The following is a 72089-nucleotide window of genomic DNA, read 5'->3' on the forward strand; positions in this document are numbered from 1 at the left end:
GAAACAGCACACGCTGGGAATAAAATCATCTGGCACCAAACATTCTAGTCAATGGGAATGCCCAGATCCAGTGCTGATGATTAATTTCCAAAAAGATACACTTCCACTACCATTCTGAGCAACTGGTATGATTTTCTTTTCTAAATAGTCACAGATTTGGACATGGTGACAAATTATATCATAACAACAAATACATTTTTCACGTTATCCTGTATTACCCAGAGAACAGCCACTTTAAAGGAAAAGCCCTCCCAGGCAGCATCACCACTGACAGATTCCAAAAGCGTTGTACTATTTGTGCCTAACAAAATGCTATGCTTGCCCATGGGTGGATCATTCACAATGCATCAGCTATCAATTTTTAACCCTTTCTTCCCGTTATAAATTAAAATATCTAAGCAGCTATAAATATTAATCACTGTCTAGAGATCTTTTTCAAAGTATGTGTCATATTAGTGGTCCAGGAAATCATTTTGGTAAGTTGTGATAATTTTTTTATCACAATGAAATTATATATATAATAAATACATGTATTGGAATTTATCATTACAACCATTGTAAGCACTGTTTAACCATTATGTATAGTTAAGTATTATTTGACTATCACCATTATCCGTTTTCAGAGCATTCTCATTATCCCGAGCAGAAACTGTAGCTTAAGCAAAAACTTCCTATTACCCCTACCCACCCACTCATCCCCATACGGGCTCCCAGCCCCTGATATCCTTTTTTTAGTTGGGGAGGGAGTTATTGTGAGGTTTTGTTGTGACAGGATTTTACTCTGTACCCCAGGGCTAAATTTCATTGTTTGGCCCAAATTGGCCTTTAAGTCACTGCAATTCTCCTGCCTCAGCCTTCTGAGCTCGAGCTCGGGTTATAGGTGTGCCCCACTGCCATGACTTTCACCTGGTGACCTCTAATACACTCTGTGTGTCTGTCTCATGTAACTAAAATAATGGTATTTGTCCTTCCTCACACCTGGCATGTTTCACTGGACAGGACATTTCAAGGTTAAGTCACGCCGGACAATATATCAGAATTTCATTCTTAACAGTAGTCCAGCATATGAAAGATCCCATCTTTTAATCCATCCATTTGCCCATCATTTGAATTATGTGTCTCCTTCAACTATTGTGAGTAATGCTGCCACCAGTGTTGGTGTGCAAATACTTATTTGGGCCCTGGCTTCAATTCTTTGGGGTATCTACCTACTGGTAGAATCAATGGATCATATGGCAATGCTATGTTTAACTTTTTTAGAGCCATGGGACTGTCTTCCACAGCAGCTGCACCGGTTTACATTCCTACCAGCAATGCCGGGGGTTCCAGTTTCTCCATGTCCTTCCAAACACTTGTTATCTCCCATGCTTTGGATGATAGCCATCCTGGCAAGGATGAAGTAGAGCTCACTGTGGTCTCGATTTGCATTTTCTTAATGACTAATGATGTTGAGCATCTTTCCATGTGCCTGTTGGTCATTTACACATCACCCGTTTTTAAATTGGGTTGTTGGCTTGCTTGCCATTGAGTTCTCAACTTTCTTTTTTTTTTTTTTAATTGAAGAACAATTTTTTTCATACAGTATATTCTGATCACAATTTCCCCTCCCTCAACTCCTTCCAGCTCATGGAAGATGGGGAGGATCTAGGAGCTGAGTCTTTTCTGTATTTTGTATGTTAACTCTCATCAGATCTAGGATTTGCAAATATTTTTCTCATTGTGTGAAGTGTCTTTTCTCTCTTTCTCTCTCTCTGATAGAGTCGGTCTGACCTCGAACTTTCAGTGTAACAGAATGACCTTGAACTTCTGAACTTCTTGCCTACACATACCCAGTTTCTGTGATGATGAGGATTGAACCCAGGACCTTATGCTTGCTTAAGAGACCTTTCAGTCTCTTGATAGTGTCCTTTTCACAATAGGTTTTAATTTCTATTCAGTCCGGGCACCTATTTCTTCACTTGTTTCCTGTGCTTTTTGTGTCACATTTAGACAAATAGGTGACTTAATGAAACATAATAGAAAAATCCCAGTTGGCCCCACAGGAGAAGGATTAATGGAGCTCTTGTTTCAGTTATATGGATATGCGATGTGTGCATCATTGAATGTGTTTTCATGATAACTGCAGTTGTTTGGATAGGTCATAGTCAAAAGGGTGTGATGTTGGCTGAAACAGAACTATTCCCCGCCACACTCTTGAATATTCCCCCTCTCCCTCCATTTAAACGTAAAAGCTTGTGTTGACAGGGCGCTTAGGCCCTTTCAAGGCAGCCTCGTAGCATTCCAGTAAAACTTGCAAACTGATCGGAAGCATCTAACCTCTTCCAACAGCCTGGAACAACAGAAAAAATAAACTGTTTGTGTATACCACCACTAGGAAGTGGAACGTGCTGAACCAGGTGTGTTGAAGCACTGTTAAAGGTAAACTACACGACAAGATCAAATCTACGCGCCACATGTGCAAGACAGGAAGAAGGGAGGGCTGGCGAAGTCTGAAAGCAACGGCTATGAGGAACGTGGTGGAACCGTGGGCAGTCTTCTAGGTGGTTAATTTGAAGACTACATGCCAATTTCTCTGTCTGTCTGTCTGAGCAGTGGACAGCAGAGTTACGCTCTGCCTAAAACTTCCCCAGGAGCAGACAGTCTGCACTGGCCATCTTCCGCTCCAGCCCCATAATCCTCAAAAGAAGTTGCCCTGCACCCAGATGGCACCCAAGCAAGAGCTCTCAACCACCAATGGGAGCACACGGGTGAAAAGGAAGGAAGGAAGGAAGGGAGATCTGAGGACCAAGCTCCATCAACACAACACATACCAGCATTGCCCTTGGTGCTGACAGGAGGACAGCTTGGTGTGTTTTCTCCTTTGCAGCCCACTGTGAGGAGCCTGCCCCAGCGCAAGGCTGAGATGATGAGAGAGGGCATCTTCCCCAGCCCGGAAAACAACTAAAGCTGATAGGACGGCACATGCTTGTTGTCACAACCCGTGGAGGCTGAGGCAGGAACACTGTGCATGTGAGAGGAGCACACGACACAGGAAGCTCCAGGTCAGCTGGGTCTACAGAGTGATACCTGCTCTCAGAAACGACAACAAAATGTAATTAAAGATGAAAAGAAGACATGAAATCTTTGGCCCCAAACATATTTGAGTGACACATATCTGCTGCTTCCTGTGCTTCACCCCCGTACGTTGCATCCATGAGGGGAACCAAGGGGCATGCAGTAGAGCTGGCAGCCTGTGACAAAAGGGGAGACATGAACGCTGAGGCCCACACAAGGGGAGAATGCAAAGGTTGATGCAAGGTTGCTTAGCTGGGCATGGGGGCTGTTTTAGTAAGGGTTACCGTTGCTGTGCTGAAACACCATGAGCAGAGGAAAGTTGGGGAGGAAAGGGTTTATTTGGCTTGCACCTCCACATCACTGTTCATCATTGAAAGAAATCAGAACAGGAACCTAGAGGTAGGAGCTGATGCAGAAACCACAGAGGAGTGTTGCATTCTGGTTTACTCAGCTTTCTTTCTTTCTTTTGTTTGTTTGTTTGTTTGTTTGTTTGTTTGTTTGTTTTTTCAAGACAGGGTTTCTCTGTGTAGTTTTGGTGCCTGTCCTGGAACTCGCTCTGTAGATCAGGCTGGCCTCGAACTCACAGAGATCTGCCTGCCTTTGCCTCCCGAGTGCTGGGATTGAAGGCATGTGACACCACCACCCGGCCCAGCTTGCTTTCTTATAGAACTCAGGACAACCAGCCCAGAGTGCTACCACCCCCAATGGGCCCTAATTAAGAAAATGCCCACTGTTCAGCCTTAAAGAGGCATTTTTTCAATTGAGATTCCCTCCTCTCAATGACTATAGCTTGTGTCAAGATGACAAAAAAAAAAACTAGCCTTCACAGTGCCTCCAAGAAGTCAGAAGGCTGAGGCAGGAGGCTATGGGAGAGTGCATATGCGCGTGCGCGCGCACGCACACACACACACACACACACACACACACACACACACACACACACCAGTGTATTTGCTAGATTGAGGATTGAGTGTGTATGCTTCACCTTTTCCCTCTCTGAATCTCCACAAAACTTCCTTTTCCCAAGCAAAAGACAAAGAGACTGGGCATGGTGGTGTGTGCTTTTAATCCCAGCTCTAAGAACCAAGGAGATCTTTGTGAGTTTAAGGCCAGTCTGGTCTACATAGCTAGTTCCAGGACAGCCAGGGCTACATAGTGAGACCTTGTCAAAAACAAACCAAAAAGGATAAAGAGAGAAAAATGTCACATATGGAACAGCTATTGATTGTCTTGTCCCTTCTGTGTAGGACCTGAACTACATTTGGTGCTACAAGCAACTGGCTTTCAGATTAATGTTTTCACATGAAACCTAAACCAGACAACATCCGACTATCGGAAAAATGATGCTAAAAAACAGTTGTCCAAACCCAAGCCATGACACATCTTATATTAACCCAGATAGTCCAAGAGTTAAGAGCTCATGAAGTCAGAGTGGTGAATTACAACTGTACATTCCAGACAGAAAACCAAACCTATGTGCATTACACAAGTTTGAAAATTTGAAATTGTAAGTCAGATGTCCTTTAAAATCTAATCCCCAGGGATAGGATAATAGTTCAGTGGGCAAGAGAACTTGTTCTGTAAGCAAGAGGCCCTGAGTTCAAATCTCCCGCACTCAAGTGCAGTGCCAAGCCCAGCTGCGCATGCTTGTAACTCTCGAGTTAGAGGGTGGAGTCCTGGGAGCCAAGCCACTCAGCCCCAGCTTCCAGTTCAGTGAGGAGAAACCAGGTCTCAAGGCAATAAGGCAGATTGTGAAAGAGAAAGATGAGACACCCCACATCCTACTCTGTCCCCCACACACGTGCACAGGAGCACACAGACTCACATGCATGCAACACACACACACACACACACACACACACACAGAGAGAGAGAGAGAGAGAGAGAGAGAGAGAGAGAGAGAGAGAGAGAGAGAGAGAAACACAGAAAGAGAAACACAGAGAGAAACAGAGAGACAGAGAGAGCACCTAATTTCCACCCCACCAATGTCCAATTTCTTAAGAAATTGAACTGTCCCTGGAGACAGAAAACTTATGACCAACAATGTTTGCCCTTGCTCAAGACCCCCCCTAGGACCCTCCATGAGCTCCTGTGGCTCAGCAGCCTCCGTGAAGTTTGTGACAATGTGGGCTTATCCGAAACATAAGAAGTGTGTGAGAAACAGCTTGTAAAGTACCAGGTCAAAAGACTTCCTTCTGTGACTAGAGGTGCTAAGGAAATAGTGCAGAGAACTTGGCATACATTAAGTGACTATCGTGAGAAAGTTTGTCATGGGCCCTTAGGTCAGCAAAAGCAGTTTTTATGGACTGCTTCATACCCTTAGAGAGAATAGTAGCATGGACCACATGCCCGTTTATCAGTGTGTCAGTGAGAAGAACAGAGGACACTCCCTATTTGTGCAGAATGCAACGCTTCCAATGCTCATTATCTACTGGAAGGAAAGCCACAGCTGAGGAGGGCCAGAAGGACCAACCAGGAACTAGTTCGCCACCCCACTCCCCCACTTTCTCAAGGTCGTATAGGACCATACCCATTTGAACACTGCTTTTTCAACTTGGCTGCACATTCAATCATCTGGGGAGCGTTACAAAAAAATACTAGTGCCTGAGCCTCTCTCCTAGAGAGTCATAGTCTGGTGGCCTGAGATGACTCCTGCACAGAGGGACTTTTAAATGACCCCAGGGGAGTCTAATGTGCAGCTAGAGTGGAGAACCTCTACTGTGAATTGCAGACTTGCAACCCTGGTTTGTAATCAAGATTGTTGATTCATCTCAGATCTCATTCTGACTTCCACAGCTCTCCCATTGCTTCGGCTAATCTGAGGTTACAGTATTATCTATTTTCTCCAAAAGCAAGACAAAAATACTAAAAGCTCAGACATGATTCTGATCTAAAGCTAGAGTAAAGAACCAGTTCCAAGTACAAACTGGAGAAAGGCCTGGTAGCTCAAGCTCACGAATCCCAGCAGCTAGAAGGCCAAGAAAGGAGGTGGTGTGCTCCAGGCCAGCCCGGATTACATTTCCTTTTATTTAACTTTATTTTATGTGCACTGATGTTTTGCCATGGGTGTAGAGTCCTCTGGAACTGGAGTTATAGACAACTAGGAGATGCCCTGTGGGCGCTGGGAATTGAACCCCGGTCCTCTGGAAGAGCAGCCGGTGTTCTTAACTGCTGAGCCGTCGTCTCTCTAGCCCCCAGCCTGGATTATTAATGAGACCCTGTCTCAAAACCATAGCTACAAAGTGGACTGATGAGATGAGAAGGACTGCAGTGGTCTGGATAAGCACAGTGTGAACCTGTATTCATGTGTCCTGGCTGGGGTTTTGTTTGTTTGTTTGTTTGTTTGTTTGTTTGTTGTATTCTTGACATAAACTAGAGTCATCTGGGAAGAGGGAAATTCAATTGAGAAAAACGCCTCCATCACATTGGCCTGGAGGCAAGACTGAGGGTCATATTCTTTTTAAAATTTTTTATCATTTTATTTTGTGTGTGAGTATTTTGCTCACATGTATGTATGTGCATAGAGCACATGCCTGATTCCCACAGAGGGCAGAAGAGTGATAGGAATTCCAGCCATGCCCCCGTGATCACGCATGCCCCGGTGGGACACTTAGTCATTTCCAGGTCATATGTCCTAATGTAACCCATGCGCTGCGTGGTCATGTAAATTGTGCGCAGCGTGACCACGTGATCTATGCACACACATGGAGTAGCCATGTGGGCCTGTGTGTGCATACGCAGGGTGATCCTTAAAAGGTAGGACCCCATGTCCCCCTGCCCCTTCCCTCACATGTCCTTTCAGCAGGCCTGAACACAGCTATCCCTTCTCCCTTCTTCAACAAAACTCTTGCTTTTCCTCGCAGAGTAAGAGCACCGCTAAAAACCATCAAAGAGAGCATCAGATCCTCTGGAACTGGAGTTACAGATGGTGTTGAGCCATCATGAGGGTGTGGAGAATTGAACCTGAGTCCTCTGGAAGAGCAGTCAGTGCTCTTAACCACTGAACCATCTCTCCAGCCTCTGAGAGTAGTTTTCTTGATTTATGATAGATGTAGGATGGCCCAGCCCACTTGCCACCCCTGGGCAGGTGTGGTCCTGGGTTCTATAAAAGAGCAGGCTGAGCAAGCCACAGGGAGCAAGCCAGTAAGCAGCTCTCCTCCATGGCCTCTGCATCAGCTCCTGCCTCCAGGTTCCTCCCCTGTGTGAGTTCCTGTCCTGACTCCCCTCAGTGATGGAGTGTTTCCTGGAAGTCTAAGCTGAAATAAACCCTTTCCTCCCCAAGTTGCTTTTGGTCATGGTCTTTATCACAGCAACAGGAACCAAACTAAGACACCACCACATCCCCTCCCAAAAGTTCAGTTGGAAGACTGCAACCTCTAATTTGCTTCAGTAGAACGGGATGAGTTACGAAATCTTTTGAAAACCCAGACAAACATGAAATGAAGCCTAAAACACTGTTTCCAAGCACTAAGCAGTTCTCTAGGCCCTGGACTTGCTTCAAGTTGTCAAGAAAGGTCACTTGAGCATGGCATGGTGGTGGCCTGCTCTTGTAAACCCAGCACTCCAGGAGGCAGAGACCAAAGGGTGTGAGTTAACTATAGGCCACCCTGGGTTACATGGTGACACCATTGTGTCACACAACAACAACCAACAGAACAAAGACCCGGGAGATAAAAGATCCTGAGAGTTTGGTCTCCAGGACCTAGGTGGAAAGAAGAACCAACTCCCAAAAGTTGTCCTCCAACCTCCACATGCACAGCGTGGCTGTCATGAGTGCGTAGACACACACACACACACACACACACACACACACACACACACACACAAATAATGATAAATAAAGTAACTTTTAAAAACAAAAGCCAAGCTGGGCAGTGGTGGTGCAGGCCTTTAACCCCAGCACTCAGGAGGCAGAGGCAGGTGGATCTCTGTGAGTTCAAGGCCAGCTTGGTCGACAGAGGAAGTTCCAGGAAAGCCAGGGCTACATATAGAAACCCTGTCTCGAAAAACAAAAAAATCCTGCAAACATGTAAATTAGGTGGGCATGTCTTCCCCAGCACATATACAGGGCAGAAAGTGTGGAATGTCTACTACTTCCTGACTCTATAAAGTTTATGGCAAGAGCTCAAGGTGAATTCAGTCAAGCTCAGCAGGAACTCCAGGATATGAAAATAAACAAGTATTTAAGCTCACTCCAAAGGGAGCAAAGTTGAGGATTCAACTGAAGAAGTGGTTTCTGGGTGCCATTATGGAATTGTATTTAGAGAGACTTTTGAATACTTCCTTGGAAAATGTAAGTGAGGGAAATCGTAGTATGAACATTCACCTTCTTCGTTCTCAGTTTCTATAGGAAAAAGCTCCTTCTTGGCCCTGGGTTTCCTCTACTGGAGAGAATACACAGGACAATCTACCGGAAAAAGACAGTTGTTTTTTTAAAGCTCTGTATATTCCAATAGGAAGAAAACGGACAAAGGGTGGGGGGGGGGCGCACAGATGGGATTTCTGAGGGAGTGCTGGAAGGCAATAGGGGGAGAGACTTTTCAGAGATGCATCATCAGTGGTGTGACAGGTTTTAGCAGGGTGGCAGTGGAGGGAGGGGACATTTGAGAAGTTAGGTGGGAATTAAAAATGTATTTCTTCTTTGGTTCTTCTCAAGAGATTAGAATAAAGCTAAAAATGACCTGTTAAGAATTTTAGCTGCTGACCTAGATTTCTTTGGATGCCTTGCAATGAATGAATCACATAAGGCCCTGACTTATATGAATGTTCCAAAGGGTAGATGCAGCAAATAAAAGATGACTTAGAATTAATTATAACTAAGATCTGGAGAAAGATTAGAGAGACTATCTCATTCATAAAGCAGGAATTAACTGTGGAGGACAAACCTATGAAAGACAGAAAAGAAAGTTTTGAATATCACAAATTCTGGCCAGAGAAGTTTCTTTGAGTCACTTTCTTGGAACAGCAAGCAAACAGGAAAGAAAGGAGATTAAGACGTGAGAGAAAAGTTGAGGGAACAAGAACACATTGAACAGCGCCAGGACTGAAGTCACGGGACTTCCAGGCAAGCTGAAGAAAATAAAGGGGAGAAAATCATTTTTAAATGAGATGAATTTTGCTCAAGAGATGAAAAAAATATGGATACCAATTTTCATATTTTAGAGCCACTCAGGGGAGCTAGAGAGATGGTTCAGCAGTTAAGAGTGATTGTTACTCTTGCATAAAACCCAGGTTTGGTTCCCAGCATCCGTATTTGGTGGCTCCCAACCGTTTGTAACTCCAGCTCCAGGAGATCCCCATGGGCACCTCCTACACACACACATTCATACACACACACACACACACACACACACACACACACACACACACAGAGTCTTTTTTTTTTTAAAGTCAATCAAACCCAAGGAAGATAAAAATTTTTAAATGTAGGGCCAGTGAGAATGGTTCATTGGGTAAAAGGCGTGCTGAGCAAGCCTGATGCCATTAGTTCGAATCACAGAACCCAGGTAAAGATAGCAGAAGAGAACTAACTCTACAAAGTTGTCCTCTGACCTCTACATGTAGACATAGCATGTGCCTCCACTCTCCCCCCCCCACACACACACATACATCACCCAGCCTGGTCTACAGAGCAAGATCCAGGACAGGCTCCAAAGCTACACAAAGAAACCCTGTCTCTCTCTCTCTCTTTCTCTCTCTCTCTCTCTCTCTCTCTCTCTCTCACACACACACACACACACACACACACACAACACACACACACACACACACACACACACACACACACACACAAAATACTTGGACCTACTAAAGTCAAATATCAGAATGCCAAAAATAAAGAAAAATCAAGTTTCCAAAGAAGAAAAACACATTCTTTCAAAGGAAGAATATGATTATGCCTCAATTTCTCATCAGTATTTCTAAATGTTGTACAAGAACTAGGATAACATAGCTTCAACTATCAAGGGAGAGAACAGTGTGAAGACATCTTCAGACACGCCAGGGCTTCCAATTTACCTCCCCAAACCCTTTTCAGGAATTTAAAGGATCTGCTCCAGCATGCGATGGGACACGTAGCCTAGAAAGAGAAAGGTGTAACAGGAAAGAAAGAGTAATGCAGCCAGGAAACAAGAATCCAAAGAGAGCAGCTGCAGAGAGGAACTTGGAAAGAAATCAAGGCACTTGGAGCAGGAGAAAGAGGATCCCAGGAGGGGAAACATTTTCGTGACTAAAATCCACCAAATACTGATTCACAATCAAGAGGTAAAAAATCAAAGCAAACAAAAAGTGTAGGGACTGGGGATGAACATTGTACCCATATAAACATAGAGCTCATACTATGCGACTGTGGAAACTAGGATTACAGGACGAAACACAAATGTCAAACACCCTGACGAAGTAAAAGAAACAAGAAAAAAAAGTCGGAATGTTGATTTTTCTATCTACGGCAAGGGTGGACTGAATTCTTGCATACCAGCCCTCCCACTAAAGCACGACCAGAACAAACAGACAAGAGGGTGTTTAAAGTGTCTTAAAGAGCATCAAGCAAGCTAGCAGTGCAAAGAAGACTTGAAAGCCAAGAGGGGCCCCAAATGCACTGTTGCTTTTCTCTCGGAGGCCTTTCCTGGATGTTAAAAGGCAGCTGAGAAGCTGGGAGCCTAGCAGAAGGTGATGACTCATCCACAGGAACTGTGCAGGCTTCCAGTGCTCTCAGAGGGACGGGGAGGTGCTGTACTCTGAACATTCCCTCCCAAACTCATCTTGATTTGAATGGCTTTTAGAACCATATTAAGGAGTGGGCTTTTGAGAGGTTGGTTACATCATGAGGACAATGATAGAGACTAGCCCGAGAAAGTCCTGACAGCGCAGGAGTAGGTAGGTTAGTTAGCTCTGTTACTTGGTCTGTCCTTCAGGATTCTCTCCCTCTCCCTCAATCCCACTCCCTCCCTCTCCCCCTCCCCCTTCCTCTCCCTTCTCCCTCCCACCTTCTCTCTCTCTCTCTCTCTCTCTCTCTCTCTCTCTCCAACTCTCTTTCACGTTATACTCTCCACACCAAGTGTGACCCCTCTATCTTGTACTTCCCAGCCACAAGCCAAACAAACTTCTATTGTTTATAAATTACCTAGTCTGTGCTGTTCTGTTATAGCTGTGAAAAACAGACTAAGACAGAAAACAGTACCAAGAACTGGGCCTGTTACTATAGCAAATATTTTATTTTTCATTTTCAAAAATTAAAATCTTAGCTGGGCGGTGGTGGTGAACACCTTTAATCCCAGCACTCGGGAGGCAGAGGCAGGCAGATCTCTGTGAGTTCGAGGCCAGCCTGGTCTACCAAGTGAGTTCCAGGAAAGGCGCAAAGCTACACAGGGAAACCCTGTCTCAAAAAAAAAAAAAAAACAACCCAGGATTGGTGGCCTTTAATCCCAGCACTTGGGGAGACAAAAGCAGGTAGATCTCTGTGAGTCTGAAGGCAGCCTGATCTATATAACAAGTCCCAGGCCAGCCTGGGTAACAGCGAGACCCTGTCTCAAAAAAAAAGTAAAAAGTAGAACAAGATCAGGATGATGGAAATACTTAAAATGTATGTAGACAGCATTGCTTTACTGTAAATGATTCAGGATGGGAAGGGGGAAATAGCATATTGTAACATTTCTTTTAATATTTCCAGTGATGGGGTGGGAGTGCACACCTGAGAGCAGCTCCTGCAGGAGACCAGAGGCTTCCGGTGCTCTGGAGCTTATGTTACAGACAGTAGTGAGCTGCCAGACATGGCTGCCGGAAATTGAACTCTGGTCCTCTCAAGAGCAGGAAGTGCTCTTAACCACTGAGTCATCTCTCCAGCCCCCTAATTCACAGCTTTTTCTGATATGACTAAAGGCCAGCCTGGTCTACAGAGAGAGATCCAGGTCAACCAAGACTGTTACAGAGAAACCCTGTCTCAAAAACCACACACACACACACACACACACACACACACACACACACACACACGTACATGAGATATAATCAGTAGCTTTTCTCTATTCTCTAGCAGGAGACAGCTCTAAAAATTACCATGAACTTGTGAAAAGAATATGATCTACACAATGAAAGCAATAATATTTTATGGAAGAATTAAAACAAATCTAAAGTAAATGGAGAAACAGATGTGAGGGCAATATGATGAACTTGTCAGGCTCAATTTAATAATAAAAATCCCCAATGGGTCTTTTAAGGGAACCAGTTAAAATATTTTTGTAAGAATAAATGTCAAGAAAATGATGAAAAAGATGTGAAATTCACCATAAAGTACCATAAGTAAAACACTATGGCATAAGCATAGAAAAAACAATCAGCACAATAGATGTCAGAAAAAAATTCAAGGTTGTATATGCACTTATAACATGAGAGTCATTTCAATTCATGGGGAAAGGATGACTTATTCTTAAACAGCATTGAAATGATAAGCTCTGTGTCAAGAGAAAAGAGACAAGACTTCCCTAACTATTAAAACAAAATAAATAAATAAATAAATAAATAAACAAATAAATAAACAAATAAATAAATGGAGCTGGAGAGAAGGCTTAGTGGTTAATTAATTATACTGTTTTTGCAATGGACTACAGTTGCCTTCCCAGTACCCATTTTGGGTGACTCACAACTGGCTGTAACTCCAGCCCTAGGGCATCCAACGCCCTCTTCTGGCTTCTGTGGGCATCTTCACTCATGTGCATATACCCACATACAGACACACACATATAATTTTTTAAAAATAACTTTAAGGGCTGGAGAGATGGCTCAGCAGTTGAGAGCACTGACTGCTCTTCCAGAGGACCTGAGTTCAATTCCCAGCACCCACATGACAGCTCACAACTGTCTGGAATTTTAAGATCTGGCACCCTCACACAGACATACATGCAGGCAAAACACCAATGCACATAAAATAAAAACAAATTTAAAAAATAACTTTAAAGTTAAAAGAATAAAAATATTAAAAGCGAGACATGGTGGTACACCCTAGAAAGGAGGGTCATGAAGTTCAAGGTCATGTTTGGCTACATATTGTTATGAGAGATTTGATTACACTGTATAAAGATAAGTCACTGTGATTGGTTTAATAAAAAGCTGACCGGCTAGGCAGGATTTCCAAGCACAGAGGAGCCTAGGAAAAAGAAGAGCAGAGTGTTGAGGAGTCACCAACCAGACAGAAGGGAAGCAGCATGAGCAGTACAGAGTAAAGGTAATAAAGCCACAAGGCAAGAAGTAGATGGATAAAAATGGTTAATTTAAATTGCAAGGGCTAGTTAGTATCAGCTATCAGCTGAGCTTTTATAATTAATAAGTCTCTGTGTGGTTATTTGGGAGCTAGCAAGCAAGAAAAATCTGCCTACAACATACAGAATTTTAGGCCAGCCTGGAGTCCATGAGACTCAGCTCAAAAAACTAGAAATAAAGTAAAATCAGAAGAAAATCTAAGGATGTATTTGTAGAACTTAAAAGCAGAAAAGAACCTTTTTTTTTTCCCCAGAGCCGAGGACCAAACCCAGGGCCTTGCACTTGCTAGGCAAGCGTTCTACCATTGAGCTAAATCCCCAACCCCAAGAACCTTTTAAAGCAGGACAAGAACGCAAAGAAATTATAAATAAAAACAAACATAGTTGAACCCACAAATATTAGATTTATATATGTGTATATGTATTATTATATAAATAAATAAACTAGACAATAAAAATGTGCAACAAGAGGGGCCAGTGAGGTGGCCCACTGGGTAAAGGCGCTTGCTGCTGAGTCTGATGACCTGAATTTGATTCCTGGGACCCACCTGATGGAAGGAGAGAACCAACCCCTGAAAGCTGTCCTCTGACCCCCACTACCACACACATACTCCAGTGTACATACACATCACACACACACACACACACACACACACACACACACACACACACACGGAAATGTAATAAGTTTTTTTGAGACAAGAGTCTCACTAGATAGCCCTGGTTAGCTTGGAATTCACATTGTAAACCAGACTGGCTTTGAACTCACAGTGATCTCACTTGCCTCTGCTTCCCAAGTGTTAGGATTAAAGACCTGAGGAGGTACCATGTCCAGCTTTAAAAAATATTGAATGTACAACAAATGTATTAGAAAATTAATAGGCCATTCAAAGGATACTAAAGATTCCAAATAAAAAATAGGACTCACGGGATTTGAACAGGCAATTTATCAGGGAGACAATGCAAAGGACACTTCGATATGAAAAAGTATTGAACTCCATCTCATCAAAGCAGAGTTTGCTTGCTTAATGTCTGATATTGGCTATAGCACTCTCAGTAAGACAAAAGGGAACAGACTCTCCCATATACAGCCATGGGAGAATGAATTGCTCTAAGCCTGGAAACTTCATCCAACAGATTTCTTTAGCACCTACTCTATATCGGTCTATCCTATATGAACAGCAACAATCAAAACAGGATATATCTCTGCATTCATAATATTTACAATCTAGAAGAAAATAACTCAGCAATACTTAGTAACATTTGAAAACAGGACACTAATCTGGCAGTCCCATCTTGGGGGAAACGCTTAAGTCTGCACAGATCATATACACAAGGATAGTCATTTCAGTGTTCTTATTTGTGAGTGTGAGTGTGTGTGTGTGTGTGTGTGTGTGTGTGTTCACACCCATGCACATGTAGGCCAGAGAAGGATATGAAGTATCTTTATCACTCACCACCCTTTTTTTTTCAAGACAGGGTCTTGCACTGAACCTGAAGCACGGTGCTTCATCTAGACTGGCTGGCCAGTGAGCTACCAGGATCCTGCCTAACTCTAACTCCCCAGTGCTGGGCCTACAGGCACATGTGGCCATAGTTAGAATTGTCTTTGGGCAACCAACCAGCTCCCAAAAAAAGATATGGAGACTTATTATTAATATGAATGCTCAGCCTTAGCTTAGGCTTGTCCCAGTAGTTCTTTTAACTTAATCTAACCTGTTTCTATTCATCTACGTTTTGCCTCAAGGCTTTTTACCTTTCTTTTTTTCTTTTTTGTTTTTTTGTTGTTGTTGTTTGTTTTGTTTTGTTTTGTTTTTGTTTTTGTTTTTGTTTTTCCCGAGACAGAGTTTCTCTGTGTAGTTTTGGTGCCTGTCCTGGATCTCACTCTGTAGCCCAGGCTGGCCTCGAACTCACAGAGATCCGCCTGGCTCTGCCTCCGGAGTGCTGAGATTAAAGGCGTGTGCCGCCAGCACCCAGCCCTTTCTTCACTCTGTATGTCCTACTTTCCTGCTTCCTCTGTGTCTGTCTGACCCGTCCTCTTTTTCTTTCTCTCCCCAGCCTAAATTCTTCCTCCTACTTACTCTCCCTGCCCACAAGTCCCACCTATACCTCCTCCCTGGCTACTGGCCATTCAGCTTTTTATTAGATCAATCAGGTGCCTTAGGCAGGCAAGGCAAAACAGCAACACATCTTTACATAGTTAAACAAATATTCTGCAACATAAACAAATGCAAATATCTTTGCAGAATTAAACAAGTATTCTATTCTACAACATGTGGCCATGTCCAGACTTTATGTGAATATAGGAATCTGAACTCGGGTCCTCTTCCTTTCACAGCAAATGCTGCTACTTACTAAGTCATCTCCGCAACTTGTTTCAACATTCTTCAAGGGGAAAAAAAGAAAAACTGGAAACAAATGTCTATCAAAAGGGAACTAGTTGATTAAATTATGGTAGAGTTAATGTATGGAAAGTTATTCAGCTTTAAAGAGAATGAAAGTAAGACTGGCCTACTGCCCCAGAAGAATGGACACAAGGTATTAAGTAATATGTAAAGATGCATAATCTCATTTTTTGTCACAAAATTGGAACTAACAGGGTGCAGTGGTACTCATCTGTGTTACTTCAAGGTACAGTGGCACAGTTTTAATCCCAGCACTCTGGAGACAAAGGCAGGTGTATCTCTGTAAATTCATGGCTAGACTGGTCTACATAGCAAGTTTCAGTCCAGCCAATGCTATATAGCAAGAAGACTTTGTCCAAAACACAATAATAATAACAGCATATGAAATTGGAGAGGATTGTGGTAGGGGAGTACACAAGGATTCAGAGGGGAGAGAATAGGGAGATTTGATTAAAATACATTATATGCATGAAATTATCAAGCAATTAAAAAAACTCTTAGCCGGGCAGTGGTGGCGCACACCTTTAATCCCAGCACTCGGGAGCAGAGCCAGGTAGATCTATGTGAGTTCGAGGCCAGCCTGGTCTACAGAGTGAGTTCCAGGAAAGGCTCCAAAGCTACACAGAGAAACTGTCTCAAAAAAAAAAAAAACCAAACCAAACCAACAAAACCTCTTTTTTTGGTTATTCAGTCTTGTACAGGTTTGTGTGTGCATGGAGGAAAAGTCTACAGGCTGTTTACTCCAATTCCCTCAAGGAAACCAGTTTGCGGGGGGGGGGGGGGGGGATGGGGTATTAAGCTCTTTTAATAGTTGTTCTGTATTGTATAATATTTGCTCCAATAACATTTAAAAATTTTGAGAGGTCCCATGCAACTCACGCTGGCCTCAAACTCCCTAGGCAGCCCAGACTGACCTTGGACTCCTGATCCTCCTGCCCGTCTCCCTAGTGTTTAGAATAGAGCTATGTGCCACCACATCCAGGGTTACTCTCATTTTCAATTGGAAAAAATCTGACAGGCATTTTCTACCTTGTGTGTGTGTGTGCACGTGTGTGATGGGGATGAACACGGCACCATGGCATGCATTTGGAATCAGAGGGCAAGTTTTTTGGTGGTTCTCTCCTTCCACCTCACTGAGACAGCCTCTGTGTTGCTGTCCTGTGTACATCATCCAGGCTAGCTGGCCCATGGGCTGCATGGTGTATGTCGGGGGTCCTCCTGTCTCTGCCTCTCATTTTGCTGTAAAAGTTGGGGTTAAAGGTGCATGGCACTGCATCCAGCTTTTGAAATTGTGGGTTCAGGGGGTTGAACTCAGGTTACTAGGCTTAGATGGCAAGCCTAGTACATGTTGAGCTGTCCACCTGGACCGATGGCTATTTTTTACAGGACAATTGTGTTCCAGGTAATGGAGCTGAGGAGACAAAGTTATTTTTGTTTTTGTTACATAGCTCTGTATTTTCCCCCCAAAGGAGTACACTTTATAACTATCTAAAGGCAATGAGTGAATTCAAAAATGCACTTGACAACAACAACAAAAAACCCTTCACTATCTGTCAGGCATGGTAATACACATCTATAATCCCAGCATTTGGGAGGCTGAGGCAAGAGGAATGAGGTTTTGTTTTTTGAGACAGGGTTTCTATATGTAGCCCTGGCTGTCCTGGAACTTGCTTTGTAGATCAGGCTGGCCTCAAACTCAGAGATCTATCTGCCTCTGCCTCCCAAGTGCTGGGATTAAAAGCATCCACCATCACTGCCCCGTTTGGGATTGAGAGTTTAAGGCTAGTTTGAACTACAGTGGTTTGAAGTCTCGTCTGGGTACATAGCAAGACCTTAAGGATGCAGTTCAGTGATGCAGCACCCAGTGAACATGGGCAAGACCCAGAGTTCAAGACAAACATGGTGGTAAACAGCTGTGTTCTCAGCGCTTGGAAAGTTGAGGCCGAATAAGTTCAGTCATTATACTCAGCCTCAGTTCGGCTGATGAGGCCTTAAATTCGATCTCCAGACAGAAAGGAAGGAAGGAGAGGGAGGGGAAGAAAGGAAGAGGGGAGAGGAGGGAAAAAAGTTATTGAACATGAACTAGAACTAATGCTGTGGTTACAAGTTGGATAAGAGATTTATGTTATAGTCGAAAATTGGAAAAGAAAAATCTCTTCACTAGAGAAGGTGGACGGGCTGACAGGTAGGTATAGACAGTAAAGTATTTGCCTAGCTAGCATACATGGAGATGGAGCTCTGGGTTTGATCCCCAGCACTACATAAAACTGGGAGTGTGCTCCATATCTGTAGTTTCAGCACTCAGAAGGTGGAGGCCGGGGAGTCAGTTCAGTGTTATCCTCCAACTAGATAGTGAATGAGTCATAAGAGACAGAAAGGGCCGGGCAGTGGTGGCGCACGCCTTTAATCCCAGCACTCGGGTGGCAGAGGCAGGCGGATCTCTGTGAGTTCGAGGCCAGCCTGGACTACCAAGTGAGTTCCAGGAAAGGTGCAAAGCTACACAGAGAAACCCTGTCTCGAAAAACCAAAAAAAAAAAAAAAAAAAGAAAGGGAGAGAGGAAGGAGGGAGGGAGAGAGGGTATATATATATATAAAATATATATATATTATATATATTATATATATATATAATACACACACACACACACACACACGCGCGCGCGCACACACACTGGTTTTGTAGACTTCAGGGTAATCACAGTCTAGCCTCCAAATTGAGATTAAAGGCGTGTGCTTTCATTTCCATCTTATTTTTCGTGTGTGTGTGTGTGTGTGTTGCTAGAGATTGAACTCAGGACCTTGCCCATGTTAGTCCAGTGCTCTACTGCTAAGATAAATCCTCAGCTCTAAATTTGTCCTTCATAATTATTTTTCTGCCAAGAACTGTATTGTATGCCTGTAATCCCAGCGCTCAGGAGGCAGAGGTAGGATGTTCTTAAATTTGAAGACAACCTTGGGCCAGCTAGATGGCTCAGTGGATAAAGGTACTTGCTGTCAGGCCTGACGACTCTCAAGTTTGATCCCTGGAACCCACAAGGTGGAAAAGAACCAACTCCTTAAAGTTGTCCTCTAATCTCCACATACACAACGTGGTGTGTGCAAACATGGCCACCAATAAAATCAAATAAAATTGTGTTTAAATTGAAGCCAACCTAGGCTATGTATTAAGTCCCTCTCTCAAAACGCAACTTCTGAAGAACTACCAAAATATGCTGCTTGGGAGAAATAGTCACTAAACCTTCTGACATGTCACAAACCCTGCCTTAGAGGCAGTGAAAATCAAGAATGGACACCAACATACAAGGCCGAAAGGGAAAGCCTCGCAGTTACTCATGTGTTAGTGCCAGAGGACAACCTAGGCTGGCACAAGGGGACCCTTTCTCCATCTTTCCAGGCCCCAGTCAGGGTGGCTAGAGCATGCTCTGCAGGAGACAAGTCAGTCTTTGTGACTCAGAGCAGAGGGTGGGCTCCATTCCTCCAAGTGACTGGTTGCAGACAGGGCTTCCACTGCGTGGAATTTGGAAGGAACCACATTGCAGCCTCCGAGTCTCCTGATTCAACATTACTATACTGACAACGCGCATGCGTACCTGTGTGAGTGTATGCCATGTTACGTGCAGGTGCCCTTGGAGGGCAGAAACAGGTGTCAGATCCCTTGGAGCTAGAATTACAGCTGCTCGACATGGGTGCTGGGAACTGAACTCAGGTCGTCATCTGGAAGAGCACCAAGTGTGTGCTTAGAGCAATGTTCTCCAGCCTAACATGTGGTTTCTTGTGCATGTCCAACATGATCAGAACTCAAGAAGGGAGGACAGATGTAAGAGACCCTCCAAAACTTCAACATGTATCCCTGCTAAATGGACTCTGCATTAAGTCAAACAGAAACATGAAGCAATCAAACTGCCTCCTCTTAGCAAGCAAATAATTACACAAGTCGAGTTCACTGCTATGTAATCTTAGCCAAAGTGTTCTGATACTTCGGTGGCAATCCAGACAGCGGTATGCCATCTAGAACTCATACAAAGGGCCTTGATAGCAAGGTATCCTAGTGGCCTTCCAGTATCAGCACGTCACTAGTGCCAAATTCTTTGTGTTTTCCAATACCAGCAAGCCAGGTTAACATGAGAGGGAACTGGACAGGGAAAACCAAGCCAAAGCAAAGGATTCTTGATTTGTGCCCTCAACTGGCGGTCAGAAAACACTCTCAAACTCCGAGTAGGACAGGGAGATGGCTGCCGGGGAAGTGCTTGCTGTGCATGCACAAGGACAGGAACTCAATCTCCACAGCCAACGGCAAAGTCACGTGAGGACACATGCCTGGAATCTCAGCAAGGGGGAGGCAGAGTCAGGAGCACCCCTGGGGTTTGATGGCCAGCCAGTCTAGCCAAATAAAATCCAAGTAGTTGCAGGGGCTGTGCTTTAAAGCAACAGTGGTTCCCTTGGTGGTAAAAAGTGCTAAAGTGAGGGGGTTACAGCACATCGGGCTTGTAACAAGATGGGGATGTGATCCAAGTCTCATTTCTGTGTGCATGTGTGGGATGTGTGCACAAGTATCCATGTATGCCTTGTCTATAGCCAACACTCCACTAGGGTAACTTAAAACAAAATAGGAATTTATTTACAATAGCAAAGATGTCAAAAATAACAGGAACAATATATAACAAATCCAAGAATTATTTATGAAAAAGGCAAACAATATATACATGAAACAAAAGATAAAACAAAATTCATAGGGCAAACTTAATTTTGACCTCCTAAAAAGCTGTAAAATGCAGCAAAACGTCCTTTTTAATATGAATTACTTTAGTAACTCTGGGCCAATTAAACACACACACGAACACACAATTTTCAGTCCTTCTCTTTACTTATCAAGTCTTCCTACCTTTGAGGAATGCAACATTGGGGGGCTATGTAAGAGTAGGAGGTGCAAGCTATTCAGATGTGCACTGCAGGATATACTTAGTGATTGATCGGCTCAGACTTTTACAGAAAGGATAAAGCAAAAGTCTCTGGATTCTAATTTACTCTCACTGTGCCATCTCTAGCTTGCGTGTGAGCTTCCTGACTACACAAAATGTCACACCAAGTCATCTTTAGGTTCCTCAAGTGCTCTAAGATCACTTTCACTAAACTTGAGCATGCAACACAATCACTGGGGGAGCTTCCTCAAACACAGGCTGCTGGGGCTCACGCCTTGTCCCAGTTCACTGGGGACTGGAAGAGGGCAGAGCATCTGCATCTTTAACCAAGTCCCAGATTGCCACGCTGCCAGGCATTACTCTGACATCGATGTTCTTTAAGATACTCACTGATCCTGCTTTTCCTTACACAAATCTAGGACTTTACAGGAAATGAATAGCAAGATCCCCAGCGACAATAGGGCCGCTTATCTTAGCAGAATTGGTGGGATCACATTTTAGAAGCAAGTCCTGGCTTTGTCAGACTTAGGACTCCGACTGTGATGTCCACCACTCTGTTGGACATTTACCTCAAGTTTTGGTTATTTGTTATTTCATTTCTTAGGCCAACGCTGGTTCTATATTACAGAATCTCACTGTTAAAATCAAAAGTGCTGCAAATCTCTCTCATGACTCCTGACAACTTTTACCCAACTTGCAATTTTCACTACTGCAGTGACCATCCTCCAGTATGTCGGGATCTACTAGAGGCCTCCAACCTGGGCACAAATGGGTAGCTCAAAGGTAGGGCTTCTGAATAGTGATAGTCTCCTTAGACTAAATGTGTTGAGAATTGATAATAAAACAAATTTTAAGTGCTTTCAAAACCCACATTATGCGCAGGAAATTTATAACAGGAATCAGAGATGCTAATAAAACAAATCATTTACAAAGATAAAAGAAAAAAATTAATTTCAAGGACATGCTCATCAAAGGACTCACCAATCACCTCTTAACTTCTCTGTAATGTTACTTGCAAATTCACAGGACTGAAATATCAGTATTTGCATCCAAGTCACAAAATTCAAAGCAATCAAGCATTTTGCATTCCACTGCTGCATAAAAGGAATTAAGAAATAGGGGGATGAAAATAATCCACTGCTTTTGATGTTTATTAGGTTTACAAAAACTGTACATTTTCTTTCTTAAGAAAAAGCATTAACTTAGTACTGGTATCAAATAGACTGAACATTCGTTAACAGGAAAATATTCTGATTTTTATTTTTGCACGTTATTCTCAAGTACACAATTACAATAATGTCACACATCCCCTATATGATTTTCTTTTTATGTATTTTACTTTTTTTACAAAGTATACAGAGGGAGGGACATACAATATTTAATAGGATATTTCTACAGAACAATAACTTATATTATGTCCTTGTAAAAATCTGTACCTCTTTAAAACATTTAACTGAAACATCCTTTTTTTGTTTTTTTAGCTTTGCTAATCAAAATTGTTTTAAGAATTAAAACTAGGTTGTAACTAATGTCAGTACATATCAGTGACTACTTCATTTTCTCTTTATACAGACAAACACATTTTATATTCACTTGACCAAACCCTTAAATACCTTTTAAAGGCTTCAATATTGTGCTTTAAAAAGAAAAGAACTGTGTATGGTTCCAGATTATGTAAAGAGAAATATAAAGTGTGTAAAGTGTAAAGTGTTGTGTTCCTTATCTTTCAGTTTATTAAAAAAATATGTTAAATGATCCAATCATTTGTATTTTCTGTACTGATTGTAGATTATTTTTAAATTTTATAAATTTCAATGTTAGGTGTTTTACATTACTTCTGGGGAAAATAATAAAGTAGATTTTAAAAGTTCTCACAAAAAAAGACAGAGCTTTCAAGAATAACAGGGCAATAAATCAAATCATAGTTGTGATGCATTTTTTAAAGCACGTTGCGGAGGCTACAAAGGCAAAAGAATTCCCTATTGGATGGAAAGGCTAGGGAATCTATGCCTTGGCTTTGACTGGCATTGAGGATGGAGTTCCTACCAGCCTTAAGAACTTGATTTAGAACTAGACTAAATCAATCTAGCACTTCAGAGGTTTGCCAAACACCAAATAGTCAAGACATCTAACCCCAAAAATAGAACTTTGAATACAAATATTGATGACTAAGAGAAAGATGAAAGGTAAAAACCTAACGGCACGAAAGGGATGGAGCACCATAATGAGGCGGCAAGGCAGCTATCGAGTGGGAAGAAAACTTCTAGGTCTCCCCACGATGTGCCAGACCCGTGTGCCAACGGCCAATTCCAGGGACTCTAGAAACTGTTTTCCAAAAGACATCTTAACAAAATCTTAGTATCCAACTTCTTTTTACAAATGTCCTCAGTGATCAGACCTGTATGTTACAAACCGATGTTACAAACCGCCAGCTCTCAAAAACAAAACTGTGAAAGAAAGACTTGGTAAGGATCCAAGTGAGGCCTCGGCCTGGTCACACACTTGGACCACGTCTCTATCAAGCAATCCAAGACAACTGAGTGTTAAGTTTTTCAGGTTAACTAAGAACTAAGAGAGCAGGCTCAATTTGCCAAGTCTAAGTCCTTATTAGCACCCGTTCTCTGGTCCATGGAGCCATCGCTCCCTTTCTGTCCCTCTCGCTTAATCAGACAAGAGCTCTCTCTCCAGCTTCTCAGAGAGAACTAAGGGATTCCTGTCTGGATACCCATTAGCTTTTCAGAAAAATATAAAGGCATGGAGTTGAAACTGTATGAAAACATTGTAGCTATAAACATCTTAACTTCTATTTTTTCAATTATTTTTCAATTACCAAAGATATTTAAAAGAAAATACCTTTACTCTTTAAAAATACTAGTGTCCTTATTTTCCTTCTAATTCTTCACCTGAGTAGTCTCTCTGAAGAGCAAGACTTACAAAATGCTCTCTCTTGCATCCCTGGATCTTTCACGTTACTGTAAATTTAATACTTTTCATTATAGATTTTAAGCAACTACTACTGGGGGTTGTGTGTATAAGTATGTAAAATAAGCAATACACACAGATACATGTTACATATATATGTGTATATATAGATAGATATATATAATTCAGGGTACATTTACATATATAAAGTTGCAAAAGATCCTATGAGCCACAAGTTACCCCTAGGAGATTCCAAAATGCAGTCCTCAATTAAATTTCATTTGTAGCACACAACCATTCCAAGACAAAGCAGCACAGACAGAATAATCAAAATACAACAAGGATCAAGCAAAAATTCCCAACAAGGTTTTCTAAAAGTTTGCTACACTGACAAAAGAGGTAAATAATCTAAAGAAAAAAGTATATTTTGTCCACTAAAAAGGAGAAAAAAAAAAAGAAAAGTAAACACAAACCCAGCCACTGTTCTTTTACTCAGCAATGCCAGGGACACGAAAGTTCATATGGAAACTTTCATAGTCATATGGCCTGCAAATACTAAGCAAGACAAGTAAACAACTTCCATGTTATGATCATGAGACCTCACCGTAAAAAACCTCCTGCTCCAATGTCTCTGACAATTTTATTGTGAGAAATTTGTGAGAAAAAAAAAATAAGTCAACATGAATACTTTCAGTTACCAATGCAAAGTTACCGTGAGTTAAATGGTCTTAGAAGAGTACCATCAAGGTAAGCAAGGTAAATATTTTAAAATAAATATAAAACTTCTAAGATAGAAAACTTCAGTATAGAATCAGGGAGTACTTTAGTAAAAGCAACTAACTTGTTGCTGCTTTTTCCCATGTATTAAACAAACTGAATGGAATTCAGAACACACTACTGAACAAAATGTAAAAAAAAAAAAAAAAAGTCAACTAGAAGCAGTAATTCTATTTGTACACAGCATAAATCAATATACAGTATTGTATGTGAACAAGACTGATTGGCTTTTCAATGAATTTTCTGTTTCCAGGCCAGTTTCTCTACAAGCATCTGTGAAGATTACTGTTAGGGCAGGCCAACTTCTTTATGATGTCGCATTATGTGCTGGTTCTTTTCCGAGGGTCTTCGAAATCCTTTCTTGCAGTACTCACAGCGGTGAGGATAGTCTTTCGTATGAATGGAGATAACGTGCCGCTTAAAGCCTGAGGCATCTGTAGTGCTATATTCACAGTACTCACACTGATACACTTTCCGGCCACTGTGCGTCTTCATATGCTTTTTAAGCTCACTCTGTTGCCGAAATCCCTTTCTACATCTCTTACACCTAAATGGAAGGTCCTTTGTATGAACCGAGAGAATATGGCGACTTAGTACAAATGGATCTGCAATCTTAAAGTCACAATGTCTACACTGGTGCATTTTTTTACCCTTGTGGGCAGCCACATGTTTCTTGAGTTCTGATGGCCTGTGAAAGCCTTTATCACACATGTCACACTTATGAGGATAGTCCTTTGTGTGAACTGAAATTATGTGTCGCTTCAAATCACTTGAGTTCGAACTCTTGTGGTCGCAATGCAAACACTGGTGTGTTTTGCTCTCTTGATGGATAAGAGCATGTTGTTGCACCTCTTTGGTATCTGAGAAAGTCAGAAGACAAACGTCACACTTGAACGGCATCTCTTTACTATGCTTAGTCTTTACATGTGTTTTCAAGTTAGAGGAGTCTGCAGACCTGTATTCGCAGTACTGGCATTCATAGGGCTTCTCCCCAGTATGGATTCGCATGTGCTTTTTGAGCTCTGATGGGTGGCGGAAACCTTTGCCACACTCTACACAAATGTGAGGAAAGTTCTTGCTGTGGACTGCCAAAAGGTGGCGATTCAATAAGCCTTGTTCAGCTGTTTCGTATTCACAGAATTTACACTTGTGCATTTTGTTGGCTCCTTTTTCTTTATGCACCATTTTATGAGTAAACAAAGCCCCAGCGTGAGAGAAATGCTTTCCACACTCATCACATTCTATGGCCTTCTCTGTCTTGCTGGTCAGCTTGTGGCTCTCCAGGTGATTATGTAAACTTATCTTCTTGTTGGTAGTGTAGTCACAGTCAGTACAGCGGTACTTCTTCTTGGCAAGGTGTTCAGGGTGGTTTTTCATGTGCCTTTTCAAGAAACCTCTCGATTTAAACTTCTTTCCACAAATCATGCAAGGGTAGACAGTCAGGGGATGTCCATCTGGGCCGATAATTATTGCTATGAAAGTAAAGGAGCAGAAGTGATCAAACATGCTGGTTTGGGGTTCTTCAGAAGTCTGAAGGTTTGCTCTAAACACTACAGTCAGGGGCTCCTAATCTGGGCTATATGCTACACATTTTTTTTGGTCATTTTCAATCTACAAGATATAGCCATCTGATCCTAAGAATTTGGTCTACACTAACCTCTTCCATTTTAATAAAATCAATTAATATGTAATTTCTATTGAAAAGTGACAAACCCTTATAAATTTAGAAACCAAAGGGAATTATTCATATCAAGTTTTTAAATTAGAATGCCTGCTTTATTAAAAAACATTAATTTATGTTAACTTATAATAGAGCTTAAATATACCAATAAGATTCTTAATATGCAAATTGGTATATAAGAAATGGGCTACATCATACAAACTCAAGTACATAGCCTGCTGCTCTGTAAATCATGCCTGTTTTTATACTGAAATAATCATTATTTTTTTCCAAAATTAACACTTGCCAACATGGTTGCCTTTCATTTTCATGTAATTCAAGCTTTAACTTTTTTCATCCTTCTTTGATCCATTTCCCATTCCTTTTTAATCAAGAAAATCATTCATGAATATCACTGAATTCTGAAAATTATATTTTAAAATTCAATATACAAAAGCTACATGTAATCTAGCCACTAAGACGCCACCCCGATCAATCCCCTGTGGATGCACACTAGCATTTCCTGAGAGCTTGCGGAGCACGCTGCACTGTGGAACTCGCACGCCCTCACCTGTTTGGTACTGCCTGGAATCAGGTCTTCTCCTTTTCTTTGGTTTTTGTTTAGCCAGTCTGCCGAGGCCAGCAGACTCATCTATGTGCAAGAGGGCACTTGCAGTGCCATTCCGGTTTTCAATTCCATCAGAATTATTACCTAACAATGTGTATTAAAAAAACAAAATCATACAGCATTATAAATTATAAAAGAATTAGGAATTCTTTATTAATTATAACAATGAAAAGCCATGATACTCATGAATGACAGCAATACCCCACTCTAGGTAATGGAATTTTATGAACACATTCATTACAGTAAGACCATTGGAAATGCCTAGCTTCCAACACTAAAACATACATCAGTATTTTCCCCATGGGTTCCCATGCTGTTTCCCAAGATTTTAAAGTCATGAGCTTGATACAGTTAAGATGAAAAGTTCCAGCCTGAAAGCCTGTATACTTCATACAGTGTATTTCCTACACATAAAGGAAATGCCTGTTAAAAGTCAGGACAAGAAGTACACTTTAAAATCTTCCTCTACTCTTGTTTAAATCAAATAATCCTTATAGCATTTCAGATTTCTGAAACCTAAAATCACAAAAACAGTTTTTCTTTTTTGTTTTTCAAGACAGGGTTTCTCTGTATAACAGCCCTAGCTGTCCTGGAACTCGCTCTGTAGACCAGGCTGGCTTCAACCTCACAGAGATCCGCTTGGCTCTGCCTCCCAAGTGCTGGGATTAAAGGCATGCACCACCACCGCCCGGCTACAGAAACTGGTTTTCAATCACAAACTCCTGTCTAAAGAGCTGCTCTGTGACTTACCATAAGCAGCTGCCCATGCAATTGGCATGAAGGTTTTCATTTCATTGTCTTCTATTTGTTGTTCATGCACTGCGGCTGCGGCTGCAGCATCATCCTCCCCAACAATCACTTCCATATAAACTTCGTCGGCAATTTCAGCAACATCTAAGTAGAAAATATATGAACTTTCCTGACCAGGTTTAGAGACATCATAGGAGAGATACTTTTATTTGAACTCAGCTAATATGCAAATGGGAAGAAGTCCAAACATTACATACCTAGAACACAGCTTTTGTATGATAAACACTCAACAAACACTTGCTGAATGACTCATTTCTTGGTTTTCACCATCATTTAGTTTTAAAGTAACAAACATTCTAAACATATATAATGGGTCAGTAACAATTCCCTCAGAACATGCCAACATAATAATTTCTAAAACAATGCTACTTATTTCCTTCAAATACCGACCATTTAAAGGAGACAGAGAAAACACTCAGAAACACATTTTCTCCCACAGAAAGACCACCTACTTACTTATATCTTCATCTTCTTGCTGAGAGTCATTAACAGCCATATAAACCATCTTTTCCCTGGGAACACGAATACTATTGTTTGGATCAAGTAGTTCAACTCCATGATCATTCTCAGGCTCACTTTCCACAATGTCTACAGTTCCACCTATCAAGAAAAACAGCAGCTCCAATAATTTATTTTAAAATTTCATTTCCACTTCTTCCTTTTTTAAAACATATTTTTCAGTTACTATGTTAAAATTATTTTATCTTCAGAAAAAACTTCACATCTTCTCAATCTAAATAACCCAAAAACAATTAGGCTGAAGCACTGATCAGGATGTGTAAGATGCTAAGGCTAGCAGTGGTGACACACGTCTTTAATTCCAGCACTTAGGAGACGGATCTCTTGAGTTCGAGGCCAGCCTGGTCTACAAATACAAACTGAGTTCCAGGATAGCCAGAGCTGTTACACAGAGAAACCCTGTCTCAAAAACAACAACAAAAAGATGCTAAGGCTTCCCTCTCACCTAAGTCATCTTCTCCAGGATCAGCTTTAAAAATGTACACCTTGATGACTTCAGGGCAAGTGCCATCCACTTTACAAGGATCAATTTCAGGTTCCGTGTCCATGGTCAGTCCAGATGAACCATCATGTTCTATTTTGCCAGCATCATCCACTAAACAAGGAGAAAAATACATCTCAAGTAATAATAGAAAATGCTTAAATAGAAAGTTACTGTTTTTGAGAATCCTCTTAACAGTCTCTTTAACTTGATTCATTACATAAAATTGGGTGATTTTAACCTAGACAAGTAGAAGGTTCAGTAAACACACTTCTAGAGACTTTTAAAACTGAAATCAGATACTAAAACCAGATTAGTCACAGAAATATGCCTGGTAGCATAGAAACTCTAAGTAAAAAGATATATTTAGCCTTTGCTAAACCACAAGTAAAAGCACTCCTACATTTAAAATAATCTTTGAATATCTCAGGCGAAGACCTTTAAATAATATTCTAGTAGTAAAATGAAAAAGCATAGTCCTCATATGAATATTTTGTAAGCACTCCTTCATGGTTACTATTCTTGAATATCATTTGATGTGATCTATTTTCATCAGAATAATACACTTAAAAATAAAGCCGCAAAGCTACACAGAGAAACCCTGTCTCAAAAAAAAAAAAAGAAAGAAGAAAAAAAAAAGAAAGCATGACTGCCAGAAAAGTATACCTCAATGAGATGGGGAATACAAATTCTAATTCAAAAAAAAAAAAAGCTTAAAATTTACAAATGCTGGCTCGATGGCACATGCCTTTTCATACCAACACTCAGGAGTCAAAGACAGGCAGATCTCTGAGTTAGAGGCCAACTTAAGTCTACATGGGAGACCTTGCCCAAAAATGCCAACAAACAAACAAAACAACAACAAACAAAAAAACTTACAACACATATCTTATATGTAAGTAACACATATCTACAACTTTAACTTGTGACTTTAAGTCAAGGTCCTTGGTGGTAAGTAAATACAACAATATATAAATTCAAACAAACTCTGAAATGTGAATTTGTCCTCTTTTAAAGACAAAAAGAAGGGCCATATGGAAAATGGAAGATAGAAACAAAGAAAAGAGGGCAGAAAGTAGCAAAGTGTTTTAGAGCAAACACTACAGTTTTGTTTTGTTTTTCTTTTTTCTTTTTCTTTTTTTTTTTTTTTTTGAGACAGGGTCTCTGTGTCACAGCCCTGGCTGGCCTCAAGCTCTGCCTCCTGAGTGCTAGGATCAAAGGTGTGCACCACCACTACCCGGCCAAACACTACAGTTTTAAAAAGCTTTATAGAAGTCACCAAAGTAATCAATGTTGTGTATGATTTGGAAAATAAAACACAAGAAAAATTCTAGATTTGAATAAGGACCAAAAATGTAATTGCTATGTAAGCATCCTTATAGTACACATTATTTTGGGGCATCCCCAGCAACACAGAAAGTGTGGTAAAGGTTAATGAGAACTCAGCACCTAGAACAATTTCTCAGAAAAGTTAGATTCATTAATGTTAGGTCTATTAAAGAAACATGACAATGTTTTTTTCTGCTCTAAGCTCAACTAGTCATATGTGGCTCAGCTTGCCACAAGCAGAGGGAAACAGGTCCAAGGCCTAAAAAGAGAAGCCCCAATGCTCCCAGCAAGCCTTTTCCTTTCTCCTTTTAGTTCTCTTTCTGGTGTCTTCCCACATATATTTGTTTTCCTTCTGGCTAGACATTTATGTTTTAATCACTTCATCAAACAGTGAATTGTAATTACATATTATTAAGTCTTTACATTAGATATTGGGAGTTACCCATACAACAAAGTAAGACTGCACTCCAGAGAGAGCAGACAGATGATTATTTTAAATGCAGAAACAATAAATGTAATTACCATTTATTGACTAGTACTACTTAATACTTCCAGCAACCCTGTGAAGAACAGTACAGTACTGTTGACATTTTACAACAGAGCAAATGTATGTCTACAAAGGTTGATTTATTTGGAATTACACGGAATTTAAATCTCAAGCCACACAAGTCCTGGTCCTCCAAGTTTGTTAACTTTTAGTCTCTAGAGTAGGAGATAGATATATTGGTAAAAGCAACTACATTACATGAAAAACTAGAGAAGAGTGTAACTATTTAAAGAAGCTTTTTTGGTCACCACAAATGAGATTTACATATGCGTGACTCTTTAAGCAGCTAGTACTGCAACAAAGGCTAGATGGTGGTGGTTCTGATCACTATAACATTTTAAATTCTGGATCATCTCTTCTGTAGTTTACAACCAATATTAAACCAAGACAGAACTCATATTGTGATGTCCAAAAGTCCTGTCATGCTCTCCATCAGGTTAAAAAACTGCGCTTCCATAAGCAAAATTCTTGTAAAGAACATAAAGATGGGCCAGTATTTCAAAACCAACAGTAAAAAGCAAGAATTGGGCCAACAAGATCGTTATGCATTTAAAGGTACTTGCCACCAAGCCTGAAGATCTGAGTTTGACCTGTAAAACAAACATCATAGAACAAAAGAACTTGCTCCCTAAAGTTGTCCTCTGATTTCCACATGTGTGCCATAGTATGTGCTTACCCAAACATATACATAGATACACACACACACACACACACACAGCAAGAAAAATTTCAAAGCAAAAAAATATACTAACAATTTTTCAACCTGATCTCTGACTTATCAAGAATTAAAACCATTTCTTTGATCTTTAAAAAATGATCTATTTATTTACTTAATTTTGTGTGCACTGTGTTTTGTCTGCATGTGTGTCTGTTGGATCCCCTGGAACTGGAGTTACAGACAGCTGTGAGCTGCCATGTAGGTCCTGAGAATTGAACCTGGGTCTTCTGGAAGAGCAGCCAGTGCCCTTAACTACTGAACCATCTCTCCAGCCCCGACCACTCAAATTCTAAATAACTCACAGCACAGAACTGCTGGCAAACGGCTTTTGTAAACTATTCCAATCTGTCATTTACAAAAATAATAATTACAAAATGTAATCATTCAAATGCAAAGTGCCACGGATCCCAAACCATGCATAGGACACCGAAAGCAAACATTTTAGTGTTTGTTTTGGTAGTGCTGGGGATCAAACCCAGGGCTTTGTGAAGGATAGGCAAGTGGTCTACTACTAAACTACACATTCTCTCTCAATCATTTTAGTCTACTTCTGACACTCAGGACATTATTACATAGTAAATTATATTTTAATATACACCCAGCTTCAAAACCAAACATTTCACTTAAAAATATACTTGCTGGAAGACAAATACATGCTTGTAATCCCAGTATTCAGAAATAAAAGGCAAGAAGACTGTTGCAAATTCAAGGCCAGCCCAGGGGTGGTGGCACACACCTTTAGTCTCAGTACTCTGGAGGCAGAGGCAGGGGGAATCTCTTGAGTTCGAAGTCAGCCTGGTCTACAAAGTGAGTTCTGGGACAGCCAGGGCAATATAGTGAGACCCTGTCTCAAAAACAACTGAAATATGTTTATGTATATCTAATTTGTTGATAGATTATTTTACTTTTCCTTGTATAATTTAAAGTAACTGAACACGAAGGTCACTTATGGAGAAAAGGCAAATGTCTGTTTACTCACATTACAAGGATACGAAAGCTAAGCTCTCTAACGCAATAGTAAGTTCATATAGAACACAAAAGAGGATTAATATCCAAAATGATAGTGTCTCACTGTATACTAACAGGTTCTATGTAGACAAAGAAAGGATATCTCACTCAGGCTAACAGAAAAAGAAGAGGCAGTTACTTCATTCAGGTAAAGGACAAACTATGGACACAGATTTGGACACAGGACAATGGTATGAAATGACTGAGCATGAAGTGTGTCACAAGGCATGGTGAGGAATACAGCCAACTGCTAAACTGCAGTCAGATCACAAAGGGCCTCCTGCACCTGGCAGAGAGGCTCAGACTTGATCCTAGAAAGCTGGAAGTTTCTCAATTGGGTCAGACATCAAAATTCCTTGGGGAACTTGAGGTGGGGGCAAGTCCCTAGCCAAGCAATTCTACATAATCCAAATGTAGGAAGATGGGACCTAGAAAGTAAGAAAAAGAGAGAGACTAATTTAGAGGGGCCCTAAAGCCCTAACCCTGACCAGAGGCATGAGAGCATCTGCTATAAGTGATGGGAGATCTTTAAGCAATGATGAATCATATGCCCATTTGCTAATACCATCATGTTGGCCTTGAAAAAGTAGATAGGCTGAAATGGATCAAGACACAAAGCAGGGAGAACACTTATGAGTCTGGCAGGTGACAAGCAACAAGGCCTTCAATAAGGACAATAGATAGTAGGAATGAGGAAGAGAGCTGGGTTGGACACCTATTTAGAGATGAGTAGGACTTGGGAATTTGGCTAGTACCTTACCTCGAGAAAAATGTAACAAAGGAACCAAGTCAGGGGTTTGATTCTGAGTGGTAAGAATGGAAGGGAAAGGAGGAAAAGGAAGGAACTTTGTTTGTTTGTTTGTTTGTAGACAGGTCTCACTCTGTAGCCCAGCCTGGTACGGAATTCATGCTATAGTTCAAGCTGGCCTTGAATTTGAAGCATCCTTCCTGCCTCAGCCTCAAAAATACTGACATTAAAAGTCTGTGTTGGGCTATCAAGATGGCTCAGCAGGTAAAAGTGCCTGCCACCAAGTCTGATGACCTGATTTTGATTACTGGGCTTCACAGAACCAACTCGTGCAAGTGTCCTCATATTGTGATACACGTCATGAGGCACACATACACATAGAGAAAGAGAAAGAAAGAGAGAAATATAATTTCAAAAATCAACAAAAGCATGTGCCAACACACTCAGAAGTGAATGGTTAATTACTTTAGAATCACAATAATTTAAATATTCTCACGATCTGGATAACTGAACCAATTGTCATATTCCAATTTCAAACAGAGGTTAGCACCAGAAGGATACCAATCTCACCAATCTATGTAGAAGAATCTAGAATACATACGGATTATCATCGGAGTACTTATTTTTAAACACTTCAAGTTTGGTGACGTTGGCCTAAACTTAGAGCAAAGTTTGACAAACTGATCCTAAGCCAGGCACTAACCCTAGCATTCAGAAAGCTGAAGCTACACAATACAAAATTCAGTCTCAAAAATCAAAAGCAAAGTCGGGACAGTTAGGGCTATATAAAGAAATCCTGTCTCAAAAAAAACTAAAGTCAAAAGCAAAACACCAAAAATTGGGTTGGAGAAATGGCCCAGTAGTCAGGAGCAACTGCGGCTCTTCCACAAGGCAGGAGTTTAATTCCCAGCACTCTCGGTAGCTCTCAAACTGCCTGTAACTCCAGCTCCAGAAGATCCAATACCTTCTTCTAACCTCCTAGGGCACACATGTGACACACACACATACACACACAAAACAAAAACCCAGCTGGGCGGTGGTGGCGCACGCCTTTAATCCCAGCACTCCGGAGGCAGAGCCAGGTGGATCTCTGTGAGTTCAAGGCCAGCCTGGGCTACCAAGTGAGTTCCAGGAAAGGCACAAAGCTACACAGAGAGAAACCCTGTCTCAAAAAACCAAAAAAAAAAAAAAAAAAAAACCCAAACAAACCAACACCTGGTTCTAACCGGTACTACAAAGTCAAATGACCTTCTGCGTAAACGTGCTATTTGCACATGTTTATCAGTCAGTATCCTTATAAAACCTCCAATGACTGGAAAATCTAGCCATCTTTGAACATGCAAAGTGTCACACCCTTACTTATAATTCAGGGTTGAAAACCCCTTCTGCTTTCATAAATATGTAGGAAAACACATTTCAAATACACTGACTTCCCTGATAACAGAGCCATTCTATCTATTATACAAAAGTAGAATTCACCTTCAGATTTTCACCTTGAGTACTTACCCCACCTACTCAACCTGTGAAATTATTCTGAATATAAAATATTACAGAAGAGATTTTTTAAAAGAACACTTTGATGGTCCTGTTAAGCACTCAGAATTTCACCATAATTTTAAAGTTACTATTAGAAATGAATTTCTAAAAACAGACAAAGAAAGCTCCAATAAATTGAGTCATCATATGTATGATTTCTGCATAAGTGCCGCCTTCTGCAGTCATGAAGAACTAGTACTTTAGAATAAGGTTTCTCCAAAATAGAAGTGCATAATTTTTTAAATTAAAATTACTTCTAATAATAACTACCATTTGCATTGCATTTTGCAATTTCCTTCATGTTTCCATGTAAGTTTCTGACTTCTTTTTCCAGATAAAGAAACAAAGGCTCTGAGAATGTGTGTAACATGGTTGAAGTCAGTTAGAGAGTGAAAGATTGGGGAAAGTGCAAGGACACACCTGTATTTAGAACCCAGGCCTTCATTTTCATCGCCTGGTTTGTAAAGAAAGATATGTTTAGTGTCTAAAACTCAGTATTTTAAAAAATTATCAATAATTCCAAACCACTCAGGAATTCTCCCACTCAGAAGGTAGAAGCAGGAGAATCTCTCTGAGTTCAAGGCCAGCCTGGTCTACAGAGTGAGTTCCAAGATAGCCAGGGCTACATGGAGAAACTCTGTCTCAAAAAAAAAATAAAATCAAATCAAAAATAAAAAAGTGAAACTAGCAAGCCTCCAAAGTCATCTTCACATCTTGCCCAGCATTTGACCTAAAAACTTAAGTGAGCTGGGCAGTGGTGGCACACACCTTTAATCCCAGCACTCGGGAGGCAGAGCCAAGTGGATCTCTGTGAGTTCGAGGCCAGCCTGGTCTACAGAGTGGGTTCCAGGACAGGCTCCAAAGCTACACAGACAAACCCTGTCTTGAAAGACAAAACAAAACAAACAACAAAAAAAAACTGATGTGAAATTCTGGAGTACAATCTCATTGTAATAACAGAGCTACAGTAAATACAAGCATTTTTTTTTTTTTTTTTTGGTTTTTCGAGACAGGGTTTCTCTGTGTAGCTTTGCGCCTCTCCTGGAACTCACTTGGTAGCCCAGGCTGGCCTCGAACTCACAGAGATCCACCTGGCTCTGCCTCCCGAGTGCTGGGATTAAAGGCGTGCGCCACCACCGCCTGGCTATGAGCACATTTTACACAGCTCCAAGGAAGCTTCAGTAAACCATCTGAAGACTAAAAACTAGGAAATGATTGCTTGAAGTGACAGTAGATACTATGGCATCTAAACTTACATTATACTCAAGTCATTAATTCATTAACTTATTTTGGATGTCTAATTGGGAATGCTTACACAATAGTATTCTTCCCTCCCTCCCTCTCTGTGTGAGTGTGCATGTATGTGCATGCATATGCATGCATGTGTATCCATTTTTTTTATAGAGTCGCAACTTAAGACCAGCTCTACCTATGAAATGTATCTACACAATTTTGGATGGAGGAAAAAAAAAAAAAACCTCTGAACAAGCGAACAAGCTTTAAAAATGAAGTTTTCAGGTGACTGTAATTAATAACAATGTTCTGCATACTTGAAAAATCACTAAAATAGATTTTAAGTTTTATCAGCATAAAAAAATAAATATGTAAAGTAATGCACATTTATTGTTCAATGTAACCATTCCACACAGGTCCTCTATCCAGTTACAACAAAAATCTTTGCCAGTCTTAAAGGTTTGAAATTAAAATACAGCTTTATGAACTAACTAACTTTGCTGGAAGGTAGAAACCAAGAAAACACTAGCAATTTCCCAACACATTACAAACCATTAAGTACAATGGTTTGATTCCAAACGTAGTAAAGTGGATTATTTAATATGATCTTTACTTTGGAAAAAAAGAGAGATGATGGTGGGGAGGGGAGAAAAAGTTCAAAAATGTCTGTACAACAGAGAACATTGTGTCCTCTATCTCTAAATCTAATTTTAAAACAACCTAACTACTTCATTATAGCAAACTAGGATAATAACATGAGAATATACACCTGTTTAAATGCACCTTTGCTTTCTTTGAACTTCTTTTAATAGGAATGAAATAAATATCCCATTAAAATATATTTATTATATATAAAACATATTAAAGTATGCCAATATATACTAAAAAAGTTTACTTCTGTCCATATTTACTTTTTCAGGACCATTAAAACTGACTTAAATTGGAAACCCCAGTACCTCAAAGAAAGATAAATATAAATAAGATTTTTTTTAAGTCTGAATTCTGCAATACTACACTTGGTATGCTGGTGTCAATCATTACTAAATCTATCTCTATATATTTAAATGAGTCTACTGGAGAGGTGAACTTTCTAAAAAAGCAATAAAGGCAAAAGGCTGGTGTGCAGTTACGCTTTACTCCTTAGAAAGCCCTTAGAAAGCAAGAGGGTGGAAGCCAGAAAGGCAGAAAGCAGAGAGAAGCCAGAGTGCTGCCGCCTTCACAGTCTGGGGCAAAGCCAACAATTTCCTCTAGCCTTGGTGCTGGGTTGTCTAGTCTTATTATAGGCTGGCATTAGTATTTCAAAACTACATTTTGGGCTAAGATGGCTTAATGGGCAAAGGCTGCCACCAAGGCTGACAATCCTGTTCCATCCTTGGAACCTACACAGTAGGAAAGAACAAACATCCACAAGATGTCCTCTGACCTCTATACATGCACCATGGCACAAGCACACATATATGTATGCATACACACAAATATTAAAATGCAATTTTAAAAGTGAAATAAAGGGGCAGAGAGATGGCTCAGGAGTTAGGAGCACTTGCTGCTCCTGCAAAGAATCCAGGTCCAGTTCCTAGCACACTAACAATCACCCATAGCTCCAGATCCAGGAGGCTGATAGCCTCTTCTAACTTCAGTATCCACTTGATGAATTATGTACATGCAGGACAAAACACTTATAAACTAAAAACAAATCTAAAACGTTTAGAATAAAATTAAAAACACCATTTTTATACTAGAGTACCTTACTTATAAATTTAAGTACCTTTACTCTTCACTGGCTGCTCCATTTAGTTCCATCTATATTAAACATTCATCTAAGCCTCTTACCCTGGCCCATCCCCATCAGACCCAAGCTTTTTAATCCTTTTTCACTATCCTTTGCCTTTCCACCCTACCTCGTGTTTATTCTGTATTGGGAGATGAAGCTGCTTCACAGGGAAAACAGCTATGACATTCAGATAGTCCTCTAACCTTCTGTCTCTAGAGGGGGTCCTCATTCTTCCTAACATTTTATGCCCCTGCCTAGGACACAAGAGCCATCCAGTATGACCCTAAACATCAGTCCCTTCCTCTTCTTGCATCTATTAGCCTTCCTTTCTCTCTTGTCAGAGTGGCCCTGTCCAGTCGTTTGTCCCTGTACCACAAGCATGTCCAACATACATTCACCCGGTCACCAGCCAGCAAAAGCCGTACTATTGCTTCCTGTCCCTTGACTAACCATAATGGCTTTCACAAAGTTTCACCCTCATACCACTTTCACTGATGTATCAACCCATTAAAGTTCAACTTCTTCCATCTCCTATCCACTCACCCATGTTTTACTGAAACTAATCTAAACACCAACAACATTCTAATTGCCCAACAAGAGCCTTTCTTCTCAGGGACTGACACTTTTAAAGAATCCTCTGTACCCTCAATAGTGTTGAAAAGACCTTCAAAGTCTGTCACTGTGTCTTCTGAAAACCTCCAGTTTTCATTTGCCTCTCTTAATTCTTCTCCTTTTTCTGATAAGACTTTGTCTCACCTTATAGCCTAAGCTAACTTCAAATGTCTATGTCATTTTATACCCAAAATATCCATACTTGACCCTTTTTCAAGTTAACACACAAAGTAATAAATAGGTTTCATTATGGCACTTTCATACATGTGTTATACTGTTACTCAATCCACCCTCATGACCCGCTATTCCTGGCTGCCTTCCTCTCCCCATGAACGCTTGCTTTCATGCCATATGTAGTCCATTATTTCCCTCCCTTCCCCTTCCTTTAAGAGTTCTTCCTTGGGGCTGGAGAGATGGCTCAGTGGTTAATAGCACAAGTTGCTCTTGCAGAGGACCTGAGTTCAAGTCTCAGCACCCACATGGTGGCTCACAACCATGTTTAACTCCAGTTCCAGGGGAGCCAACACCATCTTCTTCTGGGTATACATTACACATACTTTCATACACATAAAGTAAATCTGTAAAAAAAAAAAAAAAAGTTCTTCCTCCCTGTCAGTGTGGTAGCACACACCTTTAATCCCAGCACTCAGGAGGCAGAAGAAGGGGGATCTCTGAGTTTGAGGTCAGCCTGAACTGTTTGAGTTCCAGGACAGCCAGGGCTACACAGAGAGATCCTGTCAAGGAAAAAAGTTCTTCCTCCCCTCACAGTCCCATTTCTGCTTTTATGACCTGCAACCTACCCCCCCCACACACACAAATTTCAGTCTATAGAGTCATCATGAGATAAAACATGCAGTATTTGTCTGAGTCTGACTTAATTCTCTTAACATGATAATCTCTGGTTTTATCCATTTCCCTGCAATTATTGTTTTTCTTTCAGCTGAAAAAAGTGCTACTGTATATCTATCGCTTTTCTTTATCTATTCACCTGCTGGTGGATATCTAGCTGGTTTTATTTGTTGGCTCTTGTAATGCAGCAGTAAACTTGGACATGTATGTTTCTCTGTGGTACACTGACTCAAGAGTCCTTCCTTTGAGTAGATACCCAGGAGTGGTATTGCTGAGTCATATATTAGTTCTATTACATTTCTGAGGAATCTCCATACTGGTTCCACAGTAGCTGCACCACATACTTGATACTGTTATTCTGCAGGTACTCTCTGGGAAACACCAACTATTTCCATGTGAAACACTTCCTACATTCTGTTACCTCACCAATTTCTCCCCTCTCCAAAGTAGTAGATCAACATTTTCAACTGCCAAGAAAGAACAACCATCAGGCTGTCTCCAACAAGCAAGCAACTAACATTTTTTAACAGATCCTAAATAATTTTTACCCACCAAACCTACTCCTCCTCTTGAATGATTATAATGACCCAATCTTCCAAGGTAGAAATCTTAGGGTCAAATGCCAGTCATCTCTGCATTATCTTTCTCAGTCCAAGTCCCACCTATCTTATATGAGACTAAATCTCATCCATTTTACTTTCTAATCTTGGAGTTCAACTCTCTTCAATCCTCTTCACAATCAAAGTTTCTGGGATGTTTATTTTTCTTGTTTTGTTTTGTTTTGAGACAGGGCTTCAGTGTGTAGCCCTAGCTGTCTTAGAACTCGCTCTGTAGACCAGGCTGGCCTTGAACTCACAGAGATCTGCCTGCCCCTGCCTGCCCCAGTGCTGAGATTAAAAGCATGTGCCACCACCACCAGGCTCTTGTTTTGTTTTTGAGACAGGTCTTGCTGGCCCTAGAACTCAATCTTCCTAAGTGCTGGGGTTACAGAACTCCACCACCACACCCCAACTTGAGGGTTTTTTTTCGTGAACTACTGTCTATCACTAGTCTCTTGTTCACTATTCTTATTCTCTACTGCTACAAGGATTATCTTCCAAAATAAAGTGAACTGGAAATAAGTTATATCACATATTCCTCTGCAGACCAGCGAAAACCAGGAAAATACTGCTGTGTGTTGGTTAGAATATAGAAAAATAGATAACCTCATAAAGTTCATAGGAGGAATTCTATTAAGCAAAACATTTGGAGGCAATGTAATAAAATTTATAACTATACATACTCTTTTCTAAATTTTTATTTTATTATTGTGCGTGTGCGTGGGGCACATGTGTGGAAGATTTCTGCTCCCTCTAGGAACAGTGAGTGGCTTTCTCTACTTTACATATTTAGAATTTTCAATAATTGGACCACCTACAGCAATGCCAAACACACAAGTCCCATAAATACATGCTGAATGAATGCTTTTTCTTCCTTTTTACAGACTATTTCTTTCAAAAGTTCTATCATAACTTATTGAGACAGTATCTTACTGTGCAGCCTAGGCTTACTTCAAACTTGTAGACGTCCTCTTTCCTCAGCCACTTGACAGTTGAGATTACAAGTATGCACACACCACACCTGGGTTCAAATACCTCAATAACTTTTAAGATATTTTCTATAAAATACTGGTTGATTCTATTATATAGTATACTAATTTCATATATGAAAACAATTAGGCAAGTTTATAAATAGTATATGAGTCTATTTACTGAAATTTAGTGCCGTAAGGAGTTAAGAATTTATACTGGGTAGACCTGTAGTCTATGCAACCTAGAATTTTCTATCTGAAAGTAGTACCAAGAAAGACAATGTTATAAGAAGAGCGAGCTGTTCTCCCAGATGCCAACTTAAAACACTTGGAGGTTTGTTCCCACACCACCTTAGTTTGCCTCTCTGCTCTACTCATCAGGCTTGAAATTCTGTTCCACAAATAGTATTTGACATACAATTCAAGTACATATAAGGATTACTGTACATCCAAGAACATAAGTTCATACTCCAGGTTTTCTCTGTCCAGTGCTTTGTTTCCTGTACCTATAAGCATACAAGAATATAAGTAGTTTGGTCATGCATTTTCCCAAGTTATGTGAGGAGGGTTCCTCATGCTAAAAGAGGCCTAAATCACATCCTTCATGATTTTGCAAAGTTATAGACTGTCTTTCTGTAACTGAAGAAACCACCTCTTTCTATCACACCTTTTTTTGTTTGTTTGTTTTTCAAGACAGGATTTCTCTGTGTAGCTTTTTTTGGAGCCTGTCCTGGAACTCGCTCTGTAGACCAGGCTGGACTCGAACTCACAGAGATCCACCTGCCTCTGTCTTCCAAGTGCTGGAATTAAAGGTGTGCACCACCACTGCCCGGCCTATCACACCTTTATATAGAAACAAGTCAACAATTTTACTTTTCACAATTTTCAGTTACCTTACAGACTCCAAACTAAAACTCATTTTACAGAGATTTACCTTGTTTTGTTTTGTTTGAGACAGGGTCTCACCATGTAGCCTTAGCTGTCCTAGAACTCACTATATAGATCAGGCTGGCTTCAAACTCATAGAGATCCGCCTGCCTCTGCTTCCCAAGTGCTGGGACTGAAGGTGTGCACCACCACCCCTGGATAAGGTATTTTTAGACATTTAATTTTAATGAACATTTGTTAAGAAAGTTCCACCCCTGGCTTAAGTTAGAAAAGCATCACCTCTGACAAACACTATACCCCAAGACTTACAGGAAATCATAAGGTAGTCCTCACAGTTGTTTTTGTCATCATCTTGCTGGCCCACGGGGATCCCATTGGCATCTATGACTGCTTCAGAGGCACAGTCTGCTACCAACACTTCTTCTGAAACAACATCGGCGGCCAGAGGATCAGTGACGATTTCTGCTTCCACTACACCATCATGAACCACATGTTCAACGTGAGCAACGTCAGACACATGTATAGATTCACTTGTCAAGACATGTTCAGGCATAGCTATTGAGGCTGAAGTAATTTCAGAAGCTAAGACATCATCTGGAACTGTGCAGTGTGTTAAAGAAACCTCTTCAGTTACATCTGAGTCCAGCACTTGCTCTGGGATGATGACTGTTTCGGATACATCTGCTTCGTCCATGATATCTGGACACTGGACATCTTCTATAACAACGTCCTCAATAACATCTTGAATCACAACTGAGTCTGGGTCGTCAGGAACAAAGTTATGCACGGTTATGTCTGAATCCACAACATCGGACACAAAAACCGTTTCTTGTACTTCCACAACAATCTGATCACCATCCATGTGTGTAGCACCAGCTCCTGAAAAGTAAACCAACTCATAAATAAGGGTGGTGGTTTGAATAAAATGACTCCTATAAACCCATATATTTGAATGTTTAGTCACCAGGGACTGGAACTGTTTGGGGAAAGATTAGGAGGTGGGGACTTGTTGGAAGAGGTGTGTCACTGAGGATGAGCTTTGAGGTTTCAAAAGCCCACGGTAGGCCCAGTCTCTGTCTCTCCCTCCCTCCCTCCCTCCCAATCAGGATGTAGCTCTGTAGCTGTCAGCTACTTCTCCAGCCATGCTCCCCACAGTGCTAACAGACTAAACCTCTGAAACTGTAAACAAGCCCCCAATTAAATGCTTTCTCTTCTAACAGTTGCCTTGGTCATTGTGTCTCTTCACAGCAATACAACAGTGGCTAGTAAGTAAATAAAATCATGAATTTCAAGACTAAATGAATATTTCAACTAGCAAAATTATTATTCAATTTCTCCCAAGATATGCTAGCTCATCAGTTTTCTCAAACACTTAGATTCTTTTGAATCCTATGCTTTGAAAAAAAATCTATTTTTAAATAAAATTAAAAATATACTTTTTAGCATACTCTTAAGTACTCATCCCAAATCAATAGATAAGGAAAAACAATTGATAATAATACAACTGAGACAAAAAACTTCATGACAGTAAATTTTTAGGCACATTAAAACACATTCAATTACTTAAGGCATAGTTATAAAAACTAAGTAATATAACTAAGTACAGGTGGTAAATAAATCAGTTTTTTTTATTATGTGTTTCTCATGTATTTCCCTTCTTGTTCTAGCTCCCTTTCCTGAACTTGTATTTTTTCTTTTGTATTTTTCCCATGAATTTCTTTTTTCTACTTCCTTCACATCCTTCTCCTTGGTGTTCTGGCTCCACCACCAATCTCCACCTCTTGACTATGGAATTGGAAAATCCAACCTCTATCTAGAACATGAAAGGATCAGGGCATAAATGAAAAGAAGGACAGAAGAGAATTTGGTTGAGGATATCTGTCTCTGTGGATAGGGAACAGAAACGCCACTGCCAAGGAGCAGTGGGATAAAGGTAGGTAGTAGAAGGAACCCACCCGAAACTTCAGAGTACTGGATTCTATCCAGCCTCCTCCCTGGTGTCACTCCTAAAAGCAGCTCCTCACAATACAGGAAACTCTGCTAGAGTCCATTTCAATTAAAGGAGTGATAGATGAATCAATTTTTGCCCAGAGATTAAATGACTTAACTGAGATCACAGTTTGCACAGCATATGGTGCTCAGTAAATATTGCTCTCAACAAATGCTGCAAATGGAACAATTATACATCCTTATGAGAAACACAAAATAAAATAAAACAAATCTAGTATCTTGGCTGCCAGTCCAGAGAAAAGAAAAGAAAGTTCTATAAGTTTTGAGTATAAAAAAAATGTCTTCAGTAGATCAGTGATTCTGCTTGTTTCTCAGACAAAGCTAAATCTAAGCAGGTACCTAAATCAATCACTGTACCTCTGGACAAACAAAAACAAAAAAAAAAGTGTATCTGTCAACAACAACAAAATCAAGGCCAGCCAGGCGGTGGTGGCGAACACCTTTAATCCCAGCACTCGGGAGGCAGAGCCAGGCGGATCTCTGTGAGTTCGAGGCCAGCCTGGGCTACCAAGTGAGTTCCAGGAAAGGCACAAAGCTACACAGAGAAACCCTGTCTCGGGGGGGGGGGGGGGGGGGGGGAACAAGGCCAAAGAATTTTAAAAATGACGACAAGTCTTAAAGTCAGTTAATATCCACCATAATTACTTCTACAAATAGCAAAGAGTATGTTTACTTTAATTCATATCATTTCTATAAAAGGCTTTACGCTCATTATTTTCAAAAATTTCAACATTATCATGAAGCTATACAACAGTAATATCCATCTGGCAGGCAGCGAGATTGAAGCATTTAGTGGCACAGGCATGGTTTACAAAATGTTACTCACAGATGAGGGTTAGACACTTAATAGTTTTGTGACCTTGGGCAAGTCATTTAACCTCTGAGTTTCAGTTTCCTCATCAGAAAAATAAAGACAGTAGTATCTGCCATGCATACTTCACAGATCGGGATGATAAAACGGGAATCTATGGGAAGTGTTCTGAAAAACTGTAAGGAGAGGTTTCCTTATTATCATGACATAAAAATGGAGGCCCTGGCAGAGTAAGTGACTTGCTAAGATGAACGAATACCAGAAGTGTTAATGAGGACTGAACTGAAAGTCTTCCACCCTACCACTTAGTACACTAGCTAGCTTTCCTTGTCACACTGTGTTTAGTATCTTTTTTCAAGAACTATAATTATACTTCATGTTTAATAAAGTATTAAAAATTATGCATTTATCATTATCAAAACGAAATCACCAAACTTGAAAGACCATCCTATGAAAAATGAATGCCCTTTTCTACTAAATATGTAACTTTCTGATAGAGTTATTTAATATACTACAACCTGGGTTTGTTTGTTTGTTTGTTTGTTTGTTTTTTCCCAAGACAGGGTTTCTCTGTGTAGTTTTGGTGCCTGTCCTGGATCTCGCTCTGAAGACCAGGCTGGCCTCGAACTCACAGAGTTCACTGGCTCTGCCACCCGAATGCTGGGATTAAAGGTGTGCACCGCCACCGCCCGGCCAACCTGATCATTTAAAGGCCAATAGGAAATTAGTTAACACTTTATTATGATAGTTCAGCTAGTGTGATATAAAACCATTAAATGTCCTAAAACCTAGTATACCCACTTCAATGTTAAAAACTACATAAAGCCTTCTGTACTCTGGAGAGTGAAGCAAGACTGTCTTCCTGACAAGGCTCTTCGTGGGAATCTGTGAGGAGGCGAGGCTGTAAAAGTAGGACAGTGTTAGGGACACGGAGGCCCTTGGTTTATACTTTATCTGTTGGGTGATAGAGAACAAATGTATCTGATCATCTCCATGTTGTGCTAAATATTCTGACTAGTGAGCTGGACTAAAACACTGACGAAGACTGAGACAAGAGACTATGTGGCAGGAATCAGGTGCAACAGATGTGATTAAGGAGCATTTGTTTTAGAGACAAGGAACAGAACTCAGGGTGATAACTGAGCAAGATGATAGTAAGTAAAGAAACTACTAAGAGTTTGATACTGCTGTGTCAGAGACCAAATATTCCTTATTTAAAATGCTTGAGACCAAGTCAGGCCATGAAAGTGGCACACACCTATAGTCTCAGAACTCAGGAGGCTGAGGCAGGATAAGAGAATTCAAGACCAGCCTAGGTTTTTCAAAAACTAAAACCAAATGCTTGAGAACAGAGGTGTTTAGCATATCAGACTTTTCATCTTTTACAATATTCACATATTGTGGACTATTACTTTAACTAGGCAAAGATGTGTTATATTTATTTATGCTGCATTTGTTTAACAATGTAAAGATGTGTTGCTTTGCCTGCCTAAGGCACCTGATTGTTCTAATAAAAAGCTGAACAGCCAATAGGTAGGCAGTGGAGGGATAGGCAGGGCTGGCAGGCAGAGAATATGTAGGAGGAGGAATCTAGGCTGTGTGAGGGAGGAGATCAAGGGAGAAAAAGAGGGAGATGCCGGGGCAGCCAGCCAGGCAGCTGCCAGAAAGACAGACAAGGAGGAAGCAGGAAAGTAGGACATACAGAATGAAAGAAAGTAAAAAGACCCAAGGTAAAACAGATGAAGAGAAACAGGTTAAATTAAGTTATAAGAGCTAGTGGGACAAGCATAAGGCTGAGCATTCATAACTAATAAGTCTCCATGTCATGATTTGAGAGCTGGTTGGTGGCCCAGAGAAAGCCTGTTACATCACATATATGTGTATCATGAAATTCATTTCTTTTACATGCACCGTACATATACAGCCTACAAGTCACTCTTCACAGTACTTTTTCATATGCATGTGTTTTCACTTCAACCCATGCCATGAAGTGAGGTGTGGAATGGTCTTTCTATTGTGGAGTCATGTCAGCACTCCTAAGTTTGGGGTTTTGAAGCATTTGGGATTTTCACATTAAGGCTATTCAACTTGTACTGACAAGAATATTAAAGTCTCTGTCCCGAAGAACCAAAAAAACCCAACCAAACAAAAAAGAATATTAAAGTCGGTTATGAGGAAGCCAATTTTTTGGGAAGGGGGATGATAAAGTATTTACTTTCCCATTTGTAGATTCTGAAATCCAAGAGTGACTAACATTGTGAGAGTTAAGCAATTGGGCCCTAACAAACTCCCAATTTGGTAGATAAAGAGTACAATCCTGGGCTGGAGAGATGGCTCAGAGGTTAAGAGTACTGACTGTTCTTCCAGAGGTCCTGAGTTCAATTCCCAGCAACCACATGGTGGCTCACAACCATCTATAATGGGATCTGGTGCCCTCTTCTAGTGTGCAGGTGTACATACAAACAGAACACTGTATACATAAATAAATAAATAAATCTTTAAAAAAAAAAGAGCACAATCCAAGTCATTATACCTGTTGCATCAAAAAATGAGTTTGGCGCCTGTGGTTGTAATTCAAGTCCATCTTCATCCATGGCCTTTAATTCTCATCAGCCACAACTCCTAAATCAAGGGGAAAAGTGAAGCCAGTATTAGTTTTGGTATCCTTTTTTTTTTTTAATGTGACATTTTCATTTCTGAAGCACTCAAGTTATACGACACATTTCTGAAGCACTCAAGTTATACGACAGATGAACATCTATCTAGTATATAAACATATAAATCAAAAGGATCACCTTTACTCAAGCTCATTCTAAATTGAGATACATGCCAGGTACACATCTATAATCAGCATTTGGGAGGCTGAAGCAGGAGACTCACAAGTTCAAGACCAACCTGGGCTACATAAGAGGGTTCCAAATCAGTCTCAGTTACAGAGATAAGACCCTGTCTAGTGAGGCCCTGTCTCAAATAAATCACTAAAATAAAACTAAATTCAGCTGGGCGGTGGTGGCGCACGCCTTTAATCCCAGTACTCAGGAGGCAGAGCCAGGCGAATCTTTGTGAGTTCGAGTCCAGCCTGGTCTACAAAGTGAGATCCAGGACAGGAACCAAAACTACACAGAGAAACCTTGTCTCGAAAAAAGAAAAAAAAAAGAAAAGAAAAGAAAAACTAAATTCAGCACCTATCGGTGGTGGCGCATACCTTTAATCCCAGCACTCTGGAGGCAGAGGCTGGCAGATCTCTGAGCTTGAGGCCAGCCTGGTCTACAGAGCGAGTTCCAGGACAGCCAACACTACACAGAAACTGTCTTGAAAACAAAAAAATGATTTATTTATCTTATGTATATGCATGTATCTCTGAGTACAACATGCATGCCTCACGCCGTTGGCTAGAAGAGGGTGCCAGTTCCCCCTAGAAGTAAAGTTATAAATGGTTATAAGCTACCACATGTGTTCTAGGATTCGAACCTGGGTCCTCTGGAAAAGCAGCCAATGATTTTTTGTTTTTCACTGTAGACAAGACTGGCCTCAAAATCAAAGACCCACCTGCCTTTGCCTCCCAAGTGATGGGATTAAAGGCATGCATCACCAATCACCTGGCAACTAATTTTCTTAAGGTTCAACTAAAATTCATTCTGTAATTTATCGTGGGCAATTTCTGCACAATTTTTGCATTACTTCTCTAAACTTATATGCTCTCTCTTTCAACCACTATACTGAACAATCATAGAACCCCAAAGTACATAATTATAGTAAACATAACTGTGGTAAGCACACTATGGAATTCTGTTATACAGTGAATTTTCTTTCCTTTTTTTTTTTTTTTTGGTTTTTGGTTTTTAGAGACAGGGTTTCTCTGTGTAACAACTCTGGCTGTCCTTGAACTCAGAGATCTGCCTTAAAGGAATGTACCACCACCTTTTTTACCCCCCTGGTTTATGCAAGTTCAATTTTCACAGTGTATTTAAGTCTTTTGGCCATTAGCACTAGCTATGGAATGGTTTGATTTTTTTAAGTTCATTTTTGAGCACAAAAATATCAAATTCCTACTCTCAAAAATCTGAAACCATGGGCAAGAACAAGTGAGTATCTCCTCCATTCATTCTTCTCTCATTCACTCTGCCTGCTTCCATCTCTCAGTCTAGGCTGCTAGGACAAAGGAACTGAGGAAAGTCATTCTCCCACTTTGGCTTAGACTAGTAAAATAAAGTCTACAAACAAAAGGAATCAAGGGAATGCCCTGCAAAAGTAGATGAAGGGGAAAGAGGGAGCTTCCCAACTGATTTTTGAATCCTGAGCCCAGAATTTCCTGAGGCCCCGCTTTATCCTGCCTTGGGATTTTGCAAGACATCCCAATGACCTTAATTCTATCTCATCTACTTTAGAAAAAGAAATCTTAACATATCAAGTAATGTATTACCAAATACTATTTGATTATTATCTCAAAAGCTCAGACATCAAAGATTTTTACTTGCCTGTGTTCTAAGTTCTGCACAAACCTCCTCATTGGTTTCCCTATCTCTACTTTCTCACTTTTTAATTCAAACTAAATGGAGCTATGAGATGCATCTTTCTTTGGTCTCTAATTTGCTTTGTTAGTAAATACTATATGCTTATGAAAACAAAAATAGTCATTTCTCTAAGCACCATTCCTGTTGAAACAAAGTTGAAGTTCATACTATCTTTTTTTTTCCCTGAGACAGGGTTTCTCTGTGTAGTTTTGCTGCCTGTCCTGGAACTCACTTTGTAGACAAGACAGGCCTCGAACTCACAGAGATCCACCTGCCTCTGCCTCCCGAGTACTGGGATTAAAGGTGTGCGCCACCACCACCCGGCAAAGCTCATACTATCTTAAATTATAACTCCAAACCACCTTTCCATCATTATCTCTCCCACTTTTCTCCCAAGTACCTCCCAGCACCACATAGGCACACACACTTCAATAAACAAAAATGGCAGAACATCTCAACCCTGGCCTGGTACGCTTGGGCACATTAGTAATTCTAGTATTCAAAGACAGAGACAGGAGGATTACCAAATTCTAAGTCAACCTGGCTTCACAGCAAGACTATTAGAAATATAAATAAAAAGATCTCATCTCTGTTGTGTTCTTTCCCTGCATATGTCCTCCCCTATAACTCCAACATACACACAAAACCCTGAAAATGTATTCTCCCTCCTCAGAATTTCCAAAGCATGTTATCTTAATGTACTTGTTAACTATGGCTATTTTTATGTCTTATTTTTTCTTCATGTTCATATGTGCAGGTGGGCCTCTGTGTGCACACAGAGGTCAGAGGTCGACCCTGGGAGTCTTCCTTGATTGTTCTCCATCTTGTTTTGTTTTTTAAATCACTTTTTTTGGTTCCCCTATGGCTTTTTCCAAAGATCCTTTATGTATTTACCCCCAGCTCCCTCTTCCCCATCTCCAGTTAAAGCTCCCATTTTCAGCCTCTCTGCTGTCTATTTTCCTGGCTTCTATGGTTACTTTAGGTTATACACAGAAACCTAAAGATACAATTCTAGGATCCCCAAATAAGAGCAAACTTCCACCTTATTTTTTGACACAGGGTTTCTTATTGAAACCTTATTGATTTGGCTATGCTGACTGGCTAATAAGCTCCAGTGTCTCTACCTCACCCCAGATTTTATGTAAGGGCTGAAGATCCAAACTCAGGCCCTCATACTTGTACAAGAGTCATTTACCAAGAGAGCAAAGCCCCTATATGCCTTATGTTTATATGCTAAATTCCATAAAGAAAGATCATAAGAAACCCAAAACATAACAAATGTTTTTCAGTGCCAGCGATGGTTCTATTCATTTCCAAGAAATAGCTATGTTTTGTGTTAAAAACTATTTGAAATTAAAACAAATGATGGCTAGATTAATAAACAAAAAATTGTTCAGCCATGAAAAACAAAGTGTACATGCTGTAAGCTGTCACCACCCACTCCCTACCAGAATCACCTCTGGCTAGAATTCTTTTCCCTTTTTAAAAATGCAATTATGAAGTGATAAAGTTAACCTTCTAAGCATAATGAAATATTACATGAAATTAAGCCAACTAAGGCAACAAAAGGGATATGGTAAGGTTCTTAAGCCCCACATCCCTCCAATCTCCCTACGTAAGACTATTTCCCATTAACTCTACAAATTCTCAACTTGTAATCCAACTACTTTATCCAGCTTTTCTCTTTCTTGGCTTTTCGATTAGAGCCTGACAGATCATCAGTCCCACTGACTGTGAAGTTCACTCCTGCCTGCTTTTTCAAAGTGCCATCCTAACTCTTGTCTATCCCTTCTCTCTATATATAGCTAGCTCTCCTGACTCCCTCCTCACATCACAACTGAAGCCTGCTCAGTCTGGTACACTTCACTATTTTCTCTTACTGTTTTCTCTCTACTCCCCTGGTCTCAAGAACCATTTGCACAGACCACCAAAATCTACGTACTCAAACTCAAAGTAGAATCTTACGCCTCCACCAGACCAACAACTCTTCTGGCCTATTCCTTTTTCCTTCTTCCCCACTCACAGTCAGTCCAGGGTGCCAGATCTTGTCAACTACTTCTCCACAGGACTTCTCAGCAATCCATCCCAGTTCTTATGATCTCCAGTCTTATTGTTGTCTCTCAGCTTCATACTTCCTGATCCCTGAGGCATGAAAATAGCCTCTCAAGTGGCCTTGCTCTTTTCTGCCACTCCCATAACAAATGACTAGGAACTCAGCACAAGTAGGAGCTGGTGCCAAGTTCTGAGGCATTCCTGCTATCTGTGGAAGACTAATCCTCCTACCACTGCTTTGATCACGGCACTCCCCTGGGCTCAGAATACTTCAGCAGCCCCCCAACATTCAGAAGTTCTACAATATGAACCCAACATGCAGGAGAGAATTCTTTGCTGTTATTCTCATCTTTTTATCATATACATATTCTATTTTTATCATATAACATATTCTAGCAAACATGGAAGAGTGCCATCACAAAACTCAAACAGGTTTGGAAAAAAACACATTTTGTACTTACAAGCAGAAATGACTATACCTAGGGCTTTGTAACCCCTCTGACACTCAAAATGAAAGTGTGTTGTTAGAATGGAAATGACTTAGAAAAACTCTCGGGAGTGTAATCAAGTAAGGGTGATTGAAAAGGGTGGGCCAACAATGACATAGGTTTGTCTGTGGGAAGTGTCTGCGTGCTGGAGAGCAGGAACCAATCCCCAAAAGTAGCCAAATAAACAGAATGGTTCAGAGCACCAAGATGAAATCCAAATGAACAAAGAACCAAATTATTACTACTTTTCTCAAACACCCTCAAAACACCTGAGACTCACCCCAATTTGGAAAAATATCCCCTCCTGGTACAAAAGTCATGATTCTGAAAGAATTCACAATGGAAAAATGAAATTTTAAGGGAAGTATTGAACTGGGTGAAACCCACACAATTCCCCCAAGCTTCTTTCCTTCCAATCTTTAAAATGGAGCAATAAACGCCCCCACCAACAGGAACAGCACTGGCATTTTCTCTCTTAAATTAGGAATCTGGGAGAATTTACTTGTTTTACAGTTCTTTAATTCCCTTTTGGGGAGGTGGGGAGGTAGAGAGGGAGTCAGGGTCTTGCAATGCAGTCCATGCTGGCCTCAAATGCATGGCAATCCAGCTGTGTTCTATTTCTGTGCATACTTCTTTGACTACTCTCTTAGGCAAATTAACAGGATTCATATATATATATACATATATATACACATATACACACACACACGGCTAATATACACATACAAAAATTACTTTTTTGGTTGTGGTCCCCCAGAACTTTAATGTAATAAAATGTATGGCTGACTACAATCTTTTCTGTCACACTCAGAGAACTAATTTGTATTATATATGGTAGATGAAATGGTTCAAACTTCACAAACAGTAACAAAAGCAAACCTGTCCAGAATTTTTCTTGGCAATCGGAAATGGTAAAAATTTACAGCTATTAAAACCTGATTAACATCTTCCCTCCAAAGTTAGATTTCTTTCCCAATTTTTTGCCACACTGTTCATTAGCAGCCATTTTTCCAGTCTCAAATCTGGAGTCGTATTTCATTTCTCTTAGGTTAACCCTCAAAGTCAGTTCTTTTTTTTTATTTTTATTTTTTGGGACAGAGTCTTACTGTGTAGCCCTGGCTGTCCTGAACCATTAGACCAGGCTGTCCTCAAACTCAGAGATCCTCCTGCCTCTGTTTCCCAAGTGCTGGGATTAAATTAACTGCTATATGGCCACCTAAAGTCAAGTAGTCTTAAATCTCATCAGTTTTTATTTATTTCCGCTGCTATTATTCTACCAAGCTCTTTTCAACTGACATGTACACCCAGTGGGCCCTTCAATCAAGATTTGACCCCTTCTTAAACAAAGGACATTTTTGGTTTGGGCACTACAAGTTTCTCGGGCCTTGAACACAGAGCAGGTGCTCTACCACTGAGTTGACTCCCAGCCCTCTTTTTCCCTTCTTGAAGCCATTTCACTAAGTTGCTCCAGCCAGCCTTTAACTTACTCTGTATGCCAGGCGGACCTTGAACTTTCTATTCTCCTGCCTCAGTCTTCCTACTAGCTGGGATCACATGTCTATGCCATAAAGTCTGGCTAAAGTCTTGCATGTTGTCTAGTTTCTTGGTTTTTTTTTTTCTCACACATTGCTAATGCATTTTTTCAGAACTAGAGATTAATTCTAGACCTAGTACATGGCCTAGCTCTAGCACTGAGCTAGGATAGGAGGACCCTAGGCAGCTCCTTCCATTTTCTCTATTTAGTCTTCTTTTTGTTTTTTAGTGTAGGGTCTCAGTGAAGGCTGCCTTGTAACTCATGCAGCCCCAGGCTGGTCTCAAACTCCTGCGTCCCTCTACTAGCTTCTCTATTGACTCTTATTACAATTTCTATTACAGGATAAGTACTCCTCCTACATCTGTCCTGTTATCACTTTAACTTTCCTCATATTTGCTTTTGAATTATGTATTTGTGTGTGTGGGTATGTGCATGTGAGTGCAGGAACCCAGAAGGTGTGGGAGCTTCTGGAGCTGAAGTCACAGGTGCTAGTCATCTGCCCAACATGGATGCTGCTCCTCTGTAAGTAGTATGTGCTCTTAACCACTGAACTGTCTCCCTAACCCCAAACTCTCCTCTTATTGTATTCACTTTTCTACTAACTTTTCTATACTAGCTAACTTGATAGTCACAAGTAAGATGCTTTGTTTTCTTTTGTTTTGTTTTGTTTTTGAGACAAGATCTCTCTTACGTTGTCCCTGGCTGTCCTGGCAGGCCTTGGATCTAGAGCTCCACCAGCCTCCACTGGGATTAAAGGAGTACACCACCACACCTAGCAAGAGATCCTATTTTAAGTTCCTAAATAAACAGGGGTGGTTAGTGGTTAATTTTTTTCCCCTATAGCAATCTTCTAAATTTTTTTGGTGGACAAAATGTCTTCCCAGATATTTCTGAGATCCCAATGTTTATTCTATACCTGACATTACACTTTCTTCTCTAGGGTTTCATTTTTCAGTTGGTTGTTTTGGAAGCAAGCCCCTTCCAAACTGCTGGTTTTCCTCAAAAGCATTGTTCCTTTTGGTTGTCCACATTTAGAGACAAGTTGCTAAATTAGTTACACTGACAGTCGGGAGACTTTCCTCAGCCCCAATGAAAATCTCTGTTTGTGTTGTTAACAGTCAGTGTCTAAGTCACAAGCATCCTTTCTAGTATGAGTACACAAGAGAGAAGAAAATCAGTCAGGCTTTCCTTCAGTGGTGGAAAAGTACTACATTTTCCATGTCCAAGTATCATAGCCTGCACAATAACTATAAGCCATCTAAAACACTGCCCCTTAGCTGGGCCTGGTCGCACAGGCCTATAACCCTACCTACCTGGGAGACTGAGGCCTGACTGTGCTACAAAGTGAATTCGGTCTGAAAAAGTAAAAAAGAGGGCTTGGAATGTAGCTCAGAAGTGAAGTACCTTGCCTAGCATGCACAAGGCCCTATAGTCAATCTCTACTACCATAAAATTAAACAAGCACTACCCCAACCTTTCTTGCCACAGCACCCATTTTGCAAATCCATGTGTACAAACAAATGTGCAACTCAGATAATTTACTGCATTTCCTTCTGCAAATCCACCAGAGACAGACCGATCTGTACCCACAGGGCAAAAGCTCAGCTTTAATCACCAGGCTACGTCCATGGCTTGCTCTTACAGGATGCCAATTTCGGTACAGAGCCACAGATTCACTAAAACTCTCTTGCTTTTTGCCATTGACAGATTCTTAATTGCTTTATTCAAGGAGAAAGTCACCATATTCTGATGAAAAGTACATTTCAGGGTTCCCCCACCTCCAAGTTTTTATCTTTTTCCTCAACATGATTTTGGCAGAAAGACAAAGGTATTTGATCTTTACTCTATGTTAAATTCAAAGTCATGATTTTTTAATGTACCAAAAAAATAGCATGGAAGTGTCTAAAACAAAAACATCCATGAGACAGAAATTTTTAAAAAATTGAATCAGGTGCTGGAGAAATGGCTCAGTGGTTAAGAGCACTGGCTACTCTTCCAGAGGACCTGGGGTTCAATTCCCAGCACCCAGATGGCAGCTCACAGCTGTCTGTAACTCCAGGACCCAACACCCTCACACAGACATACATAAGAGAAAATGCCTGCTGTTGTGAATGGAAGAACCATGTCCTTCTTTGCCCTGTCCCACTTGGAACTTTTTGTGTGCTTCAGTCAGGAATTCAATGCCAAGTTTTTGTTAGACTAGTTTTTCCATAAAACCATTCTGTGCCAATTGGTAATTTCAAGGTTTTGTTTGTTTAAAGTTTAAGAGTCCGAACTTTCACAATCTATTAAAAATTGGCCCTAAAATGACAAACTTAAAACCCTTATTTTTCCAAAGCCCCTATTCCTGCTCAGATTAAGAACTGCCAAAAAAAATCCTCTAAATTTAGCTGCATTTGTAAGCTAACAATACCAAGCTGTGTTAAATGCTTTTAAGACTAGCTCGATGGTAGAAATAGTACAAGTTTTGACCTGTTTTCAGATAGAGAAAGCAATAAATTTTTTTATAAAAACATTGCCTTTAAATGCATGTGGTAACTTACCAATCCGCTGTTATCATATAACATTCTACTGTTTATCATAATGGAACAAATATAACTCGACTCTGGTTCACCCTTTCTGACTTCATAGTGACTAATTTTTAAGTTGCTTTGTAACTTTTGCTGAGATTCTCAACAAAGTCCTATTCCCGTCTCCTCAAATGAAGTATTCTGCCTTTAGATGTAGGTATACTGGAGTGGAATGTGTAAATAAAACGAGGATGAAGACAGTATTTGAACATAACAAAGAGTGGAGATTAATTTAATCTACATTGGACAAGAGTACATGAAATAAGTCTGTCAGAGGTGAAATTTTTAAAAAGTCAATTTCCATCAAACACAATGCAGGCAAAGAAATGTTGGTGTTATCAGGAAGTGTTTTCTTACCCATTTGCTTTGTTCTTCTAACACTCGCCATCTTTTCCCAAACTGGGCATTTCATTAATTGCTGGCCTAGTCAACTGGTAGTTGTTAACTTAGTTGAGTGCTTTTCTTATGCAGTCCCTTTCTTAATGAGTCGTGTGTGTGTGTGTGTGTGTGTGTGTGTGTGTGTGTGTGTGTGTGTGTATGCAAGGTATATATACATATATATCTTGCCTTTAAAAACCAAGGCTGGGCATAGTGGTACAATGCCTTTAATCCCAGCACTGTAAAGACAGGGGGACCTCTGTGAGTTTGACTGAGGCCAGCCTGGTCTAAAAATAGTAACTTCAAGGACAGCCAGAACTACACAGAGAGACCTTTTCTAACACATTTGAACTTCAAGAGGTTTTGTGTTGTTGGTTTTTTTAGTGTTTATGAGTACATGCACGTGGCTGTACATTCTCAAGACTCACGTTCTTGCGAAGGTCAGGACAGCTGTGAGTCATAGTCAGCCCTCCTCTCTTTGTGCCATGTGCTCTCCAAGAACTGAACCCAGGTAGTCAGGCTTAGCAGCAGGCATCCTCAGCTGCTGGTCAGTTCCTATTGCTGGGTTTGGAGTTTTTTGAAAAAGAGTCTCACAATTCAATAGCCCAGGCTGCCCTTGAACTCACAACAATCTTCCTGCCTCAGCCTCCTGAGTGCAGGAATGACAGGTGCTAGCTACAGTATCTACCTTACATTTTTAGTTTAATTTAGTCTCACTTCCAACTACTTTAGTCAAACGAATTATTTTCTTAATTGTCTGGTAACTACTTTTAAAAATCACGTATTACCACTTTGTACTTTTTAAAACATTTTAAATACTTACAACCTATAAAGGGTTGGGGGTGTAGTTCAGTGGTAGAGTGTTTGCCTGGCATGTATGAAACTGGGTTCTACATGCAACACCACCAAAATAAACTATGAACATTTATTTATGATTTTATTTAATATTTTTGATTGGTGGTTTTGTTTGTTTTGTTTTGTTTTGTTTTGTTTTGAGAAATAGTCTATGTAGCCCCGACTGTCCTGGAACTCCTATGTAGACCAGGCTGGCCTTAGAACTAGAGATCTACATGCCTCTGTCTCCCAAATGCTGGAGTTAATGGCATGTGCCACCATGTCAAACTATGAACACTGTTAACATCACTATGACCACACCACCAACACTAAAATTAACTAATAGTGACTCTATGCTATACCTTACTGACGTAAACACATGACGTCTATTACTGCTTTTCCTAAATACGTTATGTTAGGTCTCTGTAATACTAACACCAGTAATGGCTTCCACGTGTCTCCCCCCCCCCCTGCCCCCGAGACAGCGTTTCTCTGTGTAGGATCTCACTCCGTAGACCAGGCTGGCCTCGAACTCACAGAGATCCACCTGGCTCTGCTTCCCGAGTGCTAGGATTAAAGGCGTGCGCCACCACCGCCCAGCCAGCCTCCATCTGTCTTAAACACTGGCAAGAATATAGTATTGGGTTTTTCCATAACTAGAACAATGTTTTTTAGTTGGCAAGCTACAGAACTGAAGAATGTTTCTACACTGATCTTCTGTTAATGCAATTAGTAATTAGGCTTTGCACAAATAACTTAATAAATCCTTGAGTCATTAAACAAAAGAAGAGGCTGGGTTTGCCACACAAAACCAGCAGTAAATATGCTCCAAGCTATCAACCAGCGTTTTTAAACTTCACAATCTTTCCCCAGAACTAAACTAAGGGACCAACTAATTTAAGGAAAGAATAATCTAAGGTTGGCTTTTTTTTTTTTTCAAAAAAGTACAAAGACAGTAAAATACTACTAAACTAAAAACATAATAAAGTGAAGGGGCTGATACAGAAAAAAGGAAATCTTCTAAGAAAACTCTAAGTCAATGCTAGCACATTGAGGGGCATGTAAATTAGCAGCATTAACTTGGTTAGACACAGAGAACCCAGGCTAGAGAGGCAGCAGCCCTGTGGCAAAGTGCTTGCCTATCATGCGCAAGAGCCTGGGCTCAATCCCTAATACCAAAACAAGAGAAGAGAAGGAGGAAGGGGAAATGAATTTAGTCACTATCAAGATTTTGTAAATAAATATAGCTGTTAGATATAGCACTTTCAAAAGTCATCAAGTTTTTCCCAAACTACATGAACTATGCCAGAACACAAAGAAAGCTTTATCAATTATTTTTGCAAAATTAATTTGCCACTTAAAAACACAAAACAATTTAACCAAACTAGAAACTTAGCTATTATGAATTCCAAGTCAAATGTTTTTAAATAAGACTTATCATATAAAAAATAGTAAAAGAAGCCGGGCGGTGGTGGTGCATGCCTTCAATTCCAGCACTTGGGAGGCAGAGGCAGGAGGATCTCTGTGAGCTCGAGGCCAGCCTGGTCTACAGAGTGAGATCCAGGACAGGCTCCAAAGCTACACAGAGAAACCTTGTCTCAAAAAACCAAAAAAAAAAAAAAAAATTGTAAAAGAGGGCCGAAGGCAGAGGCAGGTGGATCTCTGAGTTCAAGATTAGCCTGGTCTGCATATCAAGTTCCAGGACAGCCAGGGCTGTTATACTGAGAAACCCTGTCTCAAAAAAAAAAAAAAAGTTACAGTATGCTTTGTTGGACTTACTGTAAGATATTATATGCTATTAGATCTTATTATAAATTATCCTTGTTTCTAAATTTGATTTTCAAGTTGCTTGTTGCTGGCATAAATATAATTGAGTTTTGTATCAGTCAATGTTCCCCAACTATGCTGCAATGCAATTAGAAAAGAAAAGCCAGAAGATATGCACGGTAGTACATGTCTGTAAATCCAGCACTTAGGAGATAGAAGCAAAAGGATTAAGAGTTATGGCTAACAGCAAGTTTTGAGCAGCAAATTTCAGGCCAGCTAGGGCTACATGAGACCTTGTCGTTAACAGAAAAAATATGAAAAGGACAACATATTTAGAACCACTTAATAACAAAAATAAAGTAGTATCAAAATCCTAAGCTCTAGTTAGCAGAGAAGTTTTCAAATTTCAACACATGTACCTCAAAAATAGGTTGAATACTAGTAAGCAAGTCTCCAGCATCCTTTTTTAATGTCAGAACACACAGAAACAAAGCAGAAGGCAAGGTAATAATAGCTCCCAGAGTAAAACACAAAGCACCCATAAAATGAACAGTTGGAGAAATCTGGTAAGTACAGGTTAGTTGCTAACTTACTAACAACACAGGAAAAAATAGAAATTAAAGTCAATTTTCTAAACATCATCAAGGAAACCTGTATTTTATATCGAAATATTTGAGAATTTCTACTTTTCTAGGAAAGGAAACCTATTTTGTATAAATTACCAAAAAGACAAGGCAATCTCAAGAAGAACCAAAAGGATATGGCATGGGAGAGAAGAGGCTATTGATAAATCAAATCCAGCCAGGCGGTGGTAGCACACACTTAGGATCCCCCTAGCACTCAGGAGGCAAAAGCAGACGGATCTTGAGTGCTCTACAGAGCAATTTCCAGGACAGGCAGGACTACACAGAGAAACCCTGTCTTAAAAAACCAAATCAGCTAGGCAGTGGTGGTGCATGCCTTTAATCCCAGGACTCAGGAGGCAGAGGCAGGTGGGTCTCTGAGTTCGAGGCCAGCCTGCCCTACAGAGTGAATGCCAGGACAGCCAAGACTACACAAAGAAACCCTGTCTCAAAACACACACACACACACACACACACACACACACACACACACACACATCAATCAATCCAATTCAATTCAGTCCAAAATCTACTAAAAAAGGAAGAAAAAGAAGAAACTAAGTACAGTTTTACTAATGGCATTCTGTCTAACTTTCAATAATCAGATCACTTCTATTAAACAGACCTGTTTCAAAAAAGAAGGAATGCTCCCCAATTCATCTTAAAAGGTTAGCTGAGCACAGTGATACACACCTGTAGAGGGAAAAAAGAATCAATTAATAGAATATCTTATTTCCTTAGTATCTAGGGCTTTCATTTAGTTTTATCAAAATAATTTTTAGGATTATTTAGATAGGATTTCTATACTGTGTTGTACATGTATGAATGCACATCGCACACACACTTATGCACAAAAGAAATTAGTAAGATTTTCACAATTTACATTTAAAAGACTGGTATAGCTCATTTGCAGAGCACTTGTCTAGCTATCATGCACAAGGTTCTGGATTCAATCCTCAGCACCATTGGGGGAAGGGAGCTGGCAGCAGAGCCCCTAATTCCAGAGGCTGTGGTAAGCAAATCTCAAGTTCTAGTCCAGCCTGAGCTAAAAAATGAACTCAAGGCCAACATAAACAAGTACGTGGAAAAAAAATTAACAATTAAAAAAAAAAACAGGACTGCAGGGGCTGAGGATGTAGTCAATTTGCTTGCCTAACATGAAGTCCTGGACTCAATCCCCAGCATTGCATACACCGTGCTATCTAAAAGGCTACCAAGGAACTAAGCATAATGGTACATGTCTATAATGCTAGCTAGCACTCTGGAGAAGACTGGAAGACCAGAAGTTCAAGGCTATCCTTGGCTACACACAACTAGTTTGGGAACAGCCTGGGATGCATGGGTGAGGGAGACACAGCTTGACAGAACACTGGGCTAGCATGTGTAACTCACTGAATTTAATCCCTGGTGCCACGAAGAGAGGGAGAAAGAGAAAGAAGAGGGGGACAGAGAACAAACTAAAAGAAGACCTGACTTAAAATGACAACAAAGATTACAAGCCAAGATTAGAGTTTTCAATAAAGGTGATGCAAATACAATAAAAATCCAATCATTCTCCTCAGAAATTGAAAAACTAACCCTAAAGTAGAGAGAAAAAAAAAAACAGCTAAAATAATCCTTAAAAAAAAAGGAACATACTAAGATTTAATTATAAAGCTATCATCATTAAATCAATGTGGCAGTGATAGAACTAGCCAAATAGGTCAGTAAAAACAGAAAGAGAAACTAAAAATCGATGTGGAGCCCGTGAGATGGCTCAGTGGGTAAAAGAACTTGCCACCAAACTTGACAACCCGAATTCAATCCCCAGGACTCACGTGATGTTCTCGAGAACTGACTCTTGGAGGTTGTCATCTAACCTCCAGATGCAAGTGTGCATGTGCATACACACACACACACACACACACACAAAACGTAATTAAAATTTAAACAAATAAAAACAGGGGCGGTGGTGGTGCACGCCTTTAATCCCAGCACTTGGGAGGCAAAGGCAGGCGGATCTCTGTGAGTTCAAGGCCAGCCTGGGCTACAGAGTGAGTTCCAGGACAGGCTCCAAAGCTACACAGAGAAACCCTGTCTTAAAAAACCAAAAAAAGAAAAAATAAAGAAAAATAAATAAATAAAAACAGATGTGCGGATGTGTGGAATATGGTATACCTCAGGAGTAGGGAAAACAAGACAACTATTTGAGAAATTCAAATGCAAACATAAATGAGATCCCTATATCACGCACTAGAGATAAAATTTCCAGATGAATTGTATATATGAAAAGGCCCACAGCCTGGCGGTGGTAAAACACACACACACACACACACACACACACACACACATACACACACACACATACACACACAGCCAAAACTGTCTACCTTCACATTAAGACCTCCTACACAAAAAGAAAACAAAACTATAAGAAAAGCCACAGAGTAGGAAGATATTTTTTCATCGTATATAATCCCAAATCTTTAGGACCCAGAATGCAAAAATATCCATAAACTATAAGAAAAAGGCAACAGTCCAACATAAAAGCCGATAAAAGGATGTGTGTATAAATGGTTCCCAGAAAACTCAAATGGCCACTAAATTTGGAGGGGGCGGTCCAGCCAACCCCAATAGTAACCAAGGAAATGCAAGGAGATTGCATTTACACCCAACAGATTTGGGAAAATAGCAAAATCGAACCTTTTCTGGAAGAATGATCTGGAGAAACAAGCTCAGAAACTGGTAAAGACTGTCAAATGCAATTCCCAGTCAAACTGACAATGCACAGACTTCTTCAATGCAGCAACTGTACCTCGACTACAATCTGAGAGAGAACTGTGAGGATGTTCACAGCAGCAGTCAGAAACTGCTGAAAACTGCAAACAGCCTAATGTGCCTCCCACAGAAGTAAACAGACCACAGTGTTTTCATACACTGAAACACAGCATTAGCGAGGGCTTGCCTAGCACCCGAAAGGACCTGGCTCTGATGCCCAGCACTGCTTGCCCCCCAAATAGTATGAATGAACTACAACAGTAGTTTTCAAACTTTCTAGTTTCAAGACTCTTTTAAGCTTTCAAAAATATAGGACCACAAGAAGTTTTTTATGTCATTCATACTTAAAAATTTAAACTAATAGTCAGTCCATCCAGCATGGTGGCACCTAAGCACTTGAGAGGTCAAAAGCAGGACTGCTAAGTTTCGGGCCCCTGTGAAACTGAAGTGAGTTTTTTGGTTTTTTTGGAGACCTGGTTTCTCTATGTAGCCCTGGCTGTCCTGGTATTCACTCTGTACTGGCCTCGAACTCAGAGATCCACCTTCCTCTGCCTCCCGAGTGCTGGGATTAAAGGTGTGCACCACCACTGAGATCAAGATTTAAAAACATCAATTCATTAAAAAGCTTATTATATATGAGCATGAATAATATTTTAGAATTAATTTTCTAAGTAAAAATGAAACTATTTTACAATTCTGCAAATCTCGAGGAAAGATGAATCCCAACTGCTTGTGTACTCACTCCATTATGACATCGTGAATCGTGTACTCTCTAATATTTGTATAATGTACAGGTGAATGTGGATCAAAAGAGCAAATATTGCTATTATGAAAATAATTCTGACTTCATGGACCTCCTATAAGACCATTAGGGATCCTAGGAATCCCTGCAGCACACGGAAAGCCAATAAACTGAATCTCAAAAATTATGTTCAATAGTTAGGCATGGTGGCGTACACCTTTGATTCCAGCACCCAGGAGGCAGAGGCAGGCAGATCTCTGAGTTCAAGGCCAGCCTGGTTTACAAAGCAGAGTTCCAGGAGAGAAACTTGTCTCCAAAAAAAAAAAAAAAAAAACCAAAAATAGAAAAAGGAAAATAATATATAGAACAATGCATAATAGATACAGTTAAAACATATAATATTTGATATTAGGGGCTGGAGAGATGGCTCAGAGGTTAAGAGCACTAACTGCTCTTCCAGAGGTCCTGAGTTCAATTCCCAGCAACCACATGGTGGCTCACAACCATCTGTAACGAGATCTGGCGCCCTCTTCTGGCCTGCAGTCATACATGCTGTATACATAATAAATAAATAAATTTTAAAATAATAATATTTGATATTGTTTTCATTACATACATATTAGAACAATGGTTACAAGTAGAAAAGAGGAATGGGGATGAAGGGGGACGCACACTTGAATCTGTGAGACTATTTCATTAAACAAATGTGTGTGTGTGTGTGTATCAAACATCACAACACACTAAAATCTGTAAACTCTCATTAATATTTATTTTTAGTAATTTGGAAATACTTCATAATTTAAACTTTTAGTTTTTAAAAGACAAACGGCTACATACATCAAGGCCATATATATTTTCTTTAAAGTGTACTTCCTGCTGAGCAAAAAAAATGGGTTTTAAGATTATGTGGATTTTAACAAATGCTGTCTGGAAAAACAATTTGGCAGGAATCGAAGCAGGCTGGTCACATTCCAATCAGATATGGGAAAGGACTGGAGGTTACTCAGCACCTGGATTTGACCTGCTGCCCTAACAAGATAGGTGTGCCTTCAAATGAACGTCCCTCGGTCAAAGAACACACTAGACAGATAACTGAATCTGAATAGCTGGAAACTATTTAATTTAAACCAACTTTACTGCACCCAATAATTCAGAGAATTGTTTGGGGGAGATAATGATCATACGCCTGGTACTGCTTGGGGACAAAGACAGAGGAGAGACCCTGTCTCTACATTCTATTTAGAAGACAAAAATACAAACATACTGTTAAAACATGAAAGATTAAATGCTAAATTAAAGAGGTTCACATTGTTCTATGGAACAAAACGTAACAAGTCAGGAAAACTGGTGGTGTTAACAGAAAGATAAGGAGGCCAGGCGGTCGTGGCCCACGTCCTTATTCTCAGCACTCAGGAGGCAGAAGCAGGCGGATCTCTGAGTTCAAGACTACCCTGATCTGCATGGTGAGTTCCAGGACAGCCAAGACTACACAGAGAAACCCTGTCTTGAGGAAAACAAAAATAAGAAATAGGAGTTGTTTGGAGGCCCTGAGCTTTTTTAAGAAAAAAAAATCCTATAAATAGTATTGGTCATCTATGTGCTAGGTAAGTTTGGTTTCAGCTATGTTAAGACACATTAGACACTTCAAATGCTGGATGAGAAACTAGATATGTGGGCATGGTAGCAGACACTGAACTAACAGAAGATTCCAGAGAAGAGCTAGCAGATAAACCTTGAGGAAGATCCCACCACAGGAGACAAAGAAAGCAAAGGAGTGTCTGAAACAGAACACTTTTATGTGACAAACCCATTAGCATGGGGTAGAAATGTTCTGACCTGGGAATTAGTGGCTTTAGAAAAAGGTAAAGTGCAAAGTACTGGTTAAAGCAAAGAAAGAGAAGACAGGTGAGGTTTCTTGTAAGGACAGGAAGTCAGCAGCCAAGCTCAGGAGACTGGATCAAGCAGGGGGGGGGGGGGGGGTAGACTTCTGTGATTGAGGCCAGCCTGACCACCATACCAAGTTCCAGGACAGTCAGGGCTACATACACAGACTCTGTCGCAAACAAACAACTAAGATAAACTAAGAGACTGAATGGACAGAGCTCCTTCCCAGAGGAGGCAGGGCCAAGGTGTGTACAGGCAGCAAGGCTAAGGAGAGGCAGGGCAATCCTTCCACAAACAAAAAGCAAGGAGAAAAGCCCACACAGAGGGTAAAAAAATCAGCAACAGAAGAAACCCTGACAACCAGATAACTGGGTTAGCCACTGGGTGGGGGGATAAGGGTGAGGCGGGAGAATTAGAAGATTGAAGCTAGGCAGGCTACTTAATGAGACTGGGTCTGAAAACAAACAAAAACTAGATCTTTGATGAGGGTGAAGGATTTCAGGGGCCTGTTAAGGGTTTTTGAAGTTTAAAAAAATGAATTGCCCCTGTGCACAAGCATAAACAATACATTATCAGTGACAGTGCAAGTCTAAATGTTGGAGACTAAACATCTACAGCAAGCAATGGAGGGGAAATGTCTCTGAAAGCATACACGAACACATTTTTTTTTTTTTGAAAAAAGGAAATCGCAAAAAAAAGAAGGAAAGAAGAAAGGAAATAGCCATCTATCTGCCAAGTACTCTAAATAAAAAAACTAGCATCTTGTCTATCCAAGCTGGATAAGGTAGCAATAGTATTCCACCAGTCAGTTCTCCAGACTAGCAGCATCTGCCCTTTAAGGTAAAAACAAAAAAACGACAACAAAAAAAATTGTGTATGGAACCACTCCTGATGGAAACTATACATTTACCAATCTTCTTAATTATACAACTTGAATCTAATTTCATCTCAATATTGAACACCCACTATCTGGCTTTTTTTTTATAAAGAACTACTTAACTGTACTAATTAAACTTAACAATTTCACAGTATATATTATGCATTCTGACTGCTCTTACCCCGCCCCATACACACACCCAAGAACCGAATCTTAAAGAGAATTTTTCAAATGTACTTTTTTTTTTGAGACAGAGTCTCACTATATAGACCAAGATGGCCTCGAACTCAGAAAAATCTGCCTGACTCTGCCTCCTAGTGCTGGGGCAAACGGCATGTCAGACTTAAGAGAACTTTGATCAAAGTTTGCCATGGCCTCTCTGAACAACTCTCCCAGTGCCTCCACGCTCTCCAGGAGCACTATTTCCAACCTGTTGCTGTCACAAAAGTGGAAACACTGACAGTGAACAAGTATGTAACTCACAGGTTTGGATCATAAAACTCTAAAACACGTTTCCCACATGTGCAACTATCTAGACCAGTCAAATATTAATAAAAAAAACCGCAGGAAGGCTTCCCTTAGCAAATAACCTTAGTTAACCTCTCAAACAAAACGGTGTCTACTCTCACCAGCGAAAAAAACAGATTGCAAAGGGCATCTGAAGGCCACTGTTTTCTAATAATCATCCTTCCAAACTACTTTTCAAACCTGACTTTCTCAAAAATTACCATGGAAACACCTGTAGGCTCATTTCTCATCTTCAAGTTGCACCAGTCTTAATTTTCAACGATGGACAATTAAAAAATTAGGGGAAACTCTTCTCTATTCACCACGGAAATATTAACAACTCTGAGCAAAACGTTATTTACAGCGGGTACAGAAAAAGGAAGCAGCTGTCTAATGAAAACAGATCATTCAAAAATGTAATAAAAATCCTTTAAAAAGGCAATAAAATCTGGCTTCTGACCACTTTGTAATCGTCATCGTGGAGAAAACACTGGAAACACTGGTCAACCTACAACCTACTTCTCTTCAACTTAATCGTAGCCGATCTGATAGCTACCGAACACAGATCGGGGTGTCTTCATCCTGCGAGGCCCTCACCGGGCAGAAACCCCTTTCACCAGTCACAACCCACCCACCTTTCCAAGCCTCGGTTCCCACCGCTCCCTACCTACGCTATCCACTTCAACCAAACAGTAAACACTCGCCGTTCTCGGAAGAAAAACCTCACCCTTGAAACGCCCTTTGCCTGGCTGGCCCACCACCTAACGACGCCCCGCTTTGTAACTTCCCAATGCCGCCTACTTCAGGCACCCTTCCCGATGCTTCGCATGGAAGCCAGGCCGTCCCCGAAACCCCACGGGACTCGGACGGAGCTCTGGCGCGGCGGGGCTTGGCGCATGTCAACCTTCGCTCACCCGCCTCGGAGCGGACCTGCAGCCACCGCGTACCCGGACCTCCTTAATCTTTCTCAGCACCTAGTGCCAAGCACCGCTGACACGGGGCTCCGAAGTCACCCGAAAAGTTGTGCGCGGTGCAACCGAGCCAACTTCCACGGGGCAGGACTCCGCTTTAAACCTTCCCGAATCATCTACCCCAGCAGATGAGCGTACGCTAGGTACTACATCACAGATTTCGACACTCGATAAGAAAATAACTTTCTTCCCTCTCAGTTTCCTCAACTAAACAACAACAACAACAAAAAAACAACAACAAAAAAGAAGTATATACCAAAACTTCAACGCAGCCTCCCAAGAAACTTGTTTCCACAGAAAGGAGTACAAAAACTTCCCTCCGACAGTTAGTCTTCCGCTTTCGTAGGATGCCTTTTTCCCCCTATTGGTCAAAAGAGTGCTGAGAACTTTCCCATCGTTTTTCTTTCTTTATTCACAGACTCGTGAAAGCCCCGATTGGCGGAGAACCACCGCATCGGGGTCACCCTAACGGCCATGTCTGACTTTCTCTGAGGAGGAAAAAAAAAAAAAAAAAAAAAAAAGAACAAAATGTCTCCGGTCCCACTAACTGCCCCCGGTGCAGATCACCCCGCAGTGGCAGCAAGCGCCAGGGAAGGGCTCGAAGCCCCGGGGCAACACAGATGAGGTGGCTCCGGCGCCAGGACGGCCGCGATGGCCGCCTGCGGCTGCTAAGCTGAAATGCAGCGGAAACAGCAGCCAGTCACGGGGCTGTGGGAGGCTGGGCAGGAAGGTGGCGCTGCCGCCAAGCGCCTGGAATCCAAGTGCTCATCATGGCGGCGAGGGCAATGGCCGCCATGGGGAGCGAACACGCCCCTCGGCGCACACTCGACGCCGCGCCTGGGCTCCGGTGCCCGTCGCCAGCGCCGCCGCGGCCGCTGCCCGCTCTCACACCCCCCCTCACGGGCTGTAGCGGAATTTTCTCCTCAGACGCCGCCTTCAAGATGGCGGCTCCCCCTCCCGGCAACCCCCTCAGTCGTCCCCTGCAGCAGGCGCCGATCGGCCGCCATCTTGTCCCCCGTCCCTCTTCCCCCCCCCCTCGCCGATATTTACATAGCGAAAATCGGCCGGGCCGGCCTGCGGCCTTCACCTCATGCCTGCAGCCTTAGCCTCCTCGCCAGGCCTCGCCCCCGCACGGTGCCCCGGGTCGGTCGCGTCGCCCACCTCGGACCCCTCGACCGCCTCCCCAACCTCCGAGCAACACTGCCCCGGCCCCCGCCCGTTTACAGAGCGCGCCTCAACCGTCGCTCCGAACACCCGGGCGCCACCCCGGGCCTAACTGCGGCCTCCTCGGGGCCTGCACGGCGTCGCGCGCCACGCCGCCCGGCCTAGCGCGGGAGGGCGCCTTGCGGGCCGCCGACCAGGCCGGGACCAGGCCGCCGCGCGCGCACTAGGCCCCACGGCCGCAGCGGCACCCCAGACTCACCGGACGGGCGTGCGGCGGTCGGCGACGGTGGCGGGTGCTGCAGGCCGGCCTTTCTCTGGAGCACTGGGCCGGGCTCCGGCTGGTGGGGCGGGCGGAGGGAGGGAGGAGGGGCCGAGCTCGGAGCTGACAAAAAGCGGCCCAGCTCCCCGGCACGGGCCCGCCGTCAGCACGTCACGTCACCGCCGGGGAGAGAGACCCAGGAAAATGCGGAAGGATAGATGGGCCCCCTCCTCCGCCCGGTGGGTCCCTCTGACGCCCCGGCTTGGCGCCGTTCACGCCCCGCAACCGGGGAGCCCAGTGGCCTCGCTGCGGCGGGGTCTCCGGCGGCCCGAGTTTCCGTGACAGCGCCCCCCTTCTTTCCACCTCCGCGCTCCCTCCCGCCACCGCCGCCACACACACACCGCTGCCACTGCCGCCTCGGCTGTAAAGTCCGCACGAGGCCGTGGTCCGCCGACCCCGTCGAGAGGCGGGAGGCCCGGGCCGCCCCCTACCATGTTTGTGGGCCTCAACCACCCCCCGGGGGCCTCCAGGGAGACCTACCGCCTCTCCGCGAGGGTCCGGCCTGAGGCGGTGGCTCGAGTTGTTTGCAGGCCCTCAGACCCCCTCCCGCCGTAAATGTGGTGGGTTTTTTTTTTCATCCCCGGTGCCTCGGGAAGAAGATAAATTTAGCAACCCCCGCCGTCTCCTGTCTTCCTTTTAAAAAAATAACTTTGAAACAAAATGAAAATGGGCTTGCCAATTTGAATGGTCGAGGGGGGTGTCTCTAGAACAACTACCAAACTCTGTAATTTTTTTTTAAATAAATAACCTTTCTGTCAGGAGGCCAAATTGGTCTGGGGGGGGTACATTTTAAAGACTTTCTCACACTGCAGTGAACAGGAATTTTTTAGTGGTATAGTTTCTAGACACGTGTGTTACATTCTTTGGAGTGTATAAATCCTAACTTACGTATGAGTCAGGAATTATACATTCTTCCATAAATATCTAGAAAATAAGGTCTTTTTAAATAAAATTCTTAAACAAATCTCTTAAAGTTTAAGAAGAGAAGGGAAAATGTATGTGATTCAACAAAATATTTATAAACTTAAAAAATAAGAATTTTGTATTTTCCTTTGTCCAGATTGCTATATTACATTTCTTTCCTTTTCTTTTTTCCCCCTTCAAGACAGGATTTCTCTGTGTATCCCTGGCTGTCCTGTAACTCGCTCTGTAGACCAGGCTGGCCTCGAACTCAGATTCGAGAGCCTCTGCCTGCTGAGCACTAGGATTTAAGGTGTGCGCCACGACGGCAGTCTATGTTATAGTCGTATATACTGAATCTAACATGTTACACCGTTTGTGGGGTACTAGGGGAGGTAAGACATGGGATATAGTCCAGGCTGACAATCAACTTCTTGCCTCAGCTTCCCAAGTGCTGGAATCACAAGCATGTGCCACCACACCCAGTTCAACATACTGGCAAAGACAATGTTGATAGCTTTTACCCTAGGTAAGACATTTTTAAATAATAAAGAACACAAAAATGATAAAGCAAATAAATAGCATACCGATGTGAAATGTCTTTAAACATGGAGGTCATATATTTTAATTCCAAGAATGTAAATTGTTCCATCAAACATCTTACAATCATAAAAAGCTTTTCAAAAGGGGAAACATGTATTCTAAGAACTACCTCTGAGACAAGCATTAGTCTCCAAAATCTAGAGGCCAAGGCAAGAGGATTCTGGCAAGTTCCAGACGGGGCTATTGGTGGGGGACTCTCTGAGGTCGAACCTATACTAAGATTGGAACAGAAATTAGCATGACCCTGGGCAAGAACAGCATAAATTTGTGAAGTGTTCCATCAAAGTTTTTTCTGAGGATCTACTAGAATTTAGTAGGTCTATCTGGTAACCAGATAGTAATTTTTTCTCAGGGTTTTAGCTTCCTGTCACCAAACCAATTTTCTTTCAGATATAAATGACACCATCTTCATCATTTATAGAAAATTCCTTCAGGCTGTGATAGGGGCTGTATCCACATAAAAACAAAACTAAGCAAGATGACTTCAAGTAAAGAAATGAGAAAAAGTTAGGTGTGGCACACACCTTTATCTCAGCACTCAGGAGTCTGAAGCAGGAAAATCAAAAGTTCAGGCCAGCATGGACTACACAGGAAGACCATCTCAAAAAGTTGGGAAAAAAAAAGTTGGCAGGCAGGCACTGCATTTCCAGATGTTCCGGAAACTGAGAAGGAAGGATTCTTTCAGAACAAGTCTTGGAGACCAGCCTCACTAATATAGTGAGACCTCGTCTCAGGGTGGGGGTGGGGGTGGGGGTGGAAGGTAGCTCATGAAGTCACATTAATATAGTTTTTTTTAACATGATAACCAGTGTTTAAAGTGCTTTATAAGGGCCTCCCCTTAATACTAGGTTTGCCCTTAAGGGAATCGCTACGTCAGCCACACAACCATAAACAGCAGGTTCAAAACAGAAGGTCGGAATGTTGGCATTCTTGTCAATTTTTCCATTATTACCACCACCGACTCTATCAGTTGCTAAGCACTTAAGAAACGAACATTCAAGAAGAATAAAGGAAAAAAAAGATGCCACCTCAATTTACAAGATCACACAAGTTCTTGGGTATTGACAGTGTTAAGGAACCCTTTGTGATTCCTTGGCAAATATAAAGAAACTGAACTTCGCTGGGGAAAGGCCTGGTTCTATTGCTTAGATTAGATAGACTTCTCTTAAAGTGCAATGTGAAACCTATCGATGACTGCACAAATCAAGTCAACAATATTTGTTTTAATTTTCAAAAGAGGAAAAGTAGCAGGGGGGGAGAGCTCAATGGCAAAGTACTTGCCTATCAGGTGCAAGGTCCTGGACTTGGTAGCCAGAACTGCACCCAAAAAGTAGGAGGAGGTGAACTATCATTAAAAACTCCATCGTTTATGAAAGTACACTTGAACCTTGAGTATGCCTAAGATTACTGAAAGCATTTGTAATCAAGCCTCGGGTGATTAAGTACCACTCACCTTGTACTTAATTTCTAATAGTGTTAGTGACTACAGAATCTTGGGCATCACTCTTCTGCCTTCTGGCTAAGATGAGTGTGGGATCTTGGTGAAACGGAGCAACAAGGATTCAACAGTTACCCTTGCAGAACTTTTAAAAAGGAGGCTGTGTGGAGTGATTTAAAACACTCCTGAAAGCCCAGCAGGGTGCTACAGGTTTGTAATCTCAAGAAATGCAGAGGCTGAGGCAGGCAGGTGCTGAATTAGTTACCTAGCTAGAGAGACCCTGTCTCACACAACTAACAGAACTACAGTCCTAAAGTGCTTTCATTTTTCTCAGCTAAGTAAACACAAAATAAGAGGAAATTGTATCTGGGGAAACTGAGAGCAGAATATTTCAAAGCCTATAGTAGAAATATAAAATGGCTGATTTCAAAACAGTCAAAAGGATTTTTTTTTCCAAGACAGGGTTTCTCTGTGTAGCTTTGGTGCCTGTCCTAGATCTCGCTCTGTAGCCCAGGCTGGCCTCGAACTCACAGAGATCCGCCTGGCTCTGCCACCCAAATGCTGGGATTAAAGGCGTGCGCCACCACCGCCTGGCAGTCAAAAGAATTTTGATGGTGTGCTAACATGTATTCATCCCTTCAGAGCTGTTCATGTATGATAAAAAAAAAAATCCAGTCAAGCTTTTGCGGATGTTTTAATCATAGAATTTCTGACATATTTATAGATGCTTGAGCCAGAAGCCACACAAGCCTTTCGATAATTTCTCCAGAGAAAGATTAGAGCAAAAAGGTGCTGTTGATTTGCACTCCATGTCTGTCACTAATAGAAATCCAAACAGAAGATGATATAGTACTGGCTTAGGAGTAAATATAGACTTGCTTGAATAAAGTTGTGATGATACATTTATTTTATATTCCAATGTTTAAAATTTGTTAATTTCCCTTAGAAAAACTATATTTATATCTGATTGTGCCCTATAAAAATTAACTGCTTGTCTGACACTAGATCCTTAAACTTACTTATACTACTATCCTTATACTTAACATGAGCAAGTTGCATCTTCTGGCAGGGGTCATTTGGCTATAATTAATGCCAAATAAGAATTTTTA

At 41.2% G+C, this 72089-nt stretch overlaps 1 protein-coding gene across 1 annotated transcript; it reads right to left on the reverse strand.

The window, feature by feature from the left end:
• Positions 1 to 21755: 21755 nt before the first annotated feature.
• Zfx (zinc finger protein X-linked) lies at positions 21756 to 59584 on the reverse strand. Its single transcript, XM_059250279.1, has 8 exons — positions 59444 to 59584; positions 46592 to 46680; positions 41547 to 42116; positions 28393 to 28542; positions 27885 to 28028; positions 27369 to 27512; positions 26562 to 26702; positions 21756 to 25802 (listed from the first exon to the last, which is right to left on the reverse strand). The coding sequence occupies exons 2-8, from the start codon at positions 46650 to 46652 to the stop codon at positions 24619 to 24621; spliced, it is 2394 nt and encodes a 797-aa protein (XP_059106262.1). The 5' UTR covers positions 46653 to 46680; positions 59444 to 59584; the 3' UTR covers positions 21756 to 24618.
• Between the last annotated feature and the right edge of the window lie 12505 nt (positions 59585 to 72089).

Source organism: Peromyscus eremicus, chromosome X (assembly GCF_949786415.1).
Source record: "Peromyscus eremicus chromosome X, PerEre_H2_v1, whole genome shotgun sequence".
Lineage (NCBI taxonomy): Eukaryota > Metazoa > Chordata > Mammalia > Rodentia > Cricetidae > Peromyscus > Peromyscus eremicus.

What these genes read in the sequence shown, in the direction of transcription:
- Zfx (XM_059250279.1), bottom strand. Translation starts at nt 46,652, where the DNA reads ATGGATGAAGATGGACTTGAATTACAACCACAGGCGCCAAACTCATTT. An exon ending in CTCATTTTTTGATGCAACAG is followed by an intron (nt 42,117 to 46,591) that starts GTATAATGACTT and finishes TTTACTTTTCAG; the next exon opens with GAGCTGGTGCTACACACATG. An exon ending in TTCCAGGCAGTACCAAACAG is followed by an intron (nt 25,803 to 26,561) that starts GTGAGGGCGTGC and finishes TTACTTTCATAG; the next exon opens with CAATAATTATCGGCCCAGAT.